The 72089-nt window shown below is 38.4% G+C and overlaps 1 protein-coding gene across 1 annotated transcript; it reads left to right on the top strand.

Moving 5' to 3' along the window:
- Positions 1-37550: 37550 nt before the first annotated feature.
- EIF3E (eukaryotic translation initiation factor 3 subunit E) lies at positions 37551-62761 on the top strand. The gene is made up of 13 exons (XM_074144926.1): positions 37551-37662; positions 39421-39535; positions 42596-42713; positions 46614-46656; positions 47108-47212; positions 49300-49425; positions 50854-50978; positions 52069-52195; positions 54241-54342; positions 55345-55454; positions 60960-61062; positions 61313-61447; positions 62578-62761. The coding sequence occupies exons 1-13, from the start codon at positions 37573-37575 to the stop codon at positions 62614-62616; spliced, it is 1338 nt and encodes a 445-aa protein (XP_074001027.1). The 5' UTR covers positions 37551-37572; the 3' UTR covers positions 62617-62761.
- The last annotated feature ends 9328 nt before the right edge of the window (positions 62762-72089 follow it).

Raw genomic sequence — 72089 nt, 5'->3', positions numbered from 1 at the left:
AGTTTCAGGTCACTGTAGGAGCCACTGATTTTTATAACAAAAGTGATGTTTGAAAATGAGCCATACTGCATACTTTCCAAAGCACACAGACAGAATAATTCGTAACAGTGCTGTGATATTCCACATCCAGGGGTGGATCACGTAAAGAGCGAGCTGTGTGCAAGGTAAGGCCTGATAGCCGATGTTGCCTAACATCATTTCCCAAATAAATCCTGTAATTTCTACACTTGAACCACGGGCAAGGCTGAAAGTACAGCCCAGGTTATTCCGAAAGTTCACCATGTTCCCCTTCATGGCCCACCCAAACGCCCTGGACGTGTACTCCACCCACCTTTAGTGGGGTTTCTGTGCAGAAGACAGAGCCAGGCCAGATGAGAGAAATATCTGCGTTTGGAAAGCCTCCGCAAATGTGGGACACAAAAGCAGTAAACAAATCAAATGGGATGCCAGACCAAATGTGTTCCACATTTGCAAAAATAACAAAGTTGAGTCAGGAAGAAAGGTTTATGTGTCTTCTCCTTGTACAATCCTTCCCAAGGTACTTTCTTTCAATCCCCCCAAAATTAAACCCAGCACAGACAGCAGCAATATTTGTGAGTACACAGCATGGACCAAACACATTGCAAAGCCAATGACAGCTCCACGTGGCTTGGCACAAAACACAGCTCGAAGGGGTGAGCAGGTGTTTCCTCCCATGGTCCTTCTCCATGCCTGGGCATGCTCTGAGGGACACGGACGTGCCACTGCATGGCACCACTGGAAACAAGCATTCGTACCTCACCTGCCACTTGCAGTGGACCCAAGCTCAGGAGCCTGGCTGGCAAGGTCTTCCCACGAAACTCTCAAATCTCTGCCCCTCCCTATGAATTACTGCATGGGAACATCTCCAGGTCATTTCTCTAGCCATGAGAAGGACCTAGGGAAGCCTGCCTCCGTTCCTGGTGGTGACTGAAAGTCTCTTGACGTGTCTTTTTGAGGAACTTGCAAAATCACGGGAACCGGCGCACTCTCCTAGACTGGTTACACAGCATCTGGTACCTCCACAGTTTGGTGTCCAGTAGCTATATTACAACAATAGAAAGCAAGATGCGACTGAAAAGGATACAGGCAGTATGGGACAGGACTGCTGTTCAACATCAGATTTACATTAAATGTTAAATATACAAAATATGAATTTCTGGAAAGTTTGTCCAAAGTTTCTACTAATTCAATTTTCTATGAAAATCTTGATGTGGCAAAAAATCACTCAGGGCTATTTACTAAAGGTGTGCTTTAGCACATCCTTACTGGGAGATGGGAATTTTTGAAAGTTGGGAAATCTGGAAAGCTCTTACATCTCTTTTCAGTGTATTTAAACTGAATATTTAATGTCCGCACATAGTAAGTGAGCACAGTCCAGCCCAACCCTGCAATAAAGAAAAACAATGTTAGCTGATACTTTAAAATCTTACTCTTTACCCAAATATATAGATCTATTAAAGGGTATGGGTATATTATTTATTCATTAAACAGCCTTTTTCCTGATTGCAAGTTATCTGCAGAGCAAGTGCTATAAATTTGTTTTGAATTAATTTTTGTCTTAAGATCAAATAGTCAATCTATGAAACAATTTACGTGAATGAGGGTAGTCATTTAATACTTGAAATTTAGAATTTCCCTGTCCACCTGAGTCAACTATCATTATTTTTAGTCTTTGTTGGATAACTTAGCTTTTATAAAGTGGGCAGAAGGGCCTCATTAATTTACTGGGACTTTCATTCATTCAGATGTCTGGTTAGAGAAGGAAGATGTATTACACTAGTGCTGGATAGGCAGATTAAAGAAACACTAGGGCAATTCATATTTTCCTTGCTTTCTTAACTAATACAATCATTATTTTCTATATATATGGTCTTCATATTTAATATATGCTCTCTTCCTGAACTAGTGAACCAAAAAAACATATTGCAATAAAATCCAACTGATTTAGTAGACCTCAAAATCCAGAATCCTTTTTATGCATCTGATATGCACAGTTTTGCCTGTGCGTTATAGTCACATATATCTTTGTTCCCTTTATATCGTTATTTGTCATAGAGTCAAAGTCTGGAATAAAGATTTGAGGATCCAAGTTTAAATATCAATGAGAAAAAAGTGCTCTGTGACATTAGGTGTGGCCTCTTCCTGCTTTTCTTTCTGTTACCCCTATTTTCTGTTCGCTAGCTAACTAATCCTCAGGACAAACCTAAAAAGTAAGGAAAAAGTCATAACAGACTTACAGCTTGCTTTCTGTACCTGGCACCACAGCCATGTGTCTTCTACCATGTCATTTCCATGTTCCTCAACTCCTTACTCACTGCAAAAAGTAATGGAAGAAAGAACTCTCCTGCAGAAATCCTGGCCTTCTCAGGGATTTGTGTGCTGAATATCCAGGGGTTCAAGGGAGCCTCTTGCCATGCTGTCATCCTCCATGGGATTCCTTTCACTCCTCTGATGTGCATGCCCAAGCCTTCAAGGCGGAAGGCTTGTGAGCAGGTCTTTGCTCACTCCTCTTCTTGACTTTTTTATCATTTTACCTACATTTATATCGCCCTCAATTCTGTAATTTAAATAATCTGTGCATTGCAAGCTCCAGTATCTTCTTGATCTGAAAGACAACCAGACAAAAAGAGAGCTGTTACGAAAAGCATTTTCACAAGGCAAAACTATCCTGTGACAGTAACTTGATAATCACAGAATCCAAATACCAGGTTGGAAGAGACCTCAAGGATCATCTGGTCCAACCTTTTTTAGACAAAGACAGTCTAGACAAGAAGGCCCAGCACCCAGTCCAGATGAATCTTAAATGTGTCTAATAATGGGGAATCCACTACTTCCCTGGGGAGATTATTCCAACACCTGATTGTTCTCATTGTGAAAAATTTTCCTCTTGTGTCCAATCAGAATTTGCCCAGGAGTAACTTGTACCCATTACCCATATGACTGCTTGTAAAAAGGGAGCCACTTTGTAGCCACCCTTTAAATACTGGAACATGGAGATAAGGTTTCCCCTAAGTCTCCTTTTCTCAAGGCTGAACAAACCCAATTCTCTCAGCCTCGCCTCATAAGGCAGGCTTCCCAGTCCTTTGATCATCTTGGTGCCCCTTCTCCGGACCCTCTCCAGCCTGTCCACATCTTTTTTTGTATAGCAGGGACCAAAACTGAACACAGTATTCCAGGCATGGCCTGACAAGTGCTGAATAAAGTGAGATAATGACTTTATCTCTGCTGGTGATGCCCTTATTGATGCAACCCAGCATCCTGTTGGCTTTCTTTGCTGCTGCAGCACACTTTTCACTCATACTGAGCTGCTTGTCCACCAGGACCCCAAGTCCCTTTTTCCACAGAGCCACTCCCCAGCCAGGTAGATCCCTGTCTGTGCTGCACTCCTGGATTATGTTTTGCCAGGTGCAAGACCTTACACTTGTCTTTGTTGAACTTCATAAGGTTCCTGTTCGCCCATTCTCTTATGAAATTGAGTTTATCTGTCACCCCCACTGTTTCCATTAGGTTGGTTTCTATTTTTTGGCTTTTCTGGTTACCACCACTCACCACTGTCATTTTGCATGAGAGAGTTAGATACAAGAATAGAAATTATCTGTACATATGCATCTCTTCTCTCAGCAAAACCCTCCTCCCACTTTCAGCATGTGCTTGCACACAACACGCTGATGAGGAAACTTTGGTGGAATCATTTGTCGAGCACCGGAGCCGGTGGACCTGCGAGGAGAAGCAGCCAGCCATGCACGGGAGGCATCAGCAGCAAAACGTACCAGCTAAACACCCTCCCGGCCCCCGGCTGCAGTCTTTGACTGGTGCCTGCTGCTACTGTGCACCTTGCACAGCCCTGCTCCCAAAGCACCACCTGGCAAGAACTGACGGAAATGTTTAAAACTAATGTGGGAATGAGTGTTGTATAAATCAGTCTGATTTCCTCCATTACTGTATTTAACATGTGTCACTAGTAAACACAGTAAAAAGAAATAATGCAGGATGAACAGTAAAGTCAGGTGAAGTCCTGGATGAAATGTCTTCAAAATCTAGGTTTTGCTTTATTGAGGTGTTTTACTTTTCCCAGGACTTTTTTGTTCTGCAAAACCACATTCGTCGTAGCGCTGTGCGCTGAGCCCTGCCAGCCTGAGCACCGCAGCCCCCCCATAGAGATTCTGTTAAACCCCACTTCCTCACCGGACCTGCAGCACTGGCAAATTTGGTAGTGCTGCAGCTGCTTTGATGGGAAGATCAAGCAGTTATTTCACAAGAGGTAGAGATAAATTAATGTTTTCTAAACCACTTAAAAAAACTGAGGAAAAAGGGATTTTTTTCAATTTCCATTTTGAATTTCAGAAATAAGCTTGTCTGTTGAAACCTATGCAGAGCTAAATGCTGTTTCGTTGAAACTGGCATATCTGGGAAAAACTCAGTCGGACAAAAAAATCCACAAAACTATTATTTCAAAATCAATTGCTTTCATGCTAGAAAGCTGTCATTTACAGGGTTTCAAGATAGTATTTTTTGATGTTATACTTGGTGTTTTATTTTACATCATTTTATTATACCTTGTTAAAAGCAGAGGAGTTACTTTACATTTTCAGAATCCTTAAAGATATCATCATTCATGATTTAATTTTGATTAAAAACTTGCAAAGTTTTCAGACATTTTTTTCTTGGCAAATGGTTTTACTTATTGATGATACTAATTTAAAATAAATTTCCTGAAATGTCGTATATTTCAAATCCAAAAGAAAAATTTCAATGAAGGTAGGTGGTTGACTGTTTTAGGAACATATCACCCCATGTTGATAAACAAAGGATTCAATGAAAATGAGTGAAAACTTAAAGATCTGAAGTGCTTCTGGATGCAACATAACTTCACTTCTCAATCCATCATCCTGAAGTAAATCCAAAAGGAACCTAGTAGGATTCTGATAAGCTCAATAAGCTTTTATTAGATCAAATTAGGTGTGAGTCAGAAGTTCTTCATGCTCACTGCAGAGCTGATTTCTACTCTCCATTTTCCCAGGATAAAAACAAATGTTTAATCTCTGCAGACTCACAAAACACCTGCTGGAACCGAGCCTTCAGAGGGTGAGGAGACAGCAAGTCTGCAAGACAACAGCATCCCAGTGCACCCACCAACAGTACAGGGAAAGGGGAGAGCCAGGAAAACTGCTCCTGATGTGAAAACAGAAACACTATAATCTCACTTTGCTCATTATGGAAAAACGGCCACCGTTGCTTCTTATATATTGGAATCCATGAGTTCTTTTTTTCTTTTTCTTTTTTTCTTTTTCTATTATTAACTATGTCTATGTAGGGAAACCCCTTATATGTTTATAAGTTCTATGTCTTCTTTAAGATGTCACTATTTTTGGTGGGGAGGAGGGTTATTTTAAGAATGGGAGATAAAATAAAAGCACAATTTCCTTTCATCAGACTTGTCTCTCTCCCTCACTCTTCTGCTCTGAGCTCTGCATCTAAATCATTGCTTTCCTCCACATCTTGGAATAAATGTTTACAAGACACAACACTTGGATTTTCCCTGTTGGCATGGAGAGTCAGCCCAACACCTGAGATTTAGTGATGCATGTAGATTTTATGCAGAGATGGATAAATTTCACCACAAATGAAAGGCAAGAGCAAATCCGGTTGCCTGTGTATTGCTTTGTACACCATTGGCTCGTCTCAGTTCAGCAGATAGAAGCACACGTACGTAGATTAACACCTGCAATTTAACGGTGGGTTAAAATTTTGTAAAATGGCTGTGTAACACAATTTGTTCATTTTTTAATTTAAGCTAAAAAAACGTGTTCTATAACACACTGTTGATGGAAAGGCTGTGTTCTCACTGAGACGTATTTCTCCGCGAGCTCTCACATTCCAACATTTTTTGGTGGTCTCAGCACAAAATGTTAATTTCCCTGGAGAGTCAAGGGTTATCACATTTGAGCCCAGCCTCCTGAGGTGCAGTTCAGCCATCCTTCCCTCAGGCTTGCCTTGAAGAAGGAGCTTTGCATGCAAAGACCAAGACACCACAAGACGCTAAACCAGCACCAGCTTGCCCTCAGTGCTGCTGGAGAGCTGGTCACACCTCCTGTTAAGCATGGTGCATAATAATGTTGTTTTTCATGAAATTATGAACTATTAAATCTGCGTGACATATAGACGAGAGAAGAAATGTTCACAGGCCCACTGTAATTTATGAGCATGTGGTGCACAGATGTTACATGAGATTTTTCTTCCCTTTACTTTTGAAAATTTGGATTACATTTTCTCTCCTTCTCTCTCGTGTTCAAACTCTGTACTTGATGCTTTATTAGATGTCGCAGCAGGGTAAACGGATGATTAATAATTGTTGATGACAGAAATTTGGTTTCTATAAGCTGTGGAGTGAAAGATAAATACGATGGGAATGGTCCTACCTATCTATGACAACTAAGCCTCCTTAAGACTGTCTGTGTTAGGGTTACCCATGATTTATGGGGATGTCACCACTGTCCCTAGATACGGAAAATCTCTTGCAATTTCTCTTATTGTAATCATCACTTTTTCTTCAGATACTTGGGGGAAAAATATCCCCCCAAAAAATAAAGGAAAAAGAAAGAAAGAAAAAGTTAACTTTTTCAGGGTCAGGAAAAATTCCATAAAACCCTCAACTCCTGCTAGTAGGACACTTAGAGCTTTCTTCAGAGCAATACACAGTCTGTGCCGCCATCTCTCAATTAACCCTTGAAAACAAACCATCAAAACAAGATCATGGTGTGCGTGTGCTAGGATCCAGGGCTGAACTGTGGGTTCACAGCAGACTCTAGTCCCCATTTCACTGTTGTATTGTGAGGAAAATCAAAAAGACAGTTCTGAACTGAGCAGAGATGAGCCGTCCCGTCCTGATCTGGATCCTGGAGACCCACATACCAAGGTAAGGTTTTGCTTCAAGACCATTTCTTTTGTAACAAGAAGGGGGTGGCCACAGCTAGTTAAATCCAATTTCCAGTCCTTTAAATTCAAGGAAGAGATTTCAATGGATTAGGTAGGTCGATTGACAGGAGTAACTCAAAGCAGTTGGCAAGCTGAAAGCCTTCCCTCATTTTGAAGTCTATCATACTCTAAAACACGAAATCCTCATTTGCAGAAATACATCACTTCTGTTTCTTCAGTTCACATTTGTTGGGTAAACAGCAAAAACCGCCAACAATTTTCTTAGTAGTTCTAATTTCTTTAGGTCTTCTAAAAAATTACATAAATTTTGCCATTGTGATATTAATTTGTTTCTAATATCACCCCTTGATAACTGCAGAATCCCGAACAGAACTGGAAATCCTACAGTCAAAAAAGTACACCAGACAGGAATAGAGATGAAGGAGAAGAAAGGCTGAAACATAACCATGGGAAGTCAGATATAACAGTTGAAAAAAATTAAATTTGCCTTAGAAATATATAAAAACTTATTTCATAACTATAGTAGTACTACCTATGCTAAACAAATTTCAATCTATTTCTCATTATTCTATAATAAAGGTCCCTTTCAATATGTAAGCAACTACTGATGATACTTTTCTCAGTAAAAACTTTTGTCCTGCAAAAAAATAAATTTTCTGGAAACTTTCATTTATCCTGAAGTTAAATAGCTTAAAAACTACTACAATTTCTCCAACTCTTACTGTTACAGTGTCATCCCCATTTGGTTCTGTAGGACAAATCTCTGCTTTTCTTCATCTTTCTCCTCATCTCCATGAATTTTTCATGAGTTACATTTGCACGTAGAAAGAGAATGACTCCTTCACACATGTGGTAATTAGTCTGGGAAATGTACTGATACAAGAGCTTATCTGCTTAAAAACCACAGCTGAACTATATTTCTATAAATTATTCTTCCTAATCAGTAATTATGCATAGAAACCTCATCTGATTTTTGTTTCAAGAGACTACGCAGCCTGGTGAAGGGTTTCTAAAAAGGATTGGAAGTCCACTTTCTGTTTGCAACGGAAATATCTATCAGTGAGGGTTTGTCACGAGTGCCAGGGAGGGTCCTGGCACTTCCCACTGGCTGCAGCAGCTCCTCCGCAGCCTCCCTTGATGACGATAAACTCCTTCTCACGCGAGGATGTGCGATAGTCACTGTCAGGATCTCAGTTGTGAACCAGGGTCTCCAGAGCTGCTGCCACGATTACTTTCAGCTACGCAGGCAATTTTCTTCAGCTTTGCCTACAGCACAGCAGACCGTCTTCCACCTCAGCCCTCCCCTCAGCACAAAGAGGGACTGACAGAGGACTACACAGGGGGTTAGAACAAGCTCCATTAGGAAAAAAAAAAAAAAATTTCTTACAGGTGGGGACAAGCATGTTTTAATTCAGTGATGCTTCCCTCCAGAGCAAAGCTCTCATTTAACATTCTGACGCAGAATGTGCCTCTGGGTGTTTCCACGCCGAAGGAGGGGAGCCACCCGACCCAACAGCCCTCCAGCGGTTTCCTGGTGCTGGAGCACGTGTCTTTCGGGTTCAACAGTGGGGAGAGAGGAACCAAACCTTTCAAGTATGGTTGGACTCGGTGATCTCAGAGGTCCTTTCCAACCATGACGATTCTGTGATTCTGTGTGAGTTTCTCCAGCTTCCAAAAAATGCTCAAACTGGCACATTCTCAGACATACAGAATAGTAACCTCCTACTGTCCTAGAGCACTGATCAGTAGTGTTCAAGTGAGTGAAAAACAAGAGAAAGAGCTGTCCCTGTGTTTTGGCTGTTTCTTAAACTTTGGCTGTTCTTAAATTTGCATGCCACCCACAAGGCTGAGATGGATGTTCACATTAATTATAGGTCAGTGGTGTTGAAGACAATGAATAAGTAGATTGGATAGGTTTGGAGGAGCCTTACCACCTGTGGTGGCTCCTGTGATGGTCTTGAAATCACCTGCCACCTCTGAATTGCATCTTTAGCCTAGGCATAGGCATTATTTTATAGTCAATAGTCTTATAGTCTATCTTACAGGCTAGCTCTATTGGATGAGGATAGCTGGAGAAATGTACTGGAAGGAATTCACGCCACCATGGATGTCCAAGTCAGCCATGCAGCGTACAATATCGATGCGCACAGGAATACATTTCTGCTCTTCCACACCTTGTTGCTGTAAAACCCATCTCCGAGAGCTGACCGACTCTGGAAACGTGCACATTTACAACACAGAGTAATAACGTGCCAGTATTACAAATACTGACAACTTGCCCAAAATCAAATCTAGGGGTTTCTTCTGGTTTTCTCTCTTCACTGTAGCTGAGACATTGTAGTTCTCCTAGGTGGATCAAGATGATGGATAGTGCAGTTTTTTCCATAGAGGGTTTCAGATAGAGGGGCAATGATGATTAGCATAAAGCTATAATAGAGTTCCTCTGTTTCCCACCTGTTTTTTGACATTTATTAAGCTACTGATTGAACAGTGTTACAAAATTCTGTTTTCCTCAATAAGCAGCTTTAAAATAAATACTAATTATGAACAGTAATCCATAAAGAGAGCAATGAATTCTTCCAGGTATTTCTGATCGTCTCACAGTTCCCAGCACTAAAGCAGAAGAAATCGTAAGAAGGAAAGATGGAAGGAAAGAGTAGTTAGCAATATTGTGGTTGTTAGTCTTCCTTTTGGAGTCTGGCAGGCAGCGCCGCCGCAGAGAGAAGACCTATCTCACTGGACCACTCACAGTGGTGCAAAATAACCCGTGTCCTTATGTTCTGTGTCCTGAGCTGAGAGGTACAGGAGGATCTGAAGCACAGATCTCAATCACAGCTTCCGCTTTCAGTCACCTCCAGAACCCTCAGGTTAGTAGCAAACCACAAGGCGTGAAAGAAAGGAGAGCATGCATTTTGTAACTGCTAATAAATTAAGCACTTACTACCTTATATCAAAGGATTCATTCATAAATTTAAAATATTCTTGCTTTGTCTGTTACATTTCAAATATGCTGCCCTGTGCTAATGAGAGGGAAAAAGGGGACAAGCTTTCTCCTTTCCCCAGTTGATCTGAGCTGGGCGCAAAAATGAGGCTCTAAAAAGTCTGACTGGTTCCAGCTGGATCCTACAGAGCCTAGGAAGGACTAGTTCCTCTTAGGCAGATTAGAGGAGTGTAAATTCTTCTTATGTCATGACAGTGACAGCACTCAAAGCCCCACCACTGGGAAAAGTTGTGAAGGGCAATACAAGAGCATGTAAAAGAGAATAGGGGAATTCTCTTAAGGGGAGAAAAATAATCCCCAGAAGAGGCTGTAATAACTAGATGTACAGGAGACTGGACTTCACTGGGAAAGTATAGAGAATTATATCCCATGAGTTATTCAAAAGCGGACTGGGCAAAGTAATGCAAAATATGCTGTATTGAACAATCTTTCATTGGGAGCAGGAAGGACACAGTGAACTATCAAGTCATTTTTCTTATTATGCACGTCTTTTATTGCTTTTGAAAATAACCTGGCTTGCCAGACAGATCCTTGCAGTGGGACAGGAGAGCCTCACATTTATAATAATAGTCCACAAAGAATGAGTCAATGGGGACCTCTTTGTAAAATGCATCTTTGACAACACTTTGCACGTTGAAACGTGTTGCTTTTTATTTTGTCTTTCATAAGCAAGTACAAATCCAAACTGTAACTTTTAATTGCAGGCACGTTGTGCATAACTGAAGCAGTTTCTTGTAAATATGTGAACGCTTTTAAACAAATGATCTAAGGCAGACTTACCACAGTGAATGACAAAAATGAAAATCAATATAATCCTGCGTTAAACTGGTGTGTGCTCTTGCAATATACACCTACTGGGACTTAGTTTAAAAGTGTTTTGAAATATTTCTTTCTCTAATATTTATTTAAATGGAAACTTTCCCAACTGTTGATGGTAGATATCATACGCTTGTGGTGATAACAAAAACGCCAAAATTTCTGTTCCCGTGAAATGTCTCGTTTTAGCTGTTTGCAAAGAAACACCATATTGTAAAGCTGAACTGGAAGCCTATCAGTGACACAAAAATATGGAAGAAATTTAATTGTGTCCACAATTCCTTATTTGAGTTAAATAAATCTACTCAGGCATGTAACCCCTAAAAACCTGAAAAAGCTGCAGATGTTATAAAGTTAAACAGTTTGTAGTTCTCTTGATAGCAAATCTTATTAAACTTTGACTGATAGGGTTTATGCAAACATACAAAATAGTAGGATCTTTTAATTTAACTCTGATAACAGCTTCCAAATATCATCTGCAAATATTTAAGCAGGGACAAAAGGTACTGTCTTTTACAGATCTATATACAGCATTTCATTAAAAACAAAACCAATAACCTAGTACATTCAATTATAATATAATGCTGGCAATGACTGCTGCTCCATCCAATATTTTCTTACAATGTCTGTTACTTTCTCCCATTTGGTGATTGCCCTGAATTTCTCCTCTTATTTTATCAAAACCAGGCCCGAATCAGTTTGGTTTATTTCTTCCTTCAGACCAAGGAAGAAAAGGTAGTATAATTCCCACTAAATCTTGGAATACACTTTCTTTTGTACTAGCAAGTATTTTCTTTTTCTAAAAATACAACACTTATCCAGCGTTAAAGCTTGTTGTAAAATAGAAACTGAACTGGCAGCACTGAGTAAAACCACATATCCAAACCAGTTCCTTTACATCTGCTTTTATTTCTTGGACTTCTTCAACCTTGCTCAGATTTCAGCTCCACGTACCAAGTAAGCAAGAGTTTTGCAAGGGATAAAGCTATCAACCTGCAGGAATAGACAGAGTTCATCAGGAAGGCTCCAAAGGTACTGTCTAAGGTCAACATGGACATGATGAGGTTCTCCCCGAGTGTGCTGTCATGCAAGGCATCCTTGCACAACGCATACACGAAGCTACCGTATGAAGACAGTTACAGTGTACTAATTACAGATACTTTACTTTCACAGTTATTATTTGACGAGTATTGCTAACTAATAGCGAGTCTATTACTAATAGTGTCACAGTATCACAGTGAGAAAAAGCACATAATAGACTTAACATCTAGATGAACTTTTCTGATGCATCAGAGGAAAGAGGTATCTTTAGAAAGGAGGTAAAACTGGACAAAAGTATGACCCAATAACCCGACGCCATCAGAAAGAGGTGCACCAGCTTTAGAGCTGACTGTGCACATGGCTGGCTGGAGAAAGGCAGCTGAATGGTAGTTTCAGGTTTCTCACAAGCACAGCAGTCCCATGAGGTTGGACAAGAGAAGAAGGGTGACCATGCCTGGCACACAGTGCAGATTAGTCCATGAAGCAGCAGGAAGATTTAAACCCGAGAAAGAATTCCTCTTTAAACCATAAGGCATGTACTCATCACACTCAATATATCTGGACACAAATCCTTTACCCATCTCATAGAAAATCTGAAAATGATTTTTCAGAGCAACTGCATTTCAGATATTAGTCTCACTTTTCTGCTTTGTTCGCCTCTAGTCAATTAAATGAAGAGATGTAGAAGAACCAAGGAAAGAAATATGAGCAGTTGAAAAAGAAAAGTGCTGTCATGATTGTACAATAGGTTGCTGGCATTTACAAAATTCCATGTATTCAGATTCAATATTTTCCATATGAAGATCATCACTTAATATTAATGCTGAAGCTGTATGGAGGATAGGGCCCCTCTTCCAATAAATAATTTGTGGATACAAGGACAAGTACAATCCCTGCCCTGAGGAGCCTGGAAATAATATCCTGCTTGTATAAGTTGAAATAGAAAGGTGTTTATTTTTACTGCAATAAGTGCTTAACAAGCAATAACTATACCAAAAATATTATTTCAAAAGGATTTAGAATAACATTTTAATTATCCCAATGTTTAGAGAATTGAAAAAGCAGGAACTTTTAGCTACTAACGACAGTCTCAAATACTTTTAATTTTTCTTTGGAAAATTCAGGGACTGGTATAATGATATGCACTTGTGAAAAAGAAAGCAGTTGGACAGATGAGTTCTTCCATTACAGGATCTGGCCTAGAGGAGTGTAAACAAACTAGCATTCTCTTATGGGCAGTTTACACCCATCGGTCTCCAGAAATTTATATTGTTGAGGAACTTTGGGATTTTTACTACGCCAAGTCAGAAAACACTGCAAGTTATTTACGAGACCAGCAAAGAAACAGTGACCACATAAAAGAGTATATAATACTTTATTCAGGTTATGTAGAAATACCGAATGTAAGAAGTAACGAGGAAAAAGGGTAAGACCCAGGAAATAAAAGTGTTGTGGGAACTCACATACTCTTTTCAGACAATTCTTATTAACTTGAATGCTGAGGAGCATCCATCCCTCATTGTCAGTCACCTTAGGCTACATCTGGTTCTTGAGAAATGCTATTGCATTGTCTGCTTATCTCACTCAAAGAGTACCTCTATAACACAGACCAACACGAATAGCCTGCATCAAGCAAGAGATTCATGACAAGTGCAGACAGGTTAAAAAAAAAAGCTATTTGGATAATGCTGCAATATGGACAGTACAGAATAGCTCGTGTATGAAGCAGAGACAGGACTGGCCCGACGCGTGCCATGCACAGAGCTGCTGGGCTCCCCAGAAGCCGTCCCTGGGCTCTTTTCCTTGCTACGCTCCTCTGCCGCTGCGAGCAGTACCAGAGTCTCACATGCATGGGATCTGCTCCCGCGCCTGTCAGCTGGGGCCTTTACAGGATCACCCATTCCACGGAGGAGCTCAGGCACAGACAGTGTAAAAAAGCTAAAAGAAAAAAAGGAAAAGACCCAGAAGAGAAAGGAGTACAGAAAGGAGAGGAAATCGCTGCTTTAATCTACACCACATGTACAACACAGCTGAGCTACAAGCTCTAGGGAGTCATAACTCTGAATGTCCTGACTTTTGTGTGTTTAAAATCTCAACTGTAGCATTACAACATGGGGCTTTTTTTTCCCCATTTAATTTGATTTTTTTCTTTGGGGAAAAAGAAAGTATGCTTTACCATACAGTCAAAGAGACCACATGACAGACAGTCAAATAAATATCATCCACACATTTATTTGCATGATTAAGCCATCAGACAGTCAAGTAAATGGGAGTGCATTTATTTGAATAACCTCCAAGGTACTTTGGGGCACATAAATAAAATGGGGATAGCAAGCCATAGCCCTTAATTTTCTCATTGTTTAAAATACTGCAATTCTAGGGTAACTCCTCTGAAATAAATGTAAAATCAATGTAAGAAGAAATTGATACACATCTGAAAACCTCTCTGCTTTCTCCATCCTCACCCTACACAAAATAGCTGCCGATTTCAGTTCTTTGTGACGGGGAACATACATTACCAGTATGTGCCTAGACAATGTTCAGTGCCTCAGTGGTTAACCAGATATCTAACACAAGATGGTACAGTGCCCATACATTCTTGCTCTGGAAGGATATCAAGAAGCTAAAACAATTTCCAAAGAGGTGAAGAACTGTGGACAAGTGGTTCTGCTGTTCCCACAACTCCCAACATCTGCATCCTGGCCTTCTACATCAACACAAGACCAAGAGGACAGAATGGGTAGAACAGAACACTTGGTGTGGAAGACCCGACATCCACAGTACCCACATTTTAAGGTTTTTTAGCTTTTATCTTTGGGTTTCTTTAGAGACTTCTAGTCTAAGTCTAGACCCGTCCCTTAGACTGAATGCCCTATTGTGGCTGGAGTGCATTAGGTGTGCTCTAGGAGCCTACACTCCAATTTAGTTTCATCCAAAGGAATCTAGCCCATATGCTCCAAAACTACCCCACACTGAGAAGCAAAGCACAGGCAGTAGGGACAATCGAGAGTTTTGTTTCCAAAGTGCACTTCTAATTTGTACTAAAATGTTAACACAGGCACACACTGTGGAGGAAAGATGACTTAAGATGACGAACTATGCCTTCTACATTTTTCTCAAAGCAAAAGAACAAACCTTAGAAAAAGCGCCCAGTTCTCACTTCTCCCATGGTGTGGACAGATTAATGCACCTACAGCTGGGAAAGCTTCAAGACATAATTGTGGAAATGCTTCCAAGGAAGAGCATATGAATTCAGACATTACTTATAGTCCTGCATGACTCAGACCCTGGTAATGATGCTTAGTCATGAGTCCTGCGCTTAGGGAGTGATGACAGAAAACATTTCAGTATCCAGAAGCATCCAAATACTGAATGGATCTTATTTTTACCATCTGAAACAATAGTTTCATTCAACAATGGTGAGAAAAATGAACTGAGTTTTGTTTTAAATCAATGGTGAAGGCAATTCAGTACAATATTACAAATCACAAAAGTGGAAAAAGTGTGAAAATGACCCAAAGTGATGATTGTAAGTGAAGAGATGTTATAAAAAACTTGTATCAAGCTAAGGAAAATGTTCTTTAACTTTCTTGTGCTACCTTAAGCCATGCAGTATTTTCCTTACGGGTAGGCTCATGATCAAGACCATGAAAACAGCAAAGGTTGTAACTTCCAGACCTGGTGAAATACAGTGATTTATAGTGGAAGCACTAACCACTCCAGAAACTGCCCCAGGAGCTGGGTATTCTGCTTCGTATCATGCAATACCGCAGATGACATCATATCTTCCAGCAGACGAACTACATCACATGAGGACCCCAGTGGCCATACCTACACTGTACATAGCTCCTTGACAAACTCCCAGGTACTGGTCACCTGGCTACCTTACTCTCCAGCTTTTCTTTGGAGAAAATCAGCTAGTTCCCTTCAAATCAAACCACAAGGGCACTTCTGTGGATAGTTCACCAGCAACTGTTCCCAAAAGCCAGCAGGGACTACTTTGCACTCTGTTCAGGTCCTGCTTAGTGTCATCCTCCAACACTTCTGCAAATAACCACACATTGCTCTCTGTCATACCCCAGGGCCTGCAGCACATACCTTAAGATTCATATAACGAATTCACCACTTCAGCAGAATGAAGTACAACTCACACACTACACTTTGATCAGAAAAACACATTAAAAAACAGCAACTTGTAGGGCCACCACATGAGGCTCAGAAAAGTCAAACACTATGGACACGAAGGGTCTGTTTCAGAGTGCAGTTGCCCTGAAAACCATGGATGTGACCATTCTGCACAAGATGGTCCATGGGCCTGGAACTGCGGTCTACAGCAGTTAACAGCATAAATGTACTAAGAGAATCTTAGTTCCTTCACAGGAAACTCCTGGATACCTGAGAAGATACCTGAGGACAGCTAGACAGATTAAGCCCCTTCTTGCATCTGTAACCTCAGTGGAGGAAAGTGAAAGGTATTTGATGGTTATGTCACCAAGCACAGCAGTGCAAACGAGACAGTGGAGCCACATCCAGAAAAGTTAGCACAGCTTCCTAGAGAGCCACTTGTGTAGCCCCTTGAACCTGAGCTACTATAGAGAGAAACTACTACAGAGGTGTTCTATCAGCCATATGGTGATGTGCCAAAGTCTAGCAAGCTAACCTACATGGCAGGGCAGTGATTCCAGTGCCAGGCAGCTATAACTTGTCATCTCCAGCACCAGGGTACCAGCCTGGAAGCCTGTGAATACAGGATGAGGAATACCACTTTCCCACAACAGACTCACTGGCACCTTTTGGGTGACAACATGTTGGATGTATCCACTCTGACAGGACAAATGGTTTTATAAAGAGATTTATTCAAATATTTATGTCTGTACTCCCACTGAGGACTGAGATTAAAACCATTCTAATTAACAATTAAAGATTAATCCTGAAATGAGTGGGACTTATGCCTGAATAAGGATGGAACTCCAAGCTATGCTTTTACAAATTAAAACGTGAGTTGCTGTGAAAGTAAGAGCATTTTTTGGCAAGAAATAAAATTAAACCACATTGAAAACATTTAAAGCAATACATATCACCATAATAACAAACCTTAATTACTCTATCACATTACCAGGAAGGATTTCGTTAATTCCCTCTGAAACAAATCATTTCGATCACCCAATAAAAGTTTTAATGGTCAATCTAAAATGAAAGTGAAACAAGCCGTAACCTCTCCCGATTCCTCATAACTACTCACAGAATATGATTGTCTAGTTACCCCTGAACTGTAAGCTTAACATACAGGTTGCTACTTTGAAGGTGTCTGAAGTTCAGCAGGCATCTATTCCAGTGCAGCTTTAAAAACCCTTTGGCAGCTTCTTGCTGAAGAAACAAAAAATTAGTTGCCAAGAAAAAAAGCCAAGGGAGGGCCAAATGCAAAGAGAACAACAAATACTTTTTTTTTTCAAAAATTTTAAAAAACAGCATTGTTGTTCACTACAAAATTAAGGCTTTACTGACCCAGTACTTACTTTTGTTTAACTTTACGCGTGTGAACTTGCAGTCATTTCAGCAGATTCCCTGTGGCAAGCTGTGACTGAGCTTTACTCAGCGGGGCACTGACTCGAGTCTCTCTCCTTCAGTATCAATTTTCATGAAATGTGTAAGACCTTAATAGTTCTGAGACCTCTAATCCTCAGTCAAATTTGGCTGAAATTGGCTACCACATTCAGAAATTACTATAGGACTGTTAGAGAAGCAGCTGGATACATGGAGTAACAGAAAAGCAGTATAATCAAGTAATTTGCCTTTCCTTGTAAGAACAGTTTAAAAGAAAAGAGGCACGTTGAAAGTAGGCCGTCAATTAAGGAAAAAGTTCCTGCTGATGTTCTTATTTGATTATCAAGAGTCTTCCAAAGAAGGTGGTGGAAATGTCATCCCTTGATATCTTTCAAACATCACTTGACAAAGAACCTGTGAATATTTGATAGTAAATTCCTCTACAGTCAAAGCATGTTTATAGTGAATAATTAAGTATTTTCAGTAGAATTGGTAGACTATACACAGAGATGGTCCCTTGCCATCTCTCTCTTCATGTGAGCAAGTATATATGTATACATATATACAGAAGTTTATAAATGTATGAAAGTTTCCAAATTAAAATCTCGTTCAGTAAGTCTTCTTAAGATATGAAAAAAATGTCACTATATGAGAATAGAAACGCATAAGGCTTTAAAAGGACACCTCAGGTGTTAGACGAAAAATGTGCCCCTGTTGGGCTCTTTATTAGACCACCTTCAAAGAAGTACAATGAAAATAATTGGTTTTACTTAACATTTGTATCAGCCTCAAAAGTCAACCCGAGTGTCTGGTTGTATGTCTTTCGTCATTGATCATTCTGGGGAAAAACAACCTTAACTATGTCCTCAAAGCACATATGGATAGCTTTATTGAAAAGAATGCACCCTGGCAGTTAATAAAAATCTCCTTACTTGTACAGTGAGCTGCCAGTGTTCATAGTGTGCATCTACAAAAAAAGAAAATACCCGTTACTCAGTCTCTCTGTTGGTATTGCGCAACCTAATTTCCTTATGAAGAGCCCAGTTCAAATTAGTTTCTCCTCAGCATCTTTATTGTTAAACATCATCTTTGCAGAAATTCCTCATCTAACATTTGGAGTTGTGTTTCATTTTATTTCACAGACCTAACTACAGCGGTCTTCAACTGCTCTGAGCCCCACAGCGTGCACAGACATATGGTGATGAGATTTGGTAATGTAAATGTAACATTCATTACAGGGTCACTGGCTGGGAGGTGGTGTTAAGATTCTGGGATCACAAAAGCTAAAAGTATGATCAGGTAGTTTATTGCAAAAAGACTCAGAAACATTCACTGGTATGTACACTCACAAAGCCATAATACATACGGGTTATATTAAACAAATATTACCTCTCTAAAAAAAAAAGCAAAATACTCTCTCGAATGCCATATTCATACATCAGTTCTGATTTTCTCTAAGTTTTATTTTTATATTCAGCTTTTTATTAACAGTAAGGGCGAAGAGAGAAAGCAGGGAATAATAGGGCTCACACAAAAGGAAATCCCAGCTGACTGCTCACTGGTAAGCAAGCGGGAACATCTGTACTTTTAGGAAGTTCTAAGATGGCTGTACAATGCTGGGGGGTTTCTATGTGCTCACCTTAGAAGAAGCTACAGGTAGAACAGGTGCTACTGCTTTCCTTAAATTAATGGAGTAGCAGAAAAATCAAGATTAAAATTTTAAAACTGCTCTTAAATTCTTATCTAAATTAGCAGACAAAAAATTGTATCTTTTGAAATGTCAACATCCAATCAAGGTCCTACAGAAGTCAACTGGCACTGCATATTTTCAGCATCTTTAAAAAGAATTGGAAACTTTTAATTATAAACCAAGTATAGGCTGACAAGGTGAAAGTCTAATCCTGCCTAAGTCAATGGTAACATCCTGTCTTCAAACCTGCCCATCGATTGCAACAATTGCTTTCACCAGCAGGTTTTAAAAGAGGCTTCACGAGTTACTGGTGCCGTATCCTTCTGGGTTGAGCAAACTCTCAACGCTAAAAGTTGGTTTGATGTCAAAGTTTGACAGAAAGTGGTGTGAAAACACAGAACTGTCATTGAGAAGAGGACGGAGGAGCTCTACCTGAGCAACTCCATCCCCCCATACAGGCATACTTCTCCCACGGCTGCCTGCGTGGGTCAGGCACCAGGGCCAACGTCCTTTTGTACAGAATACAAGTAATTTCCTTCTCTCCTGGCAGCACCTCGTAAGAGCTAGCAACTGATGAGTGGACGACAGAAGGAATCCTGCTCGTGAACCATGCCAGACTTCTGACAACAATGTTTAACTACCCATGTAAAGAAAAGTTTAGGGGATACGGAGACTTAGTTACAGTACATTGCAGTGAATCTTCCTGTCCATGTTGCCTACAGGACCATTAAAATGATTTTTTTTTTTTTCAGTGCAGCCAATGAAAATTCACCAAAGTTTCCAGTTTTACTATGTACATTTGGCAAACCATTTTATGGGACTTGCAGCCTAAAACCCCAGAGAACTGCTTGGTTTTGCCAACTTTTCTCTTAGGAACAACTCATGGCATCATCACAGATTTTTGTCTTCCCAATCACAATCCTGCACAGATGTACTGACACCAGGAACTTTTAAAAGAATTAAGATCTGCATCCCCGAGCCACAAGGGACATGGGGATGATAGCAGAATAACTGGAAAGATTAATGATGTCTCCTTGGAACAATACAATGCAAAATGAAATGTAGATTAAAACAAAAGGGAAAATGGGGCGATTTCACTTGCAAAGTGAATGAAGGGTGCAATTTCAGCCAGCTATCCTCCCTGCTGCTTTTGTCTTTAGTTACCCAGTAGTGGTTAAAACATTTTTTTACCTGCATTCTCTGCACTTCAGTGAATTAAATTACTCAACCTACTTTTTATTTACAGAAGCTTTACCTTTACGTGTCATGAACAATCCTAAACATAAGCTGCTAAGTACTAGTTCCTCCAGTTTAAGGCAAAATTCTTACTGATGTCCAAAAAGATTGGAAGGACTAGTGAATAGGGGCAGCTGATCAGTCATCCAACTTTTTGTCCTACTGAAACAATTACCGAAGCTACAGTGAAAGCTGCTTTAACACAAATATGCCTGAGTGAAATTTTTCTCCTCCTAGCTCAATGGAAACATCAGAAAAACTGTGTCTAAAAATCTCTCTTCTGAGAGAAGTTAGACTTAAGGTGTCAAACTCGGGATGCTGTGGCACATTAAACTGGGTTTCAGGGCTGACCACTACTTCTCAAGCTCAGGTCCCAAGCTCTGTTGGAATTCAGTCATTTGTTCTTTCACTGCTAAAACCAACTATGGTGACAGTGCCAAAAACCTTGGTAAAGGCTAAGGTGATTAGAACACTTAAAACTCAGAAAGGATGAGCAAGATGAAACCCGATCCAGGATTAGTCTCCTATATTTCCAAGCATAAATTGCATCTAAATTGTACTTGAAGCATGAAAGAACTATTTTGCAATTTACCTTAAATTCAAAATCACATTCCCACTATCACTGAGAAGAGGGCAGTTATTAATGTGGCTTCAGAAAAGGTTAACCTAAGCCAGGATATACACTGGACTGAAAATAAGAAATACGCCACCTCTAACACGTGACAAGCGAAAACAAAGAGCTTCCCAAATTAGAGAGAAAATGAATCTGAAAGATGCTTCTTTCTACTATTCCACTTTAGGTAGACTCTGTAGATGCCTGCTCTAAGCCCTGTGCTGAAGGGCTGGTATCCTCTAGGAGATGAGATGCTCATAAAATGCGATGTTTTACAAGGTATTAGATCTACTTCATTATTTCTGAGCTCTGAAAGGCTTTATGAAATACTGGCAAGTGCTTCCTATGCAAAATTTTCTACAAGGAGAACTGTGGATTTCTAAATCAACAGTTTGGATTGTAGAAATAAATCTGTATTAGTCATACTGCATTTCTATTTAGTATGCTTGCTTTCAATCGCAAAATCATACATAAGGAACATTAAAACAAAAGGAGATCAATCAATCACACATAAGATGAAAAATTCTTGCAAAAGTTTGGTCACAGAGTTATATCTTCTCGCAGGATCAGAGTTGCTTATGCATATATACAGTTGGCACAAAAAATATAATATTGAGGAAAAAAGTATTTCTTGGAGGAACACTTTTCTATATGCTTTCTTCTCTCAATCTATGAGATGATTCCCTTTTTTACATGATTTTAAATATACTAGGAACATTTTAATCCTAAATTAAAATACTCTGAAGTTAGTTATTCCTCTTTTGCAACACTGCTATAAAGATTTGCAGAAATAGAAGGATCTTCCTTGGTGTCACTTTTGTGAATCAAAAATATCACACTTGAGCTCAAGAACTTGTGTGCATTAATCAGTCTTGTTCACACTTGTTCAGTGAGTAAAATGGATGACCCAGCTGCTGTTTCAGCAATGTCTTGATCCAGAGCCTAAAAATGTCTCTCTCAGTCTCAGTATAACTAATGCAAGTAGAAAAATACACTGTGCTATGAGCAGTGAAATTTGAAATACAAACACATTGAATTGTATTCCAAGCTAACTTGAACTCTGTATGATTAAAAACTAGAAAAGTGAATTTTGTTTTAGTGAACTGAGATGGCATGTTGCTCTTTACAAGGCAGCATGTTGAATCATCCCTGACTTCCAAACCTTCAGCTTTAGGAGCAGCCCAAGCAGTATTTAATTACAGTTCTGTTTGCAAACATTAAAAGTACACAAAACTATGAAGGGATGAAAGAGCTAATAATATGCATGCAAATATGAAGACACTTTTTACCAGAACATGCTCATAGGAGGCAAAAGGAGAAGGCTCTAAGTTTTAACAATCCACCTATCTCATTAACTCACAGTTTCCACAATTTCAAATCTTGTAAAGCCAGTGAAGCCCACTGCAAAGGCCTCCACAACAGGATGTCAGTTCACAGCTCCATCAAGGAATAACCTTATACATTTGAAAATCTTCCTTCAAGTCCGTCCCTCCTGTAGGAAGAATGGCATGAATAGAACAAGAAGCTTATACAGTGTTACTGAAATTCGTAAATTAGAAATTTCTTGTAAAATAGAAAATTGTCTTGGTAGAAAAATTGAAAGTTAAAAAACTATAATAATGTGTATCACATAATGACAAACAGCCCTTAAAACAATGCCTCCCCAAGCCTCTGGAGAAAATTATATGCTAAGTGCATGATGATATCCACCAAATTTAATTCTTCAAAATGTGTGAGCTCAGGAATGTCAAAAGTGGGAGTAGAAGATACCAGTGCTACAGAATCTAGAATATCATCTCCCAATAATCTGCAATAGAAACAGCAGTTTCTTGTAAAACCAATGCTGTGTTCTTGTTTGTGTGCCATGTAAGATATGTGCACAGTGACCATGAGTGCCACAAATAAATCTTAGGAAAAACCTGCAGTTTCTATTATTTTACAGCAACTTCAGAGCACGCAAACAGGATCAGTCCCACTATCTTTACATTCTTTAGCAATGTCATCATTAATGGTATCTTCAAAGCAGACGCTGGCCTACCCAACCTCATTTCAGTCCCTGAGAAGTCTCCCTGTGACTTCCAAGAGAGCTGGGCACAGTTCTACATGAATTGTATTTCCCTTGTAGGCTGATCTGCATTTTATGCCCAAGTCAAGTAACACCAAAACCCCCAAGAGACAAAATTTCCTAGAACCTGTCTTTTGCCCTGCCTTTATTCCCCAAAACCAATCCTGAGTAAAGGCACACAAATGTAATAAACTAGTTTTTGGCAAGTTTTGCCCATCAGTTAAATGTTCATTATCTTTTTTTAAAGTAAAACAAGTATGCTCAATGAAAACCGAAGGTTGGAAACATTGCTGGGAAGCTAGCTACTGAAAGGTCTACTACAAAAACACCACAGGAAAAAAGGGAATTCACATCAAGTGAGAGAGAGCAAATGTCCCATTAATTTCTACAATATGGACAGCTCAAAACCAACACTGTAGCACACAAGTAATAACTACTGATTTATTGCACATCACAAGCTTTTCTTGGAGGAACACAGAGGACAAAATTTGCAAGTCAGTTATATTTTTATTGAAGTATCAGCAAGACATAGGGATAACTCACTAGGGCCTCAGGAGTGTAGTCTCACCCGACGAGCGATACGTGATGCAGCACATGCACTTCAGCAATGGCCGTACATGTGCACGGCCTCCCCCATCCCGCCCACTGCTGCGTTTGGCATCAAGACAAAACAGAGGGTGTTGGCAGAGCCAGAAGAAGTTCAAGAGGAAACCACAGCCTCTCTAAAGAGCAGAGATAGCAGCCCCTGGAAACAAGTGCATAGGCACAGGCCGTCCACAGCAGTAATTACACAGTACAGAGCGCACATGCAGCCAGCAGATGCAAACCTCCTCCCACGCATGAACACAGAAATCCTCCAAATACTTCCCCCACTTGCTCTGTTTTGTTCAGGGAGCTCATCCTTCTCTTAGCAGACGAAACTTCAACCTAAAGCTCTACTTACATATAATCACAAGAAGTTTACTGTTAAGAGTAATACTTGAATGCATAAAAGCCCTCTACTTCAACTGCAAAGAAAACCGTGAGCGTCATTTGCTCTCTCTTATTGAACTGCACATGCATAAAGTATCTTTAACCTGCATGATGACAGCTATGACAATCAGATTTTATTTAAAGTGTATGCCATTGCTTTTAGATTTAGATGTGCTCACAGTACTTGAAATGTAATGTAAATATATCATTGCTGTAGTTATGCTCTGCTTCCTGAACACGTTTCCTTAGAATGTGATGCATACACTGAGAAGACTCCCCCCCCTCCTCCAGCGATATACGAGATATCTTGGGAACACACTGCCCCAAGCAATGGTTCTTTTAGATATCCATATACAAGAATATGTCCCAGAGTTTTCACCATCCTCTGGATTCATTCCCAGAACAATTTCAGGAAATTTCTAGGCCTTTCTGTATAAGTAAGCTTTTCTAAAGTACTCTTTGGGAATAGACTCTAGAAGCAGATGGATCACAAACACTGGAGCCCAGCAGGAAACAGATTATTAGCTAAGTCAGCATTTACACACTTGTACTTCCTTAGGACTTTTTTTTTCTGTTAAAAAGTGATGAGTTACTGGTAAAAAAGTCACATCATCCATTTTGGTCTTCTGAACAGTCTCTTAATTCTATCTGTGGCATCCAGGTATATTTGTCGGATATCTTCATTCACTTTGCTGTTTATCAACATTCACATGATGTTTACTGAATTTGTGCTAGTGATACAACGCCCTGCCTCATTTGATTAAATAAAGAATTAAATTTCACATCACTTTCCTGTCAATATGAGAAGACCAAAAAGATTCTTAAACAAAAATGTGTTTCTCGTCCTTTTTTGAAGGAACAGCCCTTAGAGATGTAGCAAGTGGGCTATTCCAGAAAATAAAGTGGCAAAAAAGAAAGAAGTCAGTGATGAATCTCAAGGCCAATTAATTCCAGTTCCCTTGGGAATTGTACTGTGTTTTGCTTGACATTACAAAAGATAGATAGGTGTGAATTATACTCTACTGGAGGTGAATATGGAAGCATATTAAAACGCAGTACCATTTCAATTGGATTTCCCAGGTCCTGACCTCTGAATCAAGTTTTCTTCTATCCCACATTTAATGTCTATCAAAACTTTTCAACACTGAAAAGGATGAAATATATTCACAGGAAAATAGACTGGCCAGTATTTGGGGAATAGGTCTTAGATTCTCATATATTTCTAAAAGGCTGTAACAAGAAGTGATTTTTAAAATTACTTCATATCAACATAAAATACTTATTTACTGCATAGGACTTAAAACTTACTCGGTAACTACAGTCATTTCATATTTACATCTGACATAACTATGGATCAAAATTTACATGGAAACATTTGCTTGAATATAATTGCACTTGCAAGCATTCTCTCCCACTAATATTTAAACTTTTATCTCAAAGTATTCTGAGACAAACCACTGAAGTATAGCTAAACACTTGGCAGGCAGGAAAAGCAGTATTTCAACAATCCTTCAACTTACTGTTGTCTCAGCATAAAAAAGCCCCTATTCTCTTAATGAAAAATATTACAACATCTCTAGGGTGTATAAAACAAATTGCTTTTAATGCAGCAGTTTTGGCTCATATTAAAAGCATGGGGAGATTAACTTCTCTGGTTTCGAAGGTAAAATGACTTAACTCTGCCAACACTTAGAGGAAAAGTTCAGATGCTCTTAAGCACTCCACCCCGATCCCACAGTTATCTTTTAGTGACAATGTAGATATCATGTGAAACACTACACACAAAATATTTAAAAATTATGTAATAGATTATTTTTTTGCAAGCTTTCAGGTATAAGCAAGAAATTTCATTTCTAGTTTCATTCTAAATAGGTCCTTTTCATAAATTGACATTATTTTCAGGATACAATCATCCAGTTTGATCTGATATTAGAAGCAAAGTATCAATAAATACATGCATTTTTATACTGTTTTGCAAATGAATATTGAATAGAATACTGCCACCTTTTGGCTATCATCTGGACTTAAAAATGAGACTTTGTAAAACTTCTAAAAACATTTGACATATAATGATTATTCTGAAGAATTCAGTATGTCAACAGGGTAATGTTATGCTTATCATTAACATATCGTTGATGTAAGAATAAAACTTTTCATACTTAACTGCACAGTATTATCCTTTTATTTCTCGATAATGAGCAAGCACTTTCACAAGGGCTTTTGTCTTTAGCAGAAAAGACGCAGGCATAGCTTTGACATCAAGCTAATGGAATTACTACTTTACAATCATGGCAACTCCTCTACTGCTTAGAGTAAAATAAAACTACTTTTGTGTAACTCATACACTCAACTTCATAAATATTGATTCACTAACTGAGTCTTAGAAAATTCTTCCTGGAGGATTGTTGAGTCTAATATTAACATATAAGCATTTTAAAACACAGGTGAAAGGCACATAAATCTTTCAGCAACATCCAAAACAAGGGCTCTAAAGTCTCTTACCATGAACAAATGATGCCACTAGAAAAGGCAGTGCAGAAGAATACAGGGCCTGGGATTTGGGGTTAATCCCTAGCAAGTGTTCCAAGTCATTGCAGAGAGATTCTCCCAACTGTGAGCTAATCAGGTTTCAATTTAATTCATTTATGCTGAATAAATTAAAAAAGAGGATTTGATCCATCTTTGGGGAAGAGTTTGCTGATTAAAAAGTTCAGAAAAACAAGTGCTCCCTTTTTTGTTTCAGTATTTGTTTTATGAATTGGGGTGACCAGCTATTAAGCTATGTGGAAGGACTACCACTTATCTAAGGGCTGCTTTAAATCAGACCCTATAAACCTACAAGTTTACTGTGAATTCAGCTATCTAAACTCTGCGGGTTTGCATTGTGAGAAAATAACTAGCAACTTGATGAAAAATACAAAGAAAACCCTAAATCCCTCTAACTTAAAAGAATTACCCAACTCCCTGTAAAACGTTAATGCCATAGTTAAGTGGAAAATGATTTTTAATTGTAAGCACTTTCATACAATCATGCTTTAAAGAACGTGCTAAAAAGCAATAACCACAAATCATTTTGCTACAGTAAAGGCAGGGTTCTTGTATCAGCTTTTTTCCTAGTATTGCAAATACTTTGTATGGAAACTTTATTAAATCATATCAGAGTTAAGTAGGGGGAATTCACTATACTGTAAGCTTAATTTCTATCTACAAGTATAAGCATTTGCAATATATACTGACAAAGACATTTTAAAATTACAAGACAACATTTGCATTTAGAGAACAACAAACAGCAGGATACATAATACATACACTTTTAGCCAGCAATATACTTTTTTCCCGTTTTAAACCAATTCTATTTAAAATATGTGCATTCTTCTGAGTATTGGTTATTGGCACAGGGAGTTTCTACACATAGACCATCCAAATTTTCTGACTAAAACTGCAGGCTCAGCTTGAAACTATTTATGCAGAAATTTAGTTCTTCATAATTAAGCAAGTGAATAAATTATTTCACTTTCAACATTTTTTTCCTCTGTATGTCCTATTCAAAAATATTTTTACCAAAGTAATCTGAAAAGGACGAGTACTATTTACAAACTACTTGTATTTTGGAAACAAAATTTTAAGCACCATTTAACTTTGACAAATAGCCTTCACTAACCTTTACAAATTTGCCTGTAGGGATAAAATGACAAATGACTCTCACAACAGGGCTTATTAGACTCCTAGAATATTGCTCTAATGTGGCCCTTCAGGAAATAGTATTTCAGATTATATCAGCACTTCCATTTTTCAGGGCCTAATATCTTGAAAAAAATAACCAACCAAAAAAAAAAACCAAAACAAAAACCCCACACATCCCTTCCCTGTGGGATGAAACTTAACACATAACATCATGAACAAATGTTGCTTCGATAACTTAAACGTATTACAGTTTCATAGCATTCTGTGCCTGTACGTAGCTCATGATGCTTGTATTTCGAAATAACTATATTGTAAAAGATTAGCACAGGCAACTGAAATGTTTTCCGTATTTTGGGAGGGGAAAGGAAAACGGGACCTCTTTAAATATCCTAAGGTGATTTAGTATAACGGGGAAAATGCTGTGCTGTTGCAGGCAATAATAATATATTATGCTAAGCTCTGGTCCAAATCCTGTATCTGTTTCTGACCTTCTAAAATCCACTGAAATCAGCTGCTCCTTCCTGCTACCTTCAACAGGTTTGGATCAAGCTCCCTAACATAGTATCATGCCACAGGAGACTAGTCTACAAGGATATGATACCAGACATTTAGAAATACCAGTCTTTTTAGGCAAGGAGGGAATAATTACTGAGATCTAAGACATCACATTCTGTTGACCGAAAACACCAATACAAATTGTGCAGACCAATATTATATTATGCATACAACAGTGAGAAAGGAAAGTCAGCTTCCCTTTACCTTCCTGGCTGAGGCTACATTTAGAATGGGGATTCTGAGCCAGTTCATAGCGGGAAAGGCAATCACAGCATCTAAGTAGCTAATCTGCCTTTATTGTCAAAAGAGAGAGAAGCCCATAACCACAGGGTGAATATGGTAATTTGACAGCAGTCCCTATACCATTCCTCTTTCCACTGCATGTTCCTAAAGCAGCCACGCTTATTACAGTATCTACTAAAAATCTTAAGTGGTAGACTCAGTAGATGGATGTTAATAACAAGTTAATATTTTCACTCAGATACTCCTTTAGTAATAACAATTTCTCCTCACTGCAGGTTGCATCTTCATTTTTTTTAATCCATTTCTTTAGCCTTCTTGATATAAAATCTTTCAAAATACTCTTAAAACTAAATTTGCTGGGAGTTCAAACTGTCCAGGCCATAGGGTACAACTGATCAATAGCAAGAAAAGAAGAGCTGGAAAATGTGAGAATATCTGACTCTCAAAAGCCTTAGCGCAGAGCTGGTAACAATTTTATAAAGGGTGTCTCAAAAAAAAAAAACAAACAACAAAAAAACCCAAACAAATCCCAAACAAACTTTGTCTGCTCACTGCTATCTATATCCTACACCCTTCATGCGTTCATCTCACATTTTGTAAGGCAGCGACCTCGCTACTGATGCATCTTCCTGCCATTTTGGATGTGTTCAGACTGCTTTTCAAACTCTGTGATGCCTCTTGGTCCCGGCCTCCCAAATATCCAGACTCTGCCTGTGCACCTGGATTTCCTACTGAAGGAAAAAAGTGCACTTAAACCTCCTATAGAAAAAAGATGACAGGGTGCGTGGGGAGTACAGAGCTCTTCATGAGCATAGAGAATTTGCTTCCTTTTCTGTCCATAAGCTACTTACTGTATTTTTTCTGCCTTACATTTCTGTAATACTGCAACTCATGTCATGTTATGTGACTTGTTCCAGCAAATGTTTCAGTTGTTTCTCTTACCCGTTTTTATCCCTATTTTGATCTGCTGCACCATCTCCCACATTGTACCCCACAAAAATTGTCCTTAGCTTATTTCTTTGAGCTGCCTTTGCATAATTTATTATGTCCATATGATCTTCTTGTAATATTCTTACACAACTTTATCTCATGTATCAATCATCCATTCTACATATTGTCCCACAATTATCACAATGAATGTAGGCTACTGCAGCTGTGGAAGAACAATGCCATCAAAGACAGCTCTCAAACAAAAGAAGAGAAATGAACATCTTCACCACAACCCCCGCCCCCGTGAGAAATTCTGCTTTCCACTGTCTTAGACTCATTACCGTCTGGAGGCCCCTATAACAATTAAGTACTGCAAGAGACCAGACTGAGGTCAGATCTTTTCCTCTTTCCCTGGTCCTGCCACCAATCTATTGTGCTAGCTCTGAGCAAGTCTTTATCATCTCCCTGCTTCAATTTTCCTCCTCAACAAATGCGCCTAAAATGTTATTCCTCCTGGAGAAGTTAATTTGAGATGAGTACAGGGAACACTGTAAGACTGGAATGTTTTTCTTGTAGTTAGCATGGCGACTCAGTCCACTTCCCATGAACAAAGCCCGAGAACAGTGATGGTTTCTTTTTATATTTTCAGGCATCTTTGGTGCATTACTGTTGCAGAGGAAAAAAAAAAAAAGAAAAAAAAAAGAAGTTTAAACACTAACAGGCAGGTGATAACTGGGTCTATACTCCAAAACTGAACTTTTGAACTCTCAGGAAGACTGCTGCTTCCTACTGGCAACCAGTACAGTCTGGCTATAAATTTTGATAAAACTGTGACTGAAGAATGGCACATCCCAACCCCTCCAATTAGCACAGAGACAGAACCCCCAATTAGGAGGCTGATCATGCATTGTGTTTCTACCCATAGACTACTTGAGAAAATGGGAGGCTAGGGGCCTCAAAGAGTGTTCCTTGAAAAAAAGACATGGCTTTGGAGAGAAGAAAGGGGTCTGGAAAGAAGGTGGTGAAAATCCCAGCTGGAGAAAAGATCCTGGAGATCAGGGGGTATGTGAGGAAACGACTGCCCGGGGGTGCTCAGGGGCCTTGGTCTGTGAGCAGCAGCACACCACAATCCAGCATGACTTTGTCTCCAGTGCGCTGGACCAGCATTGACCTCCCTGCTGGGAAGGGAAGCCAAGACCTACTGAACATAATGCTGGGGAGAACGAGTGCATGTGAGAGAATCTAGCAGAGTAAAAGCTGTAATCTTGTTGGTTCTTGAATAAATCAAAGTACCCAGATCCACTGTGGGCTGTTGGTTACTCTGCTGTGTCCATGAACATTACAAGCCAGTATCCTGCGCCCTGTAGCAGAGCCCCGTCCTTTCTGAACAAATGCTGTCTGTTTGACGCTGATATAGAAGGTCATGGATATATTAGACTAATTTGAATACAGCTTTCTGGTAGGATTTGCCATGGTGACAGTGACCATTATCAGGACCTCCTGAAGATAGGTACAATAAAGGCATCCAAAGGCGAAATATCCTGTCTGTATTTATATAGTATGCTCATATGATATCTCCAGATTGCCCCTAAATCCACGGTATATACCCCAGAGGGCTCACACAGCAAAGGCATCTAACACAGCCTGCAAGTATACACCATCAGCCTTTCCCAAGCTACTCGTTTCTGTGAAGCTACTACAAGCAGGCAGGACTAGGCTTGCCAGCCCCAGCCCTGTCCCATAGCAGAATGGGGCAGGAGAATGTGTACGGGGCTGTGATCTCCGACACGCCATCCTCCATGTTACTGGGGCCAGCCTAGACCCCAATTAACAGGGCAGGCTGACAGCAGAGTGATTAGCAAACAATCCTGAGAAATGACAAATTATTTCCTCAGTAAATGCAGGTACATATGCAGCTGCCAGGGAACCATCTATTTTAAAAGCGCCTCCGTTTTCAATTGTAAGCTCTTTCTAAGATACTTGAAACCAATGTCCAGACCATTTGCTCACAGCAAAATTTACCTTTTGGATAGAGGAACATTCTCAACTTATTTGCCACACCTGCCTTGTCCACTTGCCCAGATGACAAGCCCGAGTCTAGTCTCTCTTCTCTTTAATTTTTGTCTTGCTGCAGGAGAATAATACCCGATCCTTCTGGGAGGTTAAATGAGCCATTTGGCAACCCAGGCCAGGGTGCATCACAGGCTGGTTTATGAAAAAAAAATTGTAGGTGGGAAAATAATGAGAAGTGGAGGAGAAACAGCTCCCTTCAGCTTGGTTCTGATTCTGAACTGTTTCCTGATGTGTTTAAGTTTTTGGCCCACCACCTGATTACAAAGCTATGGATTTTTAATCTAAAAAAGATGGAACGTATCAAGCATTATACATCTCTTTTCCCCTTAAGCTCTTGGGGCAGCTTACTTGAGCATTAATTTACTGTGGGATTGATCTATGTATTTGTGCTCCAGTTAGTAGGGCTTTTAAGAACTTTGTGCAGTGTTTCTGTTAAGAGCTGTAGACCTCTGGATCAGAGATGACTGGTTACAAATGAACCTAGAGAGCAAGCCAGGCATGCAGAGTGTTCAAATTTGGGTACTACTTTTGCTCAGGTACTTTAAAATCCTGTATTTTGGAGTCAAATTTAGGGTTGTGAATACTACACATCTGCAGCCCTTATTAAAGCAATATGGTATCCATAACGTGCCATAATTACTGAAAGGAAGATTACCAGTTTCAAAGTTGGATTTAAATAATGCAGTAAATAATAAAGATAATAATGCAATACTAAATAAAGCAGTAACAAAACATTTACAATATAATAAAAGAAGAAAACACAACAGAAATGAATTCACTGCAAGCTGGTAAACTTCTGCGGGTATTACCTAACACACATGAATGTGACAAAAAAATTATTTTACCCTCCCTTAGATGGAAAAAGCTCAAAAAAATTTCCATTTCAAGAAATGCACCCATTTGCTATATAATGCTTGTGGTTTGCAACCTTTACGCTGAAGTCCTCGTGAAACACATCCTTTCAATTTTCTATATATTAAAAAGATTTAAAAAAACATTTTAAAATACTAAAACTTGGAGGTAAACATCTTAAGCTAAAATAGTTTCAAGCTCTATTTCCTGAACGTTGAAGAGGGGAGCAAATTTTTAGAGCCACAGTCAGAAAATACACCTGAGACGAAAAGACCATATGACAAGAACAGAGGTCATGAAACTCATGGCTACAACCAGGTTTATACAGAATTCAGAGGGTTTTCAAACTATTGTTGCAAAAAGCCTGGTGATATAAATATCTGTATGACCTTCAACTAAGATCTTTATGTACAATTATTCCACAGATTTCTCATAACTGAACCTAAACTGATCCAATGGTCAAGGACAGACAAAGAATATACAATAAAAGCTGCTTGCTGTTCATCAGCACGTAGCATTCTTTCCGTATGTAAACTTAGAAAATAATATTCACTACAAGTTGTTGTATGCTTACTGTATTGAAACTTTTTCATAATAACCTATTATGTTTCCCCAAATACTTTCTGGGGATATAACATTTAAACATATTTCCCACTGGGAAAACTTCCTTCTCCCCCCCACCCCCCCGCTTTAATTTCCCTTTCCTTCTTTTTTTTTTAATAATTTTTTTTTTTATAATGAGTTACTTAACACATGATTTATTGTACCCCTTAATGTATAATGCTATTTGAAAAATAACTTTAGAACATGCCTATTTTGAAAAGCCTCATTTGTTTCTCTGATCTCAAGTTCAAATATACTTGAACTCCAACGTTTTTTCTCCAAATCTCTCTCCTGTGAACAACTTGGAATTGGAAAGCAAAGCTGGTTTCTTTCATGCCCATCCATCATCACCAATAATAAAGATTTGAGATTAAATTATGCCCTTCCTCACTGATTCCAATACTCTGGGATAAAAAGCTTTACTTACAATTTCCTTTGCCTTGTTTTGTATATTTAAAGTACACTATGTCATACTTACAAAGCCAAGCTCATTTATTCCTAAGCAATCCAAATAAGCTCACTGAAGTCTTCTGTAATTCCCAGATCTAGTTCTGCCTTCTAACAGGCCTTTCAAATCTCTCTTGAAAGCATAGAATTGGATAAGCTGGTAACACTGAAGATGCATTTTCAAATCAAATTATATTCAAATCAGTTATTTTCAAATAAAATTATACTTTCTCCTACCTTTTCTTGTTACCTTGACAAACAAAATCAAAGTTGCACCACAGAGTGGAAAGATAAAGACTACTTCTGTGTAAAAGTTTCCCCCCTCCATTGCTTTGATATACTGTATTCTCTGAATAAAGCAAAGCAACAGACTAAGAAGAGACTCAAAGCCCTAAATCATATGGTTTTCCTTGCAATTATAATTTTAACCCTATCATGTGCCAGTATATTATGATACATGATGTACCCTTTAAGAGGATGTCAGTCAGCAGACACATCTACACATATAAGAGATTCAATTCTTAAGCCTTTATTCTGACAAGTATCCTGTATTTGTAAGTTATGAGAAAGGAAATATTTTTCCCCACAAGTGGAATGTACACATAAAAACCCTTTCCTTATGAAATAATTATCTCCTTATTTCTTCTGTTCTTCATGACCTTTGTGGAGGGGAAGAAAAAAAAAGTATTCTATTTACCCGTTTTACAAAAAACAAAGTTTGGTTGAAACCTTGAGAGAGAATGTATTAGAACTGACTGACTTCTATTCAAATGTTCATTTGAGTCAAATTATTGGTGAACCTTGCAATACAGTAGAGTCCCATAAATTGTTTAGGCTTTTTATAAAAGAAGTATTTCCAAAAATACATAAAATGTCACATTGAAAGTTGAAGATAGAGCGTAACACCACTTATTGGTAAAGTATCATCAGGTAAGCACTGGTGCCCTCAACTTTTTAATATGACCATCCTTTCAGGTGAGGAAAGCCTGCTGAAACAAGTTCCACTAGTATAAATGCAGAGTAACTCTACTAATTTAATTATCATTCCATTAGAAAAGTTCTTTACTAACATCCTTGCACCAGAAAAAGTGTATCAAATTATAAAGTTTAATGTGGTACTTCTATTTTGGACTCCCGTGTTTCCTCATTTATTTTTTTCCCAAATACTTTAAACAGCACAACAACATAGTCATCTTCTATCTTATGATGATTCAGCTGAATTATGAGATACACTTAGTGTAAATCTGACTGCTATCCAGAAATAGTTGACAGCAGTGAATTCTTCTAGACGTCACATTCTTGATTTTAGGACTATTTTTATGTTAACAAGTGTAGTATTTATGTAAAAATATTTATGGAATGCAGGAATTAAAATCTTTTTCCAGATATAAACAAAGCTAAAAGAAAAAAGACAGAAATATAATTTCTGGACTACAAATACCAAAATGAAAAAATAAACAAGTTACATAAGATTTGAATCATATCTTCTGTGTCAAAGGACGTGAAAGAACTCAGTAGGTTCAATTTCCCTTTGATAATGAGACAAAAATATTTTACTATGATTTCCTAGTGATTACTAAATTCTAACAATTCAAAGAATGTTGGATTCCACTGCTGTGTTATCAATAAGATAAATGACAACCAATTATATAAATAGAATCCTTTAGTCAAAATTTCCTCACTATTTAAGAACTATGAAATTAAAAGACCCAGCCCGAGCAACACACATTCCTTATTTTCATAAGACATTTCTCTAGATAATTCTTTATTTCATGAACCAAACTAGCAATCTCAAGTACACTGGTACTTGAGAATCTTAAGTGCTGTAGACTGAATTTCCAGAAGGAAAGCACTCCACTAGGTTAAATCACCTCATCTTCAAGCCTGCTCTATGTCAAAAATGAAATTTGGCCTAGAGATTACTATGGCTTGTATAATCCCTCAGTCAGGTGTTTGTGCAAGAGTTCAACATAAACTCAAGTTTCCAGTTATTCGGTTAGGACTGGCTAAGACGGTTTTGCCATGAAAGCTTAAAAGTATTTTAGAACAATTTTCACCAAGTGGGCTATAGCTATTTCACTAAATGATACAGCTAACGCAGTTAAGACACGCTCCTCATTTCTCAGAACAGTAGTCCTCAGTGTACATTCCACTTTGGGAATTTAGAACAACTAGCTGTCCTGACACAGTATTGTTGAAATGGTCTTCCTGCTAAAAGGCTCTCCCCAGCTACTTCTTTATACCTTTTCACTCATTACTGTAGTTGTTTCTTGCAGACAGTCACTCATCAAATAAAATCGAGCGCTGCACAGTGCCTTGGATGCTTGAGCTTCTGTACTGCTGAGGGCTTTCCACTGGCAAGTCCACAGCCTGCTTTCCACTGGCAGCTCTGTGAACAAACTGCCTTAAGGAGGAACAACCAACAGCAAGTTTGAACAGGCCCTGGTTAAACCCATATAGTTACTATGGAAAAAGTATTATAGGGATATAACTTTCACCCTTAGAGATGATGTATGCCATCAGCGATATGTAGGTATCATATAGGTACTACTTAAAGCAAATGATATCTACAATCACTATGAAAAATATAAGGTTGTCTTGCAGACAAAAAGAGATTCTTTTCTACAGCTGATGTTCTGGGAAGAGCATTACTATATACTAAAGTACACATACCACAGATTTATATAAAAGTGTTAGTAACTTGGGGTCACGTGAAGAACTGACTTAATTCATCCTGCATAAATACTTTTTTTTTCCTTACAGGACACCTTCTACCATTGTAATCATTGAGCTGCTCTTAAGACTTACCTCTAAAAACCAGCCTGTCACATCCTTAATTCTGGAGCCTTTACATCTTTCTGTTAAGGTAGGGAGAACATCACTAACAGCCTTATGAATGCCTTAGTAAATATACTACCTCTTATTTCTAATTTACATCTAAAACTAACCAGCCAACTCTAAAACTAATCTGTATTACAACTATATTAGCTCACTATTCAGCATAAATAGCTACTGTAGCTGCAGATATAGTCTGCAGTTATATGATTCACTAAGCAAATGATTTATGCCTCTGCTCAGGGAAGAAAAAGTTTCCTTGTGACAAAGGCTTGAGTTATGCTTTATGTGAAGAGATGAGGCTTGACTCACTAGAATCAACTGTACGTCCTGACAAAAGTCAGCAGAAAACTTACCGAGTATAAAAGAAAAAAGTACCTTTTATACCTGCCAATGTTCGGGTGAGCTAACATCATGGTGAAGTTGCTATTCTCCTTACTCTGGCTCCAAGAAATATACAAGTTATCATCAATATTCATGATTCCCCTGTTTCTGTTCCTAAAGTCAAAAATACATTTCCAGACTTGCTTGGATTTGACTGTGTAAGCCACTGTCCACCAGCTCCCTGGCCTCATTATTGCACCTCACCTGTCATGCACTCAGAGCTCAGAACCATGGCCAACACAGACCATCGCTTAATAAATATTTCACTTGGTGCCAAAGTTTAGGACCCCTCCAGTTTCCCTTTAAGAGATTAATCAAGTCAAGGTCCTACACCAAGCACAAGGTGGTGGGGCTGGGCTCACACCTCAAAGCTACTCAGTAACACTTTTAAGAGAAATTCATGGAATAGAATCACAGAATGGTCTAGGTTGGAGGGGACCTTTAAGATCATCGAGTCCAGTCATCCACCTAACACTGCCAAAAGCACCACTAAACCATGTCCCTCAGCACCACATCTACCCGTCTTTGAAACATCTCCGGGCATGGCGATTCCACCACTTCCCTGGGCAGCCTGTTCCAATGCCCGATACCGCTTTCGCTGAAGAAATTTTTCACCACTTCTGAAATCAGCTTAAGCTGACCCCACACCACAAAACACAAACTCCGAGCACTTACTAACGCGCTATACTGGCGCCTTCACCCCGCCGGCGGCACGGGCAGGGCTGGGGGCGCAGGGCCGCCCCACAGGACCCCGATCCCGCCACTCGACCGGGCCCTGCAGCCGCCTCAAGCGGAATCCAGCCCGGAATCCACCCTATCCGTTCCCTCCACATCAACAGGGAAAAACCTCTCAGCTCTTCGCCGAGGCCCTGTCCGGGGACCCCGCACCTCAGCGACGAACAACCCACCGCGCATGCGCCCCCCGCCACCTCCCCTCCCCTTCCCCGGGCCGGGCCGGGCCGCGCAGGCGCCGCGCAGGCGCACAGCCCATAAGAGGCCCCGCCTCTCTCTTTTCTTTTCCCATCGCCAAGATGGCGGAGTACGATCTGACCACCAAGATCGCGCACTTCTTGGACCGGCACTTGGTCTTCCCGTTGCTGGAGTTCCTCTCCGTCAAGGAGGTACGTGGCGGTGCCGGAGGTGGGGGAGCCGGCCCGGCGGCTGGGGGAGCGGGGAAGGGGCAGGCGATGCTGCCGGCGCCTCCCCGTGGGCCCGGCCCCGGCCCGTGAGGCGGCTGGGAGCTCCCCTTCCTGAGGGAGGAGCTCGGGGCTCCTGCGCCGCGTGGGGAGAGGGTGAGGCGCGTGGGCCTTCCCGTGAGGGAGGGAGAGCAGGGCCGTGGGGCGGGAGGAGGCCTGGGGCAGCCGCCTCTCCCGCAGCCCAGCTTGACGGAGCCGCTCGCTTGCGAGGCAAAGGGGAGCTCCTGTTTCCCCGTCCTTTCACGCTCCTCGGCGTAGTTCTCTCCGTTCGCCTTATTGGCGGGAGGGAAGAGTAGAAGCTCTCCCTCATTGCTGCGGTTCGTTTTCTGCCCGCTTTCCGGCAACGTTGAGACGGTCCTGGCTAGCGCCGTGCCGCCGCCGCTGTCACCCGTGTGGGCCCCTCAGCCGTGGAGCTGCAGGGCGGGGTGTGGGCTTCCATCAGTGTACGTAGCGTTGCTAAACAAGTTTTCGTTTTAAGCTGTTGTCATCAGGAATTTGTGGTTAAACCAAGTGTAAGTCCCTTCTAGTGCTGTCCTTTGTTGGTCTTTTTATATATATTTTTAATTGTATTACTGCAAAGAACCCAGTAATGCTGGAGGTACTTTAGAGTACACTCTCATCAATACATCTGAGGCACTCTACATAAGCCTTGAATTTAAAACAGATGTTGTTTTAGGCTTCAAAAATAACCAGTTAAGTTTATGCATGTTGAGACAACTTGACCTAACCAGTTTTCGTGTCTAGCGTATGGACTTTGCTTGATGTCTCTCATGTTGGGGGCATTTTTAGTATTTTGGCATTTGTAAATCAGCTCAAGTTAATTAAGCAGAGGTATTGTTGTAGTGTTCATGTTGAACAACATGATGTTCAGAGCTGAACTAAACTTTTGCGGGTTCTGTATCTGAGATATCCATAAATGTGGTGTGTTGACTTGTAATCCAGCCTTCATGCAAATGTATTTTTGAGGTAACTTCTAGCTTAGGCCCCCACCTACATCTTGAAGACCAAACAGCAGTTTACGACTCATGGCTAAATTATGGGGTAGGAACTTTAAAAAAAACAATTTGACAAGTTTAAAAGAACATTATCCAATTACACAAGCCAAACTAAATTTGCTCTTATGCTATAGACATATGGTCCTATAGATCAATGTATTTTAGATTAATCTGTGCTACAGTTAAATAATAAATTTGATCTTGAGTATGTTTTCTGAGAGCCACTTTAAATTATTTGATTGGTCTGCACTTTTCAGTATGTTGTTTTGTGGAAAGTAATCACTGCTTAGAAAAATCTGAGCAAGGCTATGTAATATCTTTAAATATATGTAGGTATATATATAAAAAATATTCAGAGCTTTTTCATGTTGCGTTTTTTCCCCCATAAATTGTAATAGAATTACTTTTCCTGTTAAAGAAATAGTAATCTAAAGTATTACTTGTCTTCTAACTAGACTTTGAAGTTCCTGCATTCCTAAACAGCAGGAAGTTACTGGTATCTTGCCAAGACTGGAAATGTAGAGAGGCTGTATAGTAAGCACGCTAAATGACAGAGCTGTGAGATTTGATGTTTAAAACTACTAATTGGGCAAAAATCCATAAATAAACTTTGTTATAAAGGTAACTACATATTATGAATTGGAAACTATTTAATAGTACTCAAATGTGTTAATAATTACTGTTTCAGATATACAATGAAAAAGAGCTACTCCAAGGAAAACTGGATCTCCTTAGTGATACCAACATGGTGGATTTTGCTATGGATGTGTACAAAAATCTTTATTCCGATGAAATTCCACATGGTAAGCTGCTCATTTAGAAGTGAAATCTGTTTTACAACCTTTCTATCTAAAATAAATAGCCACTGGTAATTTGCTTGTTGCACTCAAAAACTAGAATGCTGTTTAACTTTGGCCCTAAGGAAAGGATATACAGCACTGAAACAAATAGAATCTCCTAATTGTGGGAACTTTGGGTTTGTTGGTCTGTAGGGAATTTAGCCTTTGAATGATGTCTGAAGCATTTCAATGCTGATTTGGTTATTTTCAAGCATTTTAAAGTTGTGGCATAATAGAGTTGTACTTATTTTTTCATCTGTCAAATTAAACACTATTGCACAACGATTTGGGGTAAATAATTTTTTTCTTTAAAGCATCTAGTATATTAAAACTAGTTTTTCATTGTAAGTAATTCCTTTAATCCATCTGTCCATAGCTGGTTTATAAACTTTGAGGAGATACAGATGTTCCTGAAAATGTGTATTTTCCTCATTCTGTCAACATATAAATTGCTGTTTCTTTAGAAGAAAATAAATACTATTATCATAATGATTATGAAATTTAGTCTCTTAGTGTCTTCTCCATGATTTTGGAAACTTCTCTGTTTACTTCTTAAATTTCTGTTTTCTTGAGCGTTTTGGGAGGGAAATGAGAATATCTTGCTTTGTCTAATTTTCTATTCTTCATGGGTTTTTTGGTTTGGGGATTTTTTTCCTATTGTTTCTTTTTTTCTGGATTGTTTTTTTGTTTGTTGGTTTGGGGTTTTTTTTTTTCCTTTCTGACCCTAGTCTTTGAATATACACTTTCTTCCTATTTCTCCATCTTTTTTCATTTTGTGGAATTCCTCGTGTTTTTCTAAACTAATGGGACTACAGTCTGTCTCATTTGCAGCTTTGGAGGAAGACACTCGGGCGCTTTTGCATAGTCAGGTACAAGATCCAACTACTGTTCTGCCTCTGGGTCTTATTCTTTTCAGGCTCTTTAAACAGCAGAGTTGGCAGTTAACCTCTTTGGAAATACAGGAAGAGAACTGATAAACTTACGAACACTGGATTCAATGTTTTGAACAAATCTGATATGATAGCATTAGATCTTGTGTTTTATGCGTGTATATGCAATGATATATGGAACTGATAATAAATAATGAGAACCAGAGGTTCTCCCTTTTGTTATCTAAGAAATAGTTGTAATGATAGCTTCACTTTTAGGTTACTTATCAGTTCTACTGATAAAAAAAAATCAGACCATCTCAGGGCTGTAAAAATCTCAAAGCTGAATAGGTTTTCTTCTTTCTTTCCTTGTTCTAGCCTTTCTAAACTGTTGAAGAATATTACTGTATCAGTAGTCAATACATAGTAAAATACTAAAGTAGTAAATGGCACAAAGAACAGCAATACTAGCACACTTTCACAACATAGCTCATCTAATATTGTTAATATTCTGATTACAGCCACTTATGTAAGCAGGTTGCTAAGTATGTTACTTCATAAGGTCATAGCTGCAAGAAAGTTGAATTAATTTGGTCAGTGGGACAGCTCTGCCTTCATATAGTCCAAGAATTTCCACACTTAGACTGTTTTTCTTATTTTTCTTTTAAACATCTCCCTAAGATTTGACATCAGTTTGGCAGGATTTTTTTTTGTATATGATGACTTACTGTTGTTTGATCTGTGGCTTTTATTCCTCAGTATAAAATTCACTTAAGCAGAGGTGATATTTTTATGCGGAGTCAGTTGTTCAGGGTGCTTGCTTGTATAGCTTTCTATGAAAAGGTCTTAACTTCGAGATTTATGGTATGTGTCATCTTCATGCATCAACACTTACCAGAATGTTTGTACAGACAGGTTATTTTTATTTGTGGAATTGCTGGCTTCGTTAGAATTTTACACGGTTTGGTGGTTTTGTTGTTCTTGTTGTTAAGACCTCACAGTTTAAGTTCTTAAAGCTAAGTTAATTCACACTATCATATTTAGAAATGTCTCTGCACAATTTATGGTTGCTTTTGTCTTGTCTTCCATGAGATCAACTTAAAATTACACAGCCAGCAGATGTCACAGGAAAACACTTATGTATTTTTAGTAAGTCAACTAAGTGGTTTTTCTTTCATCTGTTTTCCCCTTTTATAATCCTGAGATTCATCTGAAGTTGGAGATAATTTCTCCTTATTGGAACAATTCCTAGCAGGCAAGTCATTCTTAGATTTAGGCTGGGTCACCATTATGGTGTTAGGCACTTTGGACCTCCTTCACAAATGTATATGGAGTCAGATCACAAAATGTCTAATGGTTTCACTGTGGCACTGAGTGCCCTGGTGTGTGGCTCACTTTGGCTTCCTGTGTACTTTTCTCTTGTGGGATTTAGTCTTGGCTTCTCTGATCCCAAGTGTTTCTGGCTCATAGCCAGTCTCAGAGTGCCACTGTTTTATCTTTAGGTTTTTTTAAGCACATAAGCTTTTTTTGAATTTTATTTCAGTGTTCATTTTATTCCAGTGGTAGCACTTGGTAAGGAAGTTTGGGTCTGTAAAATGATAACCCTAAAGCTGTTCTAGTTCCTAACTATTTTTCATAAAAGATTTAATGTTTCCATTGAATGTGCATAGTGTTCTGAATCATAATTTTGCATATTGAGCTGCTTTGAATTCTTCCTGTCAATTTTCAGTTAAGTGTTCTAAAAATATGCTTTCAGAACCTGGTCAGTTAGAGGAAAATTAATCTTATTGGCATCATAGCACTCCTTTACCTTTTTTCCAAGTTTATTTGGAATAAGTGAACTTGCTTAAAAGGTTGTTTCTGCCTTAGTGGAAGCCTGAAGATACCTTGTCTAATAACAGACTGCTCCACCTAAACCTGCTTTTTATTTTTTGGTTAGAACTCCACACAGGAGGAAAGGAACCAAATGTTAGAAGATTTTTATTAAACTAATGATTTGTTAGATATCTCTGGTTTTGTGACTTGACTGAGAGGACAAATGAGGTAGGAATTGGGAAGAAGTGTTTAAATGTGCTGTCAGCACCAGGTAATTACAGGTTGGTTTCTGTAAAAACTTAAGGTATTACATTAAAACCTTTTTTGTTTGTGTGTTTAGCTTTGCGTGAGAAGAGAACAACTGTTGTTGCACAGCTGAAGCAGCTTCAAGCTGAAACTGAACCTATTGTCAAGATGTTTGAGGATCCAGAGACTACAAGGCAAATGCAGTCCACTAGGTAATTTCTAATGTAATTTCTCAGGATGGTTTGCTGGTACCTCTTGGGTGTTGATAGGAATGCAAATGATAGTGTAGCAACTTCGAAGACAGACACTTTTATTTCCAGCCAATATTTAAGGAGCACTTGTGATCAGGTAATTGAAATTGCTGGACACAATTTACTCTTTTCGTTGCTTTTACCTGCTGTGCATAAGGCATCTCTGTTCTTAATGTTCATGAATCAACTTGAGACAAGTGACAGTCATCATTCAGTGCAGGCAAATCACAGCTGAGACTGGTTTTGGGAGGTTGGGTTGGGGGAGCTTTATTGTTTCGTTTTTTGAGAAGGGTGGTTTGGGGATTTTTTTGTGGGGAAATGTGGGCTGAAACAATTCAGATTCTGTTTTCCAGGAGACCCTCTGCCCTCTCTCCCTCTTCTACCTTCCACAGAGGATTATTGACTGCTGTCTCTCTTATTTGGAGAGGGCTGGTGGATAAGCATCTCTTCAGCCCATAGCACATTTTGTCAGGAGTCCTGTGCTCCTCCCCTTACCCTTCCCCTAAACTGGCCGACTTGTTGGTGTAAGATACTGCCCATAGTAGTTTTTTTTAAGATGTGTCAAACTTCTTCTCACTTTGTTCACTGAAGTAATTAAAGTAGAATGAGTTTGTTGACACATTACGTCTAAGGACTATGAGAGTTTTCTTGTGGTTAAGCCTGAATTGGGCCCTGTAGGAAATTGTTCAGCTGTAGTCACAGAGGAAGTAATAGTGCAACTTCACCAGAGGGGTGGGTAGGTATTTGTTTAGTGTAAGTTACTGCTTATTGTCTTTACACAGGAAGCATTATTATTACTGTTGTAAATGTCTAACCAACTCTGGAAAATAAATTAGATCCCTTGTTCAGCCTTACCTGCTCTAAGATTTCAAATAGAGCATACCTCAGCAGAGAGAGCACCTAAGGCTTGACTTGCATCTGAAGATGAAGCCTGTAGTTGGATTTATTATTGGCAAGCTTTATGCATCTACTCATGTGGAAGACTGTAACGTTGCTTCTGGAAATTTTGTACAAAAACACTGAATGCCCAAACCCTTTTTTCTAGTCTGCAGAAATATTGATGAGGTGTATTTCTGTTTATGAGCAACCCCCTGGAGAAAATGGGTCCCTGAAGGGGAAGGAACTTTCTTAGAACTTACTTTGTTTCAAATCCAGATTATCATCCTTTTTTCCTTTCCCCTCTTTGCCTAACTTGCTGATAAACTTGATCAACCCATTTGGCCTATGCTTCTTCCACTGTATACATTGTTTTCAGAATTTGTTAGTCTAATTTAGAACTTGGTCCATACAGAAGTAGTAAAGTGCAATGCATTGGGTCTCAATGTGCATGTGAAAGAAGATGTCAGTAGAAATCGTGAAATCTGTCAGCTTTCCAGCACTTCAGGAAAAGCTTCTATTTTCTGCTCTGATATCACATGAATGTACTTAAGCTTCTGCTGTAAAAAGCATTCTTAGGAGAAGTAAATTACCTTTGTATCTGATTTCAGTATGGATATTTATGGTAGATAATTATATTAAGAGAAGGAATTACATTTGCTCATGACTTGGGTGGTTTTGCAAAACCAGGAGCCACTTGACAGCTTTTGGAAGTATAGCTTTGAAAGTGAAAGGCTCAGTTGCCATTAGTTAACTGCCTTGGAGTTATTAACTGGGACTGTCTTTAAAGAAAAGACTTCTTGATACTCTCACAACTCTATTAAAATCTAATTGAACTTCTGGCGAAGATATCTATATATGGATCAGTTTTTATAAAAATATTTGGACTAGAAAAAAAATTACCCTGTTGCAATTCTAATTAGTAGCATTTCTCAGGAAATGTATTCTGTTACTTGACTTTTGATTCACAGAAGTTGGTCAGTAGGACTCATTCCAAATCAGAAACACCCTCTTTGGAAGCAAGAGCTATGATCAAAAAATGCATGGAATATAACCTAATGCTATAAAATATTAGCCTCACTACTCATATGCAGCAAGTTTTGTTTCAGAACTGGTACATCATTTTTGTTTTTAAAATGTCTGAAAACTTTGCAGCTCAGAAATACTGGTTTTGGTTATTGGCTCAACAGAAGATCTAATCCAGATTGTTGGGGTTATACAGTAATGGGGAGAATCAGGCTGAAAGGTGTCCACTTGTCTAGACCCGAGTAGTGTGCTTTAGATAGTAGAAAACAACTTTTGGTTCTTTGACTTTGGTGAATTTCTGCCTGTGATGTGGAATCAGTCTCAAATTTAAAGCTGCGTGTTATCAGGGCTTTTGATCCATGACAGGGCTGTTTGGAACATCAAAGTCTGGGAAAATCTAAAAGATGATGTGTAAAGGAAACTTTGCAAGTGGAAGCTCTTTCAAGAATAAGCCAAAACATTTCACTTCCTTTTTCTATGCAGCTGTTGGAGGACATTGACTTTAAAATTATAGAGGAATACTCAGTATTCCTCATCCTTGAAGTATGTTCCACTGGAAGAAACCTGTGAGATTGCTTCCACAAGTATTACTGGCAATTATCAATGAAATATTCTTGGCTACCTTGGCAATGTGCCATTTCCCTGTAGAATCTTACACCCTAAGTTCAAACTCACAGCTTTGCAGTCAGTTGATCTCAGAGTAAATGGGGAAATTTTTCCCTGCATGCATTTTTACTTTCTCTTTGTTCCAAGAGTAATTTATAGCTTGATGCTTTCCTCTTCAGTTAAATCTCGGGTACGTGTTCTATCAAATTTGATAGTTCCATTAATTGTCCGAGTCATCTTTACCACATGATTGATTGAAGTGTCAGTGTACAGAAGAGATGAAGTGGAGGGTAGTTACAGGTATAGAAGCATGCTGAGGAGGGTGGGGGTTGGAGAATAGAAAGTGTCATTAATTCTTTCTTCTGTGTTGTAGAAAGGTAGTCCATAGATCAAAGTTGCAAATTGAATATACTTTTCTTTCATTTATGAATGTGAATTTGACCATGTGTATGAATGCGACTGTGGTTTTTGTTGCCAGATGATTGGAGCAGAGGTTGAATGGAGTTCTTATTGCATAGAAAAGCTGGTGTGCTAAAATTTCACTGTAAGAGCTAATCAAGATCCATTGCAGAGTCTGGATAAAAAATTATTCACCAAGTTAACTGTTTAAAAATCAGTATCAAAAGTCCTGTGGCCATTAATATGGGACTTATTGGTGGTAAATAATTTTGTGCTTGCCTATTGGAGGCTTGGAACTTTCCTTTGATCTAGATTATACTGCTTGTCCTTTTATTATCCATGTTGAATTAAAAAAAAAAGCTTCAGAAATGTGATCACATGCGAATTAAAAGTTTAGAATTTGCAAAGTATGATTATTTTTTTCAGTTTTCCATTCTGCATGCATTTGCTGTGGTAGAAGTATTCTTGCTAACCACTGTGTCCCAATGCTAACAGTAGGATAAGTTTCCTTTCTAATTCTATTTCACTCTAGTCTTTGCCATTTTCTTTCCTGTCTCCTGTTAGATTCAAACTGCTTGGCTAGAGTAACTGCTGTGGAATCAGAATATGAGGGTGGGAGGAGCTCTAAGGCAGAATTTAACTTTCATACTGAAAGCTAAGGATGCCATCAAATTTAAAACAATCTCCTACCCTTTCTTAAATCAGGTTGTTGTTGCAGGTGACATTCTTTATTTAAAATTATAATAATTTTAACATTTTGAAACTTCATGGTACTTTAGGAGTATTTGGCTCACTATTTCTGCAGTTGCTTTTGCACAGCAAGTAGGAGTATCATTTTAAACTTGTACTCTAGCTGTGAAAACTAAAATACCTTAAAGATTGTGCTGCGTAGTAGGTTGCATGGTGACAATCAGTTTGTTTTGTGAAAACAGCAGTTTTTATCTTTTATTATAGGGATGGTCGGATGCTGTTTGACTACTTAGCTGAGAAGCATGGCGTAAGTGTTTTAATTCTTTTATCTGTTTGAATTCAGTTCTAAATATCTCCATCCAACCTCCCCCACAGCCAACAGCTCTAAGCAATTAGGGACTAACATTTTGGCCTGTCTCATGTCAAGGGAGCTAATAGGCGGAATTCCTAATGCTAATGTATTTTGTTTGAATGCCTTTGAACTTCTAATTTTTAAATAAACATAAATAAAGCTGGAACTTAATGTTAGCCGCATGCTTGTAACTAAGATGTGCTTTACTTTGTCATACAGAATTTCATCTTCTTCTAGCATTGGTATAATATTTAATTCAGTGGTGTGGATTAGAATAGTGTTCTGTTGTCTTTCCTGTGTACATTTCAAAGAATCTAAAGACTTCAAAGGTAGCTTTACTATTAAAATTGGCTTGTAATGGGTGTATTTCCTGGTGAAGAAAAGCTTTATTTTTATTCCTTTTCAGTTTAGGCAGGAGTACCTAGATACACTCTACAGGTATGCAAAATTCCAATATGAATGTGGTAATTACTCAGGAGCTGCAGAATATCTCTACTTCTTCAGGGTTCTGGTAAGTTTGGGGTGTTTGTTGGTTTTGGATTTTGTTTTGTGGTTTTTTTGGGTTTTTTAATGAAATAATTAGACCAAAAAGCTCTCTGTACTAATTCTTAAACTGTAATACTTCTGAGCTTTTTTGAGACGATTACTGTGCACCAAAGAATAGTTGAAAATAATTGTTGATAATCATCCCTGTTGTCCAGCAGTTCTGCTATTGTCAGGCTGAATTCAGAACTGCCCTATAAATTTGTAGGTCTCATGGTAACATTTAATTATGCAATACTTCTTTCCTCACTGTAGATGTATCCTGGAGAAAAAAAAAAACACAAAAAAGGCAAACCAACAAAATGAATACTTGTTTTTGTGCACAAATTTATCAACAATAGTGAAAAGCTTACAGGTGGACTGGATGTAAATTGTGGCAATGGTCAACTGCCAGCTGCTTATGTGAACTCCCATTTGTTTTCTCTTGAATTTTGTGGTAGAATTAAGAGTATAAGTCATCTGCCTAAGAAATGTAAACAGCTTAAATGAGAATTGTAGAACCAGATCCATAGTCTCTGAAGTAACTCTTTTCATGTTGTTGTAATTCATATCATTTGTTAATGGTGGGAGTGAATTTTGAGAATGAAGATTTAGTGTCTTGTAGGAATTTCAACACAGTAAATTTATTGTTGGTGGTCAGTGAATGTGCCATTTTACTAACAAATGGAAATTTAAGGTAATTGCTTGAAAATCCAGATACTGTAGCTAGAACAGCTGCAGTATCTAAAGGCAGTTATTGTGAATAGCTAACTGTAATTACGTGATTTGGAACCAGCACAGTGCGTGACCCTCCTCAACTAAAAGCATCTGCTAAATTGGCACCTTCATGGCCTGGAAGATAATGATTTCTAAACTATATGTATCTCAGATATGTGGGGTGATTGCTGAAAATATGTAGTGGTTCTTATGTTGAAGTTTTTTGTCTTGCTGCCTAATTTCTATCCCCATCTAAAAATATCCTAAGCTTTCTGAAATGCTGCTAAATAACAATAATTCCTGTAATTAATTCCTGTAATTGACTAATTAAAGGAGCAAAATTAGGAAGTACATCTTTAATCAGAATAGATTTTAAAGTAGGAATGAGGTGAAACCTTAGCGTAAATGTTGATGATAAAGCTGAGTTCTTCTGTATGACTTTCAGTGTTATAGGTACCTCCCATGTGCTGAGAGGGGAAATAAGTTACTTATGTAGGTTTGTGAGCAGCTGTCCTTAATTCTTTGTGCTTTAATTCTGGACTAAGAATTATGTTCTTTTATGTTAAATAACTGATTTCAAAAAGTGCTGGTTTTGTGCTGGTAAAAGCTTGGTATAGGACTTTCGTTACTAATTCTGATGGGAGAAGATTTGTTTAAAGTTTTGTGTGATGAAATGTAACCTATGAAAGAACTATTGTAACTGATCTGAGAACAGAATTTGACACTGTGAATGACCTAGTGTAATTCATTCCTATATAAAACTAACACAGCTTGACCTTAGGACTACCTTTCCAGGAAACAAAGTCACTACTGCAAAGTTGCAGTTTTACTGGACATCTCTGTAAGAAGTATGGGTTTTGGCATAGTATTAGCTATTTCAGCTTCTTAAAAAATTTTAAATTTTAGCGCTTTTTTTCTCTAAAATGCCCTTAGTTTTTTTAAAGTGGTTGCCTACTGCTGTGAATGCTTTAGGAACCTGCTTTGTGATAACCTTGTTCCAGCAGTTTAGAAGCATTATATGCTACGTTTAAAAAAAAAAAAATAAATAAAATTGGAACTGGTGTGTCATCTGGTGCTCAGCCATTTAATTTTTTTTCTATTTAACTTAAACTGCAGCAGCATGGAGTTTTGTCTTACTTTGACAGGATTTTCTAGTTTCAACTTCAGAAGCTTTATTATTGCGTTTTCTGCTGTACCTAAATTGCTTTTTCTAAAAAAGTACCTCATTTGGGAAGATAGACATGCAAATTTGATATTTTTGTAAAATAAAAATACTGCCAGAAAATATTTTTCTTATTTTTGAAAGTAAACACTAATTTAAAAAGCATACTAAGAGTGTGACTCTGTTGTTGAAAATAGGTTCCAGCAACAGACAGAAATGCTTTGAGTTCTCTGTGGGGAAAACTGGCATCTGAAATTCTGATGCAGAATTGGGATGCAGCCATGGAAGATCTCACAAGACTAAAGGAGACAATAGATAATAATGTAAGTAAAATTGTGGTCGTGTTAGTAAGGTGAGAGGTTAGAGCTGTTAGTATTCGAGTTTTGGAATGCATCACTTGCAGTCTTGTTCAGGAGTAGTTTACCACCGTTTCACTAGATACTTTCCTAATAATCGTGGGAGGGTTGAAGGGTGCTCATGAAAAAGGAAACTTTGCTATTTCTTCAAATTTCCTGTTTCTCTCGTCACATTTGAAAATATAGTTGAGAACTTTTAAAGTATTTCCAATAAACAAAAAACCAAACTAGTCTCAAGGATGAGTTGGAGGGCAAGGTACCATTGTGTGAAATTGTTTAGCGCTGAAATTTCAGATAGCTGTACTGTTCATTTTCTTACAACGCATGTAACTAAACTACACTCTTCTCACATGTAAATAACACTTTTGACAGAAAATGCAAGGGAGATTGTTTTTGGAAATAGTTTTCAGCCGGTTCTGCTTCCTCACAAGTTTCCTGAGTTCTGTTGAGCACCAGGAATGTGAAGTGGAAGAGTGAGGCTGCAGTACTAATTAAGACCAACTGAAGTGATTAAGGACTCTCAGTCTTCCTCTCTACTCATGGGGCTTCAGTGGCCATGTCTGAAATGTGAGAATTTTACTCTTCTGAACCAGAATGTTGAAAAGATGTTTGATATTTTGGTTTATTGGGTTCCCTCCCCCACCCTGAATTGTTCTTTATCCCTGTGGCAGATACAGAAGAAAGTTTGTTAACATCAGTTAATTTTTTTCATCTTGGTGAACCTATATGGTTATAATAAACTATTAAATTTGACTTACTCAATAGACTCCAAGATTTTTTTTTATAGGATAGAATCACAGTGGTTAGTTGTCATGCTCTTTGGAGTGATTACTACTTGCTATGTCAGTTCATTATGAATAATTCTGCTTTGCAAGCTGTTTGAAGTGTTGCTGAAATTCAGAGCAATACAGATACTTAGAGCTGAGTCGTTATTTGTGCATTATCAGCTGGCTTAAATGAAAAGGCAAAAGGCTTTGAGGCTTTAGAGAGGAACACAAACTGAAATGCTGGAGAAGCCAACTAGTTCCTCAGATCACGTCTGAAGAGGGAATACAGGAAACAAAATTCAGGATTAAAAAGGGAAGTAATAACTTATGTTGGCATGGTGGTCTTTGGAGAATTAAAGCTGTGCTCTTGCCATAATAGAATACAAATTTTGGCAGTTTAGAATATAATATTAGAAAACTTATCTTGGTTATAACTTTCAGCAGATTTATCGTTAACAGATGACAGGTTAAAAAGCTGGAGGTCTAACTCAGCCTGAGAGTCATAACAGCTAAAAGGAGACAGTGGAAAATCGCAGATTTTTGAATACTTACAGGTTTCCATGCATTAGTATTCATGCAAACTTCTGGTGTTGTATTTGACTGAAACCAATGTTATGTTTTCTTTTAGTCTGTCAGCTCTCCGCTGCAGTCTCTTCAGCAAAGAACATGGCTCATCCACTGGTCTTTGTTTGTGTTTTTTAATCATCCTAAAGGGAGAGACAACATCATTGACCTTTTTCTCTACCAACCACAGTAAGTTGTGTTGTGTTATGTTGGGGTCTTTAAATCAAAATGAAGGCAGATGATGAATATGCAAACTTTCCAGACATTTTTCAGGCCAGAGCCTGAGGCTGTTTCATAGTTCTAATAATATTAACACTGATTTTTTTTTCCAAACCTTTTTTTTGTGGTGCCTGGTCTGCTTTTCTTCATGGTTATACTTTCCTTTCAAGGAGAAGGGGTGGTGAAGTAGGAAGAACTGGCTCTGTTTTTCTGATGATTGGCAGGGATGGAATTTAGATGACCAACCCCTGCCACATCCTTTAGGGCTGGAGGGGAAGGTATTGTCCTATTTTGATTTCAAAAAACCTATTTAAGAAAGATTGTCCTCAAGAACCAGAGAATAAAAATGAAAATTGAAATACTATAGCCATTTGTGAGAGGACTGACTTTTTATATGTAGATCTAGGGGCCTAGAACAGCTTAACGGTGAGAAATTAGTTACAAGTTTTGCTCTCTTAGTACCCGGTTGGAGTTAATGTCTTAGAATAGGAGAATAGTACTAAAGAAAAGCAGTTGAACTTTTTGCATGATGTTTCCAGTAGACTGGCATTTTGTAGTGGGGTTTTTTGCCTCCTTTTTGTTTTGGAGTGTATGTGTGGGTTTGGTTTTTAATTTTAATTTATCCTTCTCACTGGTAAATATGGGCTTATTTATTGGAGAGTTGAACCAGAAAGTTGCAGGCTTAGGTGACAACATGAAAAAGGACTTCCTGTGGTTGTATGTGCCTGTGCAAACCCCTTTTGTGAAATTAGTGTAGCTGACAGCTTAGGCTAGTGTTGACCTGAACTTAGCATATGGGCTGTTTTGTGCAGTGCTAGCTCCATTATTTTTTTTCTCATCCTAGTGCACTGCTGCCTTTTCTTCCCCTTGCTTACTGCCCCTCCTCTCCCCATCTGAAAAAGATAATCACAAGGTTAACAAAAATAAAACATCCTTCTATATTTGAATAAATGGTTAGTCATAAGCCCTGGTATTGTGTTGCATAAAAGGTGCATAAGGTATTTTCTATGAATACTGTTTTGATGCAAAATTCAGCTTTATATGTATTTTTTCTTTCTAGGTATCTCAATGCAATTCAGACAATGTGCCCGCATATCCTCAGATATCTGACTACTGCAGTCATAACAAATAAGGATGTTCGAAAACGTAGGCAAGTGCTAAAAGATCTAGTCAAGGTTATTCAGCAGGTAAGACTGAAATAGCTGGATTTTCTATCCTTTATTACTTCGTAATAACTTTCTTCTAACAATATGACTCGTTTAGGACTTCTAGTTACGTATTTTGGTGCTCACTTTCTCTCATGGAACTAATGTTTCCACTGAGAAGTAAAATGCATGTCAGTGGGAGGACAGAATAATTTTTTCCTCCTTTCATGTCAACAAGCAATACACTTAATTTTGCTTTCTGTATGTTTAAATGCAGAAAACTCAGCGAGATGTAGGGGTGGCTGAAAAAAGAAAAATCAGATCAAAAGCCATTTCACACAAGGAACTGTGGGATCTTGTTTGCATTTCAAAACCACTGTGCGTTTTCTTGAAAATGCTTCTGTTGTCCACATCTATATCCTCATATAACTGTGACAGGAGCAATAAAAGAATTGTGCTTGATAGCAATCAAGGGAGTTAAGGCAAAAAATTTGTCTGAAAAAAAACATGCAGCTCATAAAAGCATTTTAAGCATGATTGTATAATGATAACATCCTGTGAATAATAAACTATGGTGTGTATATATATATGTGACAGTGCAGGTATTACAGGTTGGCAATCAATTATATCCACTTCAGGCATTGATGTAACTGCATTTACTGTGTTTTGTATAAGTAAAGATCAAATTTTAAGCATATCTAATATGTTTTTAGACGCTAATGTTTACAAAAGTAGCATAAGAAGCTATCAACCAGCTGAAGCATTAAGACTCATGGTTCATCTTAAGCTAAAACCTGATTTTAGCATTGAACTTCAAGTGTAGCATGACCTTGTATTTGAAGTCAAGCAACTTTTTTGCTTTTGTTTTACCTTGTACAATTGGTATGAATAAAAAAGGATCACTAGGGTGTTCCTTTTGAAAATACCAAAGGCTTTGTATTTTGGTATTTTGAGGCTTTAGTTTTGAAACACCTGGTAAGAGATTTATTTCTTAGTACTCTATTCTGTATGATTTGTTATATTAAGTCATGAAGTGGTAGAGGTTCTGCAGTTTTGAAAGCGGTTCAGACAGGATAACTAGTGACTTGTCTCCATAGGAAAAGCAAAGCATGGAATGAAGTGATTTGTCAAATGTAATATGGTAGGCTAATTGCTCTACTTGTAATTAGAGATTGCTAATACTTGCAATATTTTTTGAACTGATAGGCAAGTGGTTTGTTGTTCATCTCTTCAATTTAAAAGGTGATCGATCAAAGACTGTTTTACATAGTGGGTTTTAGTTACATGGTTAAGAAGTATAATTTTGGTGTTTAAAAAAAAAACAACACAAAAACCACCTTTACATGTAAAAATTTGAAACCGAAATCATGAGATGGTAAATGCAGTTCTTTAGGGGAAGAAAAATAACTTTGATCCAGGAAAAAGCCAACAATGTCTCTTAGTAATTCCCTTAATCTGCTGATCTTTTTGTATGCTAAAGCAGATATTGTCAATATTGAATTAAGCTGTCTTAAAATGTGTTTAGAGACATCAGGGGATGTTTAATTATGTTTTAATTTACAAAGATGTATATATAGATCTAGTGATGTTCCTGCCTTGTAATTAAAGGTAATTCCTGTAATGCCAAAATAAATTCAAGCAATGTGTGTATATATATATTAGCATTTATTTGTGTTAGCTATGTTGTCAGTGTAAATTGAAAGATTGTTCAGTTTGAAGTATGAAGGATTTGGTGTTGGACTAGTCTTTGAAATCAGAATTTAGAATGAATATCTACTCTACCATATTTTAAGAAATTTGGAGGTTTGATACAGAACCAGCTCTAGTCTCTGACACTTTCCTAACCCAGAGATTGCAGTGCTAAATGCTGAAGGCGAAACTGCACTAACGGTTGTAACTGTACAATTGGGGGAGAAAAGAGTGCATTTATTCAGCTTTTATAAGAGGGATTGGGAAGTTTAACTTACTGTTTTATTTAAGATGAGGTATGGACTTGTTTCCAGTATTAAATTTTGTTTGAAGAATAAGGAATACTTGCGTCATCTTGTGACCTTGATTTCTAATAATGTTCCTAATTTTTTTGACAGGAGTCCTACACATACAGGGACCCTATCACAGAGTTTGTGGAATGCTTGTATGTTAATTTTGATTTTGATGGTGCACAGAAGAAGCTGAGGGAGTGTGAAACAGTAAGCTTTATAACATTTATAAGACTTCTCTTCCTTTAAAGATCTGTAAAACTCTAAATGGCAGCTAGTCTGTGTGAAGGGGTGTTTGATTCCATTGCCATTATTTTCTGATGAGCTTTAATTCACAGGTGTGGAGGGTGTTTTTTTTTGTGTTGGGTTTTTTTGACAACTCATTTTGTAATATGTCCTCAACAGTAAGTCTTGTTTAAATAACTTTAAAATTATATTTAAGCAGTTCTAGAACAAGAAGTGAATAGGTAATCATCCATTTGGCTGAGCTTCAGCTTTTCCATTAGTGCTTGAAAAGTGCTTGAAGAAAAGCTTGGGTTTGCCTCCTGTTGTGAAAGATACTCTGTCCTGAAATTGTAATGGTGAAAAGTAATGTGAGATAACATTAGGATAGTGAAATACATATTCTTGGAAGTTCATCTACTATGAACAGTTAAAGATACATGGCATTTGGGTTGGCTAGTGTAAAAGTTAGTATTTCTAATAGCTGAACATTATAGCCTCTGGTTTGGCTTCCATTAGTATTAGTCACCAAATTTGGTAAATCAGAAGGTTTATAATCATTTTTAGTACATAGGGCTGGTGGTCCTGTGGACTGAACTGTATAGTCACACTTGCACTGATAAGGAAGCGGTTTTGAATGGTAAGGAGAATGCTGATGAAATTGCAAAGTGAGAGAAAAATCCTCCAATATGTGGGGGGAGTTAAATTCTACGTGTTGGAGGGATCTCCAGTAAAATTTTGCCAGCAGTAGACCTTGTTCTCTTCTTGAGCGAGACCTCAGTGATTGTGTTAGCATGTGATTTTAATTGAGCAAGCTGCAGAACACTGAAAACTTACTCCTCAGGCTATAGCTTTTTCTCCACACCTTTGAACACATCAAGAACTGCTTTTAGAAGGACTGTTCACTGATCTTGCTTATTGACAGTGTCTACCAGTAACTACTGCTTCCATGTATGTTCTCAGTGTTCCCTTTTTTCTTAACACTTACAGGTGCTTGTGAATGACTTCTTCTTAGTGGCATGCCTCGAGGACTTCATTGAGAATGCCCGTCTCTTTATATTTGAGACTTTTTGTCGCATCCATCAATGTATCAGCATTGGGTAAGATAACTTCTTAATACAGCAGTTCAGAATAATTAGTACATTATTCAGTTATTGGATGAAATGAAAAACATTAACTAAAATTTAACTGAAAGTTGTTGTCTTAGTTTTATAGCTCTAATGTGATATACTTAAATTACAACTATCATATTTAAAGGTGAATTTTTTTGGTTACTTTTAAAACATCGTCTCTCTACCACTCCCAGCCCCAAAACAAATAGTGCTTTCAAGCTAAAACTTTCTCATGATGTCAAGTTAAAGCTCTACTGCATTTAATGGGGAATTTCATACCCAGTGTCACCTAAGTCCATGTGTCTTTGTTTGGAGCTCAATTCCACACCTATTGATATAGAGTGGTGATATTAAGAAAATACAAACTGCAAATACAGCAGTTGCTTAAATTTATTTATATTTGGTAGATACAGATACCCATAGGTCTTCATATAGGTCTATAGGTATGTTCTTTGAAAATTTGGAATTGTATTGCCTTTTTCATTAATTTAATAGAAAACAATATATCTCTGTCCCTGTGGCACAAAGTGAGTGATCTGGCTGTAAGAAAATGTTTTTATTAGCAAGGATATCTGTTTACTCAAATTAATTTTCTAAAAGCAGACACTTCAAATGGATCAGCTCCAATGCCTCTATTGTAGAAACTAAGCAGGAAGATGTTATGCATGCTTGAGGTCCCTTTCCACTTGGCCTTTGCCCCCGTTCCCCATATTTCCACATCCCTTAAATTAAAAAGGAAAAAAGTGAAGTGAAAAACTCTGAATGCTATAAAAATCTCAATGGTAGAGAACAGTGCAGAGATCCTTGAGACAGCAGAAACCAAAGCTGTTAAATCGATCAAGTTCAATGGAGTCTTGTTACCAGCTTGCATCCACAGTAAATGTGTGTCTGGTCCTCCGAGGAAGTGATTTAACGGTGCTTGATTTCAAAAGAAAGGGACTTGAGAGAAAATTGTCTTGAAGTTTTACAAGCTTATTGAAAGGATATTTACAAGCTTATATTCATGGATAGATACAGTTGCAGAAAGGTCAAAGTTTATTACTTCTAGTCTCTCTTTGGTGTGTGACACAGTCTTCAGTGTACTTGAAAAATTACTTATATTTATTCTCTGTATAAGCTTAAAACACTCAATGAGTTCAATGTAAATGGCAAACTGAATTGGAGCACTTTCATCAGCTGTGATGTATTGTATCTTAAGCATAGTTACAGTAGTAAACTGAACTAGATGCTTTGAATGAAACTTCCATGCTTACGTTCATTTTTATAAGAAGGTTAATACTTTATCTAAAAATTACTTTAGGAGAGTACTGCCCATTTAGTGATAAAGGGGTTCTGAATAAGTATTTGGAAGAAAAAGTGCAAATAAAGTTCTTATGAATGAGTTTTTTGTGAATATAAAACCCCACAGGGTCTTGCTGTTTCGTGTAAATGATTTTTAGTACTAAAATTTTCATTGAAACTAGGTATTTTAACTTTTTTAACTAAAGATTAGATGTTTAAGAAGTCCACTTCTCTGATCTGGCTCTAATTATTGATCAGAGTCGGGAGGATGTATCTTAAATATGCTTCAAGTCTCTGTCAAAAGATACTGATAAACTGGATAATATTTGAGTGATTCATTACAGTAAAACCAGCAAGCTTTATTTAACAAATCAAGGTCTACAGTAGGTGGTTGTCACTTAATTAGTGTTTTATTATATTTTTGCAGTTAATATATTTGGTGCCATATGTGGTATTTCATCTTCAAGTATGATAGAAAATATTGTAGTTGGCTCTCCTTGTTGTGTGCAAGTGATTCATAAATGTAGGTAGCAGTGTCTTTATAAGTGTTACGGTGTGTCTGAGGTAAGTAATAAACTTTGAGTAGAGATATGTTTCAGATTGACATGGATATTCCTACCATGTATCACTTCAGGTAATTGCGCATGGAATCAATCATGAGTAATGAGATTCTTTTCAGTAGGTCATTGTGTTTTATATGATGGACATAAGCCTTAAATTTCTGCAGAAGCAGTAACAATCATTAGATCTGGGCTTATTAAGTGGGGTGCATAAGTATTTTAGTGCATTTCAGACTTGTTTTTGAAGAAATACACCAGTCAAAATGCTTTTAATTAAATGTTTGAGGCATAGTTCTTGCATTTCTTCGTCCACAAGTGATTTCCCCTGCTATTCCTGGATTTGAAAACTAGTTGGTTGTACCACAGTGCTTGATAAATACTGTTTAACTACTCGGAACAAATTTGAAAATAATTAGTGGGAAATCTGCTATTCCTTATGTTAAATAGAAAATAGATGGCTCGTTTAAATTTATTTTTTTAACTACTTACATCTGCTGGGGAGCTGATGTTTCCACAGGACGTAGTTGCTTTATCAGTTGTAATTTAAAATTTATACATCACAAATCATCCTGCAGTTTGTTTGCTGTTTGAATTATGTTGTTTAATAGGGAGTAATAGATGAAACTCAGAATGTGTTTTGAGTAGTTTGATATGCCTGTATTTAATTGAAGAGGTGAATATGCTCCATTTCTCTTTGCTATATATTTTTCTTCCCTGTGCAGTACAAGCTTGTTTATATATAGAGATGTGTGGAATTCAGTAAACGTACCTTTTAACCAAAGGAAAACTTAAACTAACACTTGCCCTAGCATGACCCAAATAAGTCAATTTTGTTATAAAACAGAGGGATGGAAGTAATCTAAGGAACTATTTTTGAAACTACTGTTGAGGAACTACCCTTTGAAATCATGTATAACTTAGTGGTAGACAGTATTCCTTAAATGTTAATAAAATTTTTGTTATAATTCACTGATTTTTTTTAATGGATTATAGTGGAAGTCTTTATAAAAAATGGTAATCTAAAATACAGCTTTTCTTGCTTCCATTACTTAGTATTAATGGTATTACTATGTATTTGTAAATCAGTGTGTCACTATTACTTGAGCTGTTAAATGTGTGGGGGCTAAGCTGTAGTTTGCATCTCTTGAAAGTATTAGATAGCTATTTTAGCAGTGCAATGGGAGAGTAGCGTTGGTTGTTATGCAAGTTGTAATCGGGATAGATCTTCAGTGCGTTTGCTTTGGAAGAAGGGTTTTTTGGTTGTATGTGTTGCTTTATAGGGCAAGTACCTCCTGGATGTGTAACACGGAGGCACTTCAGGTGGTGCTGGCTGCTTCAGCGTAGCCTGCAAGGAGACTCTAAAATGGAATCCAGTTGCCCCAAGTGCTGAAGTAAAGTCATCTTTTGTGTCAAAAGTGTGATAAAGTTTTATGGTTTTTAATACAGATATCTTTATTTCACTAAAAGATAGATTTTACTTGATAACTTTGCTTATTCTATAATAAAATCTTAAATCCATGTAAATTTAAATCTTAAATCCATGTAAAAAAAATCAAAGCTAATAGTTTAGATTAAATAGGTTTTTATATCCCTTTTTACCCTCTCATTTTCATTCTACAATTTGCAAATTTTTTCAAATGTGTATGCAGGAAAAGATACCTGTACAGAGGTGTGGTGTTTCTGTCATGTAGCTACATCTGTGCTCTGTTTGATATAACGTTTCTATTTTAAAAAGGCCACCTCTGAAGAAGCTGAGCTAGTATGATTTAGACATAATAGGAAAAAGTAGAATTGTCTGCTAGATGATGTAAAGCACTTTGTAGTTTCTGGCTTGGAATGACTCTCTAGAAGTCTGTGCCCTCTTTCCCTCCAAGTCCACAGGGACTTTGGGTTAAGCAGAAAGGTGCTATAGGTTGGAAGCGACCTCTGGAAGTCCATCTGGTTCAATCCCGGGCACCCAGTTACAACTCTGAGCAGGACCCACTCCAGTGTTCCGTTATGCTACTTAAGGCCCTGTCTAGTTGATTCTTGACTGTCTCCAAGGATAGAGGTTCTGTGCTTCGATCCCAAAGGTAGGTTGCTTAGTCCCCAGTGTAGTGGCAGTAGCCGTTCTTGTGGTCATCTGGAGGAGGAGTTAATTGAATCCTATTGATGCTTCCAAAAGAAACGTGAGAAGTCCCCAAACAGACCTATAACCCACCCCATGTTTTTTCAGTTTGAAGTTTCTTTAGTTTCAAGTCCGGTGCTTAACATCACTGATGCAAAGGTTATTAAAGCAATTTGTAGATTCTTCCTATTGAAATATCTGTCTTATTCTGCCTAGGTGACTCATAACCACAAAAATTCACATACCTCATATCTTCTGGTCTCTTATCTGTCCTAACTCTCTACAACTGCTAATTCAACCACAGATAACAGTTCTAGTGGAACAGTAGCAACTGTGGTTGGAATTTACTTCCCCTTGCTTTACCAAACTCCATATACTTTGCCCATTTGTTGTGTCATTTGGCTGCAGTGAGTTCAGTGTAAGTCCAGTATTTTAAGTTATTTTGGGTTTTTTCTGTTAGTGTCACTTCATGTTTGTGACAAAAAGTGGAATTTACTTTATAGTTGGGAGAAGGGTGATAGACAAGAACATACAGGAGAGAAGACTGTATAGATAGTCTAGCTAGATAGACAAGGGAATAACTGATATAAAGTATCTGCTTGGCACTAATAATCGTCGAGAGGGAATTCACTCTTTCAGGTGGAGAAAACTATGTTTAAGCAAGATTCTGTAAAATGGTAGGAAATTGACCTCTTTTGCTACTCCACATAGCCAGCTGGTTTTTTTGGTCATGTCTGTAGCCCTTACCTCATGTTTGTTACCTTCGTCTGAAAGCTGATGGAAGAATGAGCGTTTCAAATGTCCTGTGTGAGCCAACTGCCAGCAGGAAGCTAAAGGAGCTGGCTGGAAAGCCATGGAAATGTCATCAGAAGGAATTACTCCTGGCCAGGAGTGCTTGTTTCGCTAAGAATTTTCCTTTCTCTGTCCTCCCCCACCATCCCTTCTTGAAATTGCAAGAAGTTTGAACATGGTGTATCTGTTACATCTTCTACACCAAAACTTTATCTCATGACTCTTGTTCCAGGAACTTCAGGGGGAAGTTTACTGCTATATGAGCTACTGAGGGACACTTCCCTGGACTAATTAATCTAAACTCTTGTGACTGCTAGCTGGATTTAAATAAGAATAGAAGCATGCAGTTGTTACCTTTTATAATGATGGCTGTTGGTTTATGTTGTGGTGAGATTTCAGAAAATTGTGAATTAAGTAGAATGTTTATGTAGGCAAGGTTTAATAGGAATATATAAAAATTGTGCAGGTCAAGATTTAAGTGCACGATGTAGCTCAGAATGATTAAGTATATATGTTCAGGCTGCAAATTCCTTACAATGTCCTAGTGTAAAGCAGTGGGGGTGGGAGATGTGCAGGAGTGCGTGTATGTATGCTTTAAACTCCAGTCAAACAGAAGTATACTTCCCAGATACATGGTATTTATTGAAGACAAGTGTCTAGATTTTGTGTTGTTTTAGCTTGTTTTCTGCAGTCCCTAATCAAGTTTACCAATACCAGAGGGATTCTATTTCACTTTTTGATTGTCTCTTTCAGTATGTTGGCAGATAAATTAAATATGACTCCTGAAGAAGCAGAAAGATGGATCGTCAATCTAATTCGAAATGCACGTTTAGATGCCAAACTGGATTCAAAGCTGGTAAGACTGTGTAGATGGATCCAAGTGAATTTGTTGTGTTTTTCATTAAGTTTCTTTTACCTAATTTGGGTACAGCAAATTCTAATTTCTGTTGGTTGTTTTTTCTTGGCCTATAAAGCATAGTGGTCTTCACTTATTCTTTTTTCATCCTTGTGTAAGATCTGTAAAAGCTCTGGAAGCAAAGCATCAAATTAAAGGTGGATGCATTCTGAGTGACTGTTAAATTTGCTGTATCTTTCCTGTGTTTTAGGGCCATGTGGTCATGGGCAACAATGCAGTCTCACCTTATCAACAAGTGATTGAAAAGACCAAAAGCCTGTCTTTCCGTAGTCAAATGTTGGCTATGAACATTGAGAAGAAATTGAATCAGAGTGGTAGATCTGAGGTGGGTATATGTTACATTTTTCTGAATTCCTGCTATCTTTTTTTTTGTGAGATATATTTAAGTATAATTCTTGTTCCTTAATTCATCTGATGTACCTATTTCTAGTTCTCACACTAGGAATTAAATTGGAAAAGGTTTATCTTCTTATGCTAAGCATTAGACTTATTTTTGTCTTCTTGCATTTCCTCATTACTAGTGTTCCTTTTTTGTTGTTGTTGTTTTATAACTACATGTGTTTCTGTCATCGTTTGATTCTGTGCTTCCTTCAAATGGTCTCCTTCACCACCTGAAAAGGGTTGGTTTTGAAGGGTGACATGTATTAAAGTAAATAAAGTAAATGAAATAAATTTAAAACTCACTTTTTCAAGTAGGTTGTACTTCAAAATTATCTGCAGGTGTACATACAGTATTAAAAGGAGAGTGAATGGTGCTTAAGACTGAAACATGAAGGAGGAGTTGTGCAAAACCCTAATTGTTCAACCCATTTCATGTAGTACTGGAGAATATAATTAGGTCAGCCAGAGGTTTAAGTAGAACCAGGGAAAACAGGGAAGTCAGCAAGATCATCTGGTTTTTGCTTCTGTCCTCCTTAAAACATGGGAGCTTTCTGAGAGAGAACAGTGTAAGGTGAATGACTAGAGTTCCAGCCATACATACTTAAAACGGGAAAACAACTGAACGGCACATTAAAAAAACTTAAAGATTAAAAGTTTTATTAGACTTCCTCACTGCTTGTCTGAAATATTGATAGAAGTTAGACAAGCAGTGGAGCATTAATTTATTTCATTAAAGGGAGGTCCTGTGAAACTTAAATAAAAATAATTTGGCAGCTATATTTTTATAGAAAATAGTATTATTTCTTTTGGAATCTTCTAGAACTTTTCCTTTTTAAAAACTACAAGTTTAGGAGACTCAGGCTATACAACTTAATTATAGTGTGTATTTCTGCTATATCAATGTTTGCTTCAAACTCACAGGGTATCCTTCATTAATTAACATATTATCCTTCATACCTATTTCATAGCCATGTATTAGTATTATAATTCTTTTAATAATTTCTCATAAGTTTCAGTAATCAATAGGTAATATAGTAATTTCTTTTTTTCTAATCCTGATTTGTTTCTTTTTAGGCACCGAACTGGGCTACTCAAGACTCTGGCTTCTATTGAAATACTTCCGCGGGGGGGGGGAAACAGTTTTCATTTGACTAAAAAGCACATAAATATGTAACTTTCTTGAGAAGAGGTAACTATGTGTTCCATCTAACAGCATTTGAATAAAATTGGCTAATTTTAACAGTCTGTCCATCTCTATAACTTAAATAGTTAGATACTTATGTTTTACAGGGGGCTTTTTGAGCATAATGGTGTTCTGAAGCATTTCGGATCACAGTTTGCAGAATTTAAAATGTCAATTCTGTTAGATTTGTTTGTACCAAAGGATGCTACTGCTCTCAGAGCTGTGTGAGTTTGGAAGCGGGGAATTGCAGTTATTTATTATCCATTGCAAATGTCACACAAAAAGCTAAACGTGGATGGTACAAACAAATGGTTCCACACCGAACATTTGGCCAAACCAAAAACTTCTTCTGCACTTCCATGTTTTTGTTTCTGTTGCAGAAGCAGCTTGGTAGAGAGAAGGCGTGTGTAGCCTACACCTCTTATGAAACCTTACATAATCTACATGCAGAATAATTTGGGTAGACGTGTGTGTTAATGTTTCAGAATTTTTCCTGTTCTAAATCTCATTTTTAATCTTACCGTCTTGGAAACTTCAGAGTAAGAGCTTTTAGTTTCAGGGGTGGGGAATGTCTTTCAAAAGGTCTAGCTAATGAGCTGGTGGGTATGGTTGAAAGCTTTTATTTTGAAATCTGAAGTTCTTAATATTCACAATGCAAATGTGAAGCAACAAAACCCTGTATTGTTCAACTATTGTAATTTGAAGGGTTTTATTTTTTTTAGAGTTTTCTTCAGCCAGTGATTCACACTTTACTGTTTTCTTAGCACCTTTGCACTGCAGAATGTATGATAGCACCTCTAAGCCAGAAAATCTAAGATCCTTTTTAGGCTTCTGTGAATATAATGACTGATCAGTGAGGTGAATGTGAATATTGGAAAGGAAGAGATGCTGTCTATGCATACAGTTTTTTTTGCATTTAAGGTTGAGGCAAAAATTTAATGACTCATCTTCACCTTATTCCAACCATATACCTCTTTCCCTCTTTGCTCTGAATGTTCTGGAACTCATCTACGTGTGGAAAGTTGTTTTAACTTGTCAACCCTTGTGCTTACTGTCAGCAATTCCATGTTGGCTGGGAAACAGTTGTGGGAACTGATTTGTCCATGAAGATAGTAGGTGTCTTTCTTTAGAAGTGATTTTCCTGTACCAAACCGGGGGGGAGCAGTCTATGCTGCAGGGCAGGGTGGCAGTTCAGGGGAACTGTGGCAGGTTGGAGGAGTTGTCTGATGGGAATGTCTTGGAGAAGCATCTTGGCAAAGCCAAGCATGGAGCCCTGCATCTGGGATGGAGTAACCTCATGTAGGAGTACAGGCAGGGGTCATGGACTAAATGGAAAGCAACTTTCCAGAAAAGGACTTGAGGAGATATGGTGGACAGCAAGGTGAACCTAAGCCAGCAGGTGCCCTTATGGAAAGAGACATTCCCGTAACAGAACCAGTGTCCTGTCTGGGCTTTATTAGCAAAGAGCAGAATCAGCAGGTTTATGGAAATGATTATTCCCCTTGTGAAAACGTTGCTGGAGTAGTGTGACCAACTGTGGGCTTCCTAATACAAGGCAGATACTGGGTCCTCTGGCGCAAGTCTAGTGGAGGGATACCAAAATGGCAAGGAGGCAAGAACATGTGACATCAGAGGAGAAACTGAGAGACCTGAGAATTGTTCAGCCTTAAAAAAAGGAGGCTAAGGCCAGATTTTGTTGCTGTCTTCAGTCCCTTCAATGGGAGAATTCACAGCAAGGCTGGTCTTCAAGGTGCATGGGGACAGGGTGAGTGGCAGTGGACACAAACTGGAACACGGGGAAGTTCTAACTAAATTTAAAGGTGATTAAAGATTTTTTTTTTTATCATGAAGATAATCAGGCCCTGGAACCAATCACCTATAGAGGTTATGGAGTCTCCACCCTTGGAGATGCTTGACTTTAAGTATCTGACCATCCTGATAGACGTAGAACTTCTTTGAGCAGGGAGTTGGACTTAGTGACTTCCAGAGGTCCTCTCCAGTCTAAATTATTTTATCATTTAATGTGTCATATTTATTAATATGCGTACTAATAACTTAATTTTAAAACTTACTTTAATACAGCAGAATAATGGAAGTGGCTTCCAGCAGATAATTTAACTTCTTGTTGTGCTACAGTCTAATCCTGTAACTCTCACAGTTGCAAAAATGGGGGAAGGAGGCAAAATTCATTCTGATCTTCATACTGTAGAAGGTAATAGGTGTACAGGGAGTTGCAAGAAGTGTTCTACCATTACATAAAGGACTGTAGAAGAATAAAATTAGGACTCAAATACATGTTGGGTGGGGATATAATTAATTATTTCTTAAACCTTTTTCCTAGAAAGCATTAGTTCGTGGTTACTGGCACGTTCGATAAGTGCTCTGATTCTGCAAGCAGCTGCTTTTGCACTTTCTCCTCTGTATGCTCCTTGGCCAGTTGTTCCTGCTGTCATGCAACACTCCTTTTGTCCAAACGCCTCGCGCTGCACAACTGTTTGTGCCTTTGAAGAACTGACCTAGCTATAATAACTGTTGTTTATTGTGCTTAATTATGTCTTTTTGTCTTAATGACTGTCAAAGCAGTTGTGCTGGCCTAGCAGATGGAATTTAAGATGTGGTGGAAATAAGCAGTTAAAGGTAGATCGCTGCTGGGCTACATTCACCAATGCAAAAAGCTGGTCTACAGCACAAGGATTCACTTCATGTGTAGGATTGGTTCCTATGGTGGGGATGGAGGTGGAATCAGAGCTGAAGTCAGCCACTTGCCTTTGGAGAGCAGAGTTTTTCCTAAGGCTGAGCAGGCTCTTTATGCCAAGTTTCCTATTGTTCCTCAAGTGTTCTCTTGAGATTGACTAAATTACAAACTGTAGATTCATTCTGTATCATCACAGCCCCAAAATGCTCACTTTTGAACAATCCCCATTGAGTAATAGCCATGTTCCCTGTTTGATAACACAGTCACAAAAGTACTGTTGTGTAATAATTAAACAATTTCAAAATGAGATAAAAATGGAATGGTTTTTGTAAACAGCAGGAAAATGGCCCACATTCAGCTTTCCTTTTGACAGGATGAAGTTACTTAAAGCGTCTTAAAATCATCTAATCTCAGGAGCACAATTTTGTGTTATCATAGCTTTACATTCTGTTGTTTCTGATCTTTCCTCTGTCAGGTGTGTGTGCATAGAAAAGATACATGCAGATTGTAGCACTGCTTAAATTCTTGGTAGTTTCCCTCCAATACCAACTGAAAGATCAGTTACGTGAACAGTTTTGAGGCTTAAGAATTTTTTCCATGTGTAAACCTTAAAGGAAAACTTCAGTGCAAAATGATTATAGTACCTTCTGTAAAGGTACTGTGCATCTAAATATCTTTTGTCATCCCCACACTTGAATTCCATTACCAACAAGCTACTGTATGTCTCAAAGGATCCCCCATTAAAGAGTTCAGACCAGCTCACAAAGCCCCACCGCTCTTTCTACATTCTCATGCAGTAAATGATTGTGACTTTTTTTTCTGGGCATTTTTAGGAAGTTCAAAGGGTGTGGTTAATTCAACTTGCTGTAGATGTAAAACTTTCATGGGTTGATTTTTTTTATATATATTTTTTGGAGGGGGTAATGTGTGAGGAGTGTCTTGGGTTTGCACTGGCATTTAAGTCCTGGTGCAGTGATCACTGAAACCATTGGTTTAAGTACACACTCAGGTGGGTTTCAGAACAGGAGTTCAAAAGGAAAACTCGTATCACTTTCCAGAAGACGCATTTGCTAGTCAGTTCACTAAAATGGTGTAAAATTCAGAGCAAACTATATTCACTGCTGGTATCTCAGGTACCTCTATGTTGTAAGTAATGTTTCAGATTTTCTGAAATTCTGATGAAAACGTTTCTGATGAAAGGGTTTTTTTAAACAAATGACTGCTTCTGTCAGTCATCTGACACTGTCTCTGCTTAGGAGAAGTTGTGAAAGAGTTTGTATTCTTCTTTTTAAAATAAAAAACCAAAGCATAAAGGTGGTTATATGGCTGGAGAGGAGCATGTGTTCTGAAACCCATCTTGTGTTGCTCAGGGTAGTGCTGCTAAAAATCATTCTCTTACGTTGCATAGATCTCGCCTGGTTTTGCTTGGTGGGAGGGGAGTGTCTCATTCAAAGTGATACCCTGTGTGCTGTGAAGGGCTTTAATTGCAGGTGCCTCTTTGGTCAAGTAAATCTGTGCTGTGCTTTTAGTGGCCCAGTAAGAATTCAGTCCCCTGATATTTTTCTGTATGCACCAGCACTGCTATTCAGAGAGGAAAGCTTTGTTGAACCTAAATCTCAAGGTATGAAACCTCTCATGGGATGGGCACGATGGTGCTGTGCTGTGCTCTGCCCAGCTCCTGCCAGTGCTTGCTGAGCGGCTTTTCCATGTGGCTGGATGTGTGCTCAGCTGAGATTGTCACCGTAGGTGTTGGTAGCACTCCATCTTCCTTGCACAGTCAATTGAGGAGGTCTTCACAAAATAACTGAGTTGCAATTAAACTAGGTGGGGAGGGGAGAGCTGAAGAGGGAAGGCAAAGCATGTTCTCAGCCGAAGGACAAAGGCGGCCAGAGCATGGATTTGCAATAGGTTGGCAACAGATTAAACTTACTTCAAGCATGACAATTGCAAATTCTGTCATAACTTTCCATTGACTAAGCTTTAGCAATCTCATTAGTAGCAATATCTTATAAACATCCAAGAATAGTTGTTCTCCTCTTTAAATTACATGAAGATAAGATCCACTTTGTGCCTCTTGTTTTGGCTTTGCTTCTACAAAAACATTTGTAGTAACTGCTAAAAGAAGCCTTTGGAAAGAGGAGAGGGGAAGAACATTTTAAGCCTTCTCTTTCTTTCCTTTTTTTTGGGAGGAAGGGAAGAAAGGTGGAAGATGGAAAAATCTTGTACTTCCCTTGCACTCTTTTTGAACAAAGTTGGTTTATTTTTTTCAGTAAATTTGTAGAGGAGTTATAATGTTATATTGTTGAGTTTTCCTTCTTTTGCAGAAAATAAAGATTGTTGTTTTCTCCTTAAACAACTGTAACAGGTAAAGCTGTGATTCTCTGGGGCTTAAAATGTTTCCTTTTTAACCTCATATAGAGAAGGTGTATTGTTATGTTTGTAACTTTTTAAAATAAAATTTCTAATAGTTCTAATAAATGTCTTAATTCTTACTCTTGAAATGCCATCAGAAATTAAGCCTGCGAAAGCTATTCAAGGATTTTTAGTTAAAAGAGGAGGGTAGTGGTAAGGCGAATGCTGCTGCTTCTGGTAATGGGCTCCTTTTATGGCATGTAGAAGTGGAAGAATGGTGTGAGGAACTCCTAATCTTCCCTGCAATTAGCTGATAGTTAATTATATAACCTTTAATGTCTAACAGGAAAGCAAAATCAGATGCATGTGAGCTGTACATTAAAATAAAGGTTTAAACAAAATCCCACCAGCGGCTTGGAAGGGCAGACCTATTATTCTCTACTCCGAGTTGTCAGTAGGCTTTGTGGCTGAAGACTCTGCTGTGTCTCCCAAAAGCACCAGCTGCTGGAATTGCTGCTGGAATTGCTGCTGGAATTGCTGCTGGAATTGCTGCTGGAATTGCTGCTGGAATTGCTGCTGGAATTGCTGCTGGAATTGCTGCTGGAATTGCTGCTGGAATTGCTGCTGGAATTGCTGCTGGAATTGCTGCTGGAATTGCTGCTGGAATTGCTGCTGGAATTGCTGCTGGAATTGCTGCAAGTCACAACCAGGAAAAAGCCAGTGGAGGAAGCTGGTGGAAAGCACTGAGAGCACAGCCTTGCTCAGAAGGGGACTTGGCTTTCCTTGGTCCTTTTGTAGCTGTCAGCAGAGGATTTGGGGTATGTACTGTCTTCGTAAATAAACAAGGTGGCAACAAATAGTTACCTACCTCCTTATAGATACCTACCTCCTTATAGGAAAATGCAGCAAAGATTTGAGTCCAGTGGGTAACAGCGTGGTGTGGTGTTTAGTACCAAGAACAGACTGCTAGTGAACTGTATAGGAGATGTATGTGAGCTCCCTGCAGATGGATTGATGAATTCAGCATCCTTAGAAAAGATGACAACTGGCAGCAGGAGCAGAGTTGTGAAACTGATTCATTGCTGTGACTGAGCAGCCAACTAAGAGCCTGTAAAATAACTTTCTTTACTTGTATAATATAGTCCTGATTGAACAAGCTCTAATTTAAATGTATGAAAATGCAAAACTGCAAGCCTCCTAATGAGTAGTTTCATTTTGTAGGAGAATGCGGAATGCTTTACCAAGAGCAAACCCATCATTGAATTACAGCTGTCCAGAGATGCTCACATTAAGTTGTTCGAGGATAACTATGATTTCTTAGCAAGCCTGGGCGAGGGAGTAAGCTACACCTCGGCATCTTCCTTGGCTCCACTCCACACACATCTTCATAAGTACTGTTTCTGTTTCTTGCTCAGTGCATCCTGGGTAGTAGGATGGCATTTTAAATTCAGGCTGTGCACCATCCCTGTCTCCCTGTGTAAAACACTAGGCTACGTGGTAGCGGACTAGACCAGGCAGAGCACACCTCACCTGTCTGCATTGCGCTAATGGTATGGACTAAACTTCTCCATGCACAGTGTCCCAAACCCCTCTGTGTGAGGGTTTGCCGCCTTACATGCATTATGGACACTGAACAAATTTGAACTTTAGTATCAGATAAAACTATAACGCAGCATAAACATGTTACATGGTTTAAGGAGTCTGAAAACATGTACGAATTGGATGATTGTGATGTTGGAGCTTGTCTTCTGGAGCTACCCAACCCTGAAAATACTAAGTTGGCTGAGAAGAGAAATTTTAATGCAAGCAACGTAAAAGTTTAAGCTTGTTTCAGTAAGTTGAGCTTCTTGTTGCAGTGAACACCCGATGTACATGAAAGAATTTGTCATTAAAAAAGAAATGGGATGCTTATGAGGGCTTGCACGTGCTGCGGCAGAAGTGTGGAGAGGTGCTGGCATGGCTGAAACGCACATGGGCTGGAAGCTGTGCTATATGGGTTCAGAGCTGGGAATGTGCAGATTATATTCCTCTTAATACTGACCCTGGGTGGGGTATGTGGAAGTATTTAGGACAACTACATTGGGAACGCTTAGTTTTTGTCCCTCAGTGATCAGAGGTTATGGTATTTAAGGAAAAATTGCACAGTGTCAAAGAGCTGTTTATTGAAGGTGTAGAGGTATCGACCTCGTGATTGAATGATGAGGTTCATTGTGGAAGTATTAAGATGGACATGGCTTGGACAGATTTCTTGTTTCATCTCACAAAAAAGAAACCTTTTTGGACAATCGGGTTGTTAAATAATTATTTCAGTATGTTTCCATATCTTCCTACAGTAGGAGCCGCAGAAATGCAATGTGTTATTTGATAATAATTGCTCAGATCATACTTACTTTGTTTTTCTTCCCCCCCTATTTCTAGTGCTTTAAGGAACATTTTTCCTCCCGTGGTGCCAGACTGATGTATTTTTGAGGAGGCAAATAGGTGATGACATTTAGACAGTAAGAGTCTAAATGAACTACTACTCCTTCGCTTTTATATGAACCTTGTGTTGTATGATTTCCTTGATGTAAAAAACCTTTCCCTAATGATTTTCTGGAAAAGAACAAAGAATTTTTGTTTGTAATACAGGAAATCTTGAGTTTTGAGCAGTATATAGAATAGAGAGCAACCTGTTTATTTCTTCTGCAGGTTTTTTTTGACCTAACTAGGGACTGTTTGTTTAGTGCCGTGCCTTGCTTACTCTGTATGTAGGAAAAGGCTTATTCCAACTTCTTTTCCTCTCCATTCCTCACTTCATATTGCCTTATAATTCTTCCTGAAGGATCTGAAACTCACTCGGGGCAGACAGCTTCCAAAGCTTTGAAAGCGTTTATTGGAAATCATTATAGTCCAATATGTTTCATGATTTGAATATAAAGCAAGTGTTACCAAGAATGGGAAATGTCAGAGAATTTTTGTGGGGCTCCAGGAGGTTCAAATTAAGTTAGAAGAAACAAGGACACTCATCTGTTTTGGCTTCCAGCATGCTTAGATATTAGTTTCTTGTACAAATTCAATCAGTATTTTCAAAGAATATACAGTTTCAGCTAAAATTACTTGCACAGCTTAAAGGTACTAATAATTTGCAGGGCCTTGCCCTGCCAATTGAACAGAACTTGTGAGAGGTCAAACACTTGTGATTCTCGAGTTGTTACTGGTGTGTCCAGCTATAGATTGAGGAACCTAATTTAGACAGCCACGTCATTTCAAATCTTCGCTACGTTTTGTGAAGTGCCATGGGAGCCTTTTGGATCAAAGGTGCTTTATTTTAATGGTACAGTGAAGGAATACCCCTGATGTGAAATGAGCTTTCCATTTTGACTTCACTTGATCCTCATCCCCCCAAAAAACTCTCCAACTGCATCTTGTTATATAATTTATCTGTCAATTCCGTCAAAAAGGAGAGCTTGTGTTACTTGGAGGGCCTTCATGCCAATTCCAAAATGAAAAGCAATGCACACTGCCAGTACAGCAATTGCCTGCAGGCTTATTGAATTTCTTTCTTCACTCCTACTCACCACCAAAACCAGCTCAGAAAAAAAAGAATCCCCCAAAAGGCAACAGAACTGAGAGCTGATAAAATACTAAAAACTCTTCCTAGGAGAAAAAAAGCAAAATTATATAGGAAACTTGTGTTAATGGGCTATCATATATGTGCTTTACTCAGGTGTAGAGCCAGACTCAGTGAGACCATTGAACGCGTAGGCAGAGGGAGCCACGAAGAGGTCTATATTGTGTTACTTTAAGCCCACCTATTCCAGTACCCCACCATGTTCTCTTTATCCTCACTTGCTCTGCAAGTTCTGAGTCGATCCTGTGGAGAAAACCAACACAGCCCTCCTCTCTTTCACCCCCTCTATGTGTTAACTCCACACTTGTAAGAAAAGCAAAGAGGATGTAAAAGGATATCTGTCAGCTGGCAGCACCCATCTATTTGACTAAGGGTACCCATCGATTTGTGCAGGAAGCATCAGTTCTAAATCATCGGTTCCAGAGCAATGGGGAGTCTGAGGTGCCATATTTGCCCCCCTGCAGGTTATTCCAGCTGTATCATTCTCAAACTGAGGAATTACTATGGATTCATATGAGGGAGTAAAGGTAAAGGATGAGAATGGAAGGCATGGGGGAAGCCTCCAATCCAGAAGAGTGTTTGAAAGGGATGTCCAAAGAAACAGGACGCAGCAAGTGGAGGAGAAGCCTGGGGGAAGCACAAAGACAGTGTGAAACGGTGTGAAGTGTGTTATGGAAAAGAGAGAGAAAAGAAGCTATCAGATAAGAAGAATCAAAAAATACTAGGGAAAGTTAGAAGGAAATTAG

Source organism: Numenius arquata, chromosome 3 (genome assembly GCF_964106895.1).
Source record: "Numenius arquata chromosome 3, bNumArq3.hap1.1, whole genome shotgun sequence".
Lineage (NCBI taxonomy): Eukaryota > Metazoa > Chordata > Aves > Charadriiformes > Scolopacidae > Numenius > Numenius arquata.
The sequence above is the reverse complement of the archived record's forward strand: the minus strand, read 5'-3'. Positions and strand labels throughout refer to the sequence as shown.

Coding starts and splice junctions, on each gene's coding strand:
- EIF3E (XM_074144926.1), top strand. CDS start 37,573: ATGGCGGAGTACGATCTGACCACCAAGATCGCGCACTTCTTGGACCGG. Junction 50,979..52,068: donor CTTTTTCTCTACCAACCACA/GTAAGTTGTGTT, acceptor TTTTCTTTCTAG/GTATCTCAATGCAATTCAGA. Junction 61,448..62,577: donor ATCAGAGTGGTAGATCTGAG/GTGGGTATATGT, acceptor GTTTCTTTTTAG/GCACCGAACTGGGCTACTCA.